This window comes from Nicotiana tomentosiformis, chromosome 11 (assembly GCF_000390325.3).
Source record: "Nicotiana tomentosiformis chromosome 11, ASM39032v3, whole genome shotgun sequence".
Lineage (NCBI taxonomy): Eukaryota > Viridiplantae > Streptophyta > Magnoliopsida > Solanales > Solanaceae > Nicotiana > Nicotiana tomentosiformis.
The window spans coordinates 70,972,207-71,044,295 of NC_090822.1; the positions used below are offsets into that span (position 1 = coordinate 70,972,207).

A 72,089-nucleotide genomic window follows, 5' to 3' on the forward strand; every position below is an offset into this window, starting at 1 on the left:
TTTGCACTTCGCTCGGTAGTTTACAGGCATGAGTAGCTATGTATGATGTATTTTGATTTGTGTGAATCGTCGGTTTTGGTTTTCAGGTTATTCGGAATCGAATTGGAAGAAAGAATTTCATTGTTGAAGCTTTAAATTGGGAGAGTTGACCAAATTTGACTTTTTAGCAGGTGACCTCGGATTGGAATTTTGATGGTTCCGTTATCTCCGTTGAGTGATTTTGGACTTAGTAGCATGTCTGTATTGTGATTCGGAGGTCCGTAGTGGAATTTGGCTTGAAATGACGAAAGTTGAATTATTTGGAAGTTTGACCGAGGGGTTGACTTTTTGATATCGGGGTCGAAATACGATTCTGGAAATTGGAATAGGTTCGTAATGTGAAATGTGACGCGTGTGCAAAATTTGCGGTCAATCGAACGTAATTCGATAGGTTTTGGCATCAGTTGTGGAAATTAAAGTTTTAAAGTTCATAGATTTCGATTTGAGGTGTGATTCATCATTTCGATATTGATATACGTGATTTGAGGCCTCGAGTAGGTCCGTGTTATGTTATTGGACTTGTTAGTATATTCAGACAGGGGTCCCGAGTGGCCCGGATGAGTTTTGGACGAGGTTCAGATCATTTTCACTTCATGGGCAAAGCTGAAGGCTGCTGGTTCTAGTATGATCGCACCTGCGGTTGGTTTGCGCAGGTACGATGGCTGCAGACGCGACAAAGGCGTCGCAAATGCGGGATGAGATCTGGATGAGGAAGACCGCAGAAACGGAGATTTGGGCGCATATGCGATGCCGCATGTGCGGCAGCTCGAACGCAGGTGCAGAGTTGGAGGGTGTCGGTAGAGGTCGCAGGTGCGATGGGATTTCCGCACCTGCGATTGCGCAGATGCGGGCAGGGAGTCGCAGAAGAGGAAATGGCGAGGAAGCCGAACAATATAGGTGCCAAGTGTTTCCGCAAAAGCGGTGGTCGCAGGTGCGACGAATGTTCTGCAAATGCGGAATAGCTGAGTAGAAGCTATATTATCGAGGGTTTTGGTTCATTTTTACATTTTGGGAGCCATGGAGCTCGGATTGAGGCGATTCTTGAAGCAATTTTTACCATATGAATTGGGGTAAGTGTTCTCTCCTCGGTTTTGGTTATATGTCATGAATCTATCTTCGTTTTTGGTAATTGGATTGTGAAATTTAAAGAGGAAATTGGGGGTTTTGGCCTAAAGTTTCATAATATGAATTTTTGAGTTTTGAACATCAAATTGGAGTCGAATTTGAGTGAAACTAGTATGGTTGGACTAGTAATTGAATGTGTTGTTGAATTTTATAAATTTTGTCGGGTTACGAGGTGCGAGCCTAGGTTGAGCTTTTGGCCGATTTTGGGCTTTTGATTCAAGATTTGATCCTTTTCGATCAGGATTGGTTCTTTTAGCATTGTTTGAAGTATTTGAGTTGTTTTTGGTTAGTTTCGAGCCGTTCAAAGGCCAGAACGTGCGGAATGGCATTTTGGAGAATCGCTTGGCTTGCTCGGTGTTGGAATTGGCTTGTTCGAGGTAAGTAACTCTTCTAATCTTAGTGCTCAGGGTATGAAACCCCGAAATGCGTATTATGTGATTGGTATTGAGGTGACATACATGCTAGGTGACATGCGTGTGGCGTGCACCATATGAATTGGGACTCTGTTGTTTCCATGACATTGTATAGTGGTCCTACTTTGTTGATATCTGTGTTTTCATCATGTGATAAAGTAGTTAAGCTGTCAATCATGCTAGATATAATGTTTAGGCATTATGCCGATATTGTTTGGACCCATAGTGGTCGTTTCTTACTGTCATCTCACGGATTTCATTGATATTTATTACTCAGTCATATTCATGCATTCATATCATATCTCAGTCTCAGTTATTTATTGATACATCATATCATTGTTGTCGGTCTAGTTTCATGACATTGTGAGCCCGTGAGTGAGACTGGAGAGATTGATGACTGAGTGAGGCCGGTAGCATGTTTGTGAGGATGTTGTCACTATAACACGTAAGTTATCCGTGCAGTACGTGAGTTGTCCGTGCGATTCTAGATGTTGATATTATAGCACGTGAGTTATCCGTGCGATTCAAGATATTGATATTATGGCACGTGAGTTGTCCGTGCGAATTATAGTGCTTGTGCTGAAAGGAGCCCCTCCGGAGTCTGCACACCCCAGTGAGCGGAGTCGACTATATATATGTGGATCGGGTTGCACGCCCAATGTGCCTTATGATCATATATGGATCAGGCTGCACGCCGCAACAGGTATTGTACAACGCTGAGTGATTGAGTGTGCTGAGTATTGAGCGTAGTGAGAGAGAATGCGAGACAGTGAGATTGAGTACTCTGAGAGTGTGAGTACATGAGTTCATCATTGAGATGCATTGCATTTGACATGTGTACTTGAGATACATGCATAAAGATGCATTTCCTTTTTCTACCTGGTTTTGGGGACATTTATGATTTTACATGTATCTTGACATGTAGGCATAAAGAAGTACTTTCCTCATGCTATCTCAAAATGAAGCAATGAATCATATTACTATTTGTTGAAAGAAGTTTTGGGGAAAAATCACAATTTTCAAACTTACTCGTATATTGGCTTTTCGGTAAAAAATTTGGATTTTCACTAAGATACTTGAAAATAAATGCCTATTTTTCTGAAACTGTGAACGAACTGAGCCTTTTATTTCTGATATTCTTCTTTTGTTATTGTACTATGCTGTTATGAACTATTGTGGAATATTGGTGTTGGACCCGACCTTTTTGTTAGCTCGTTACTACTTTCAACCTAAGGTTAGGTTTGTTACTTATTGAGTACATGGGATCGGTTGTACTCATACTATACTTTTGTACCTTGCATGCAGATGTTGGCTGCTGATGTTGCTATGTTCGATGAGAGCTGGATTTGAAGATGTACATGCGTTCCGATTGTAGCTGCCTCTTGTTCGTGGTAGCCTTAGATCTATAAAACTCTGTTTATGTACTTTTCAAACAGACGATGTATTTATTTCATTTTCGCTTTGTAAACTCTATTCTTAGAAGCTCATGATTTGTACTACTAGTTTTTGGGGAACGTAACAGATTCAGATAAATTCTTACTTAATTACTTTATTAATTGTTATTGGAATTGGTTAGTGGTTAATTGACTTACCTAGCAGGTTGGGTTAGGTTCCATCATGACTAGTGATTTTGGGGTCGTGATAAGGTGGTATCAGAGTCCTAGGTTCATAGGTTCTTCAAGTCATGAGCAAGTGTCTAGTAGAGTCTTGTGGATCGGTATGATGACGTCCATACCTATCTTCGAGAGGCTACAGGACATTTAGGATATACTTCCAATCTTTCATTCCTTATCGTGCGACATTGATTCAGCTTGAAGCGTAACTCTTTGAATTCCTTCCACGCATTCGTATGCGCATGTGAGCGCTCGATATCGGTTGTGCGCCGGCAGCTTATGATTCTATGAATGAGGTTCGAGATGTGTATTCTGTGTTTTGGTGAAAGGCCAGTCTGGAGGACTTGAGGCCATGGTTAGACCGCAGCTTGAGCTCGGTAGCTTCAGTGGTAACTTATATAATTGGACTCATATGTCCGGTAATGATTTAATGTCCCAGCGAGTGGAATTTGTGGCTCAATGAGTGGTGAAAGGGCTATGTGGTGAGTATGATGTGACTGCGAGATATGTTTGGATTGTTCAAATGTGGCGAGAAGAGTTTACTTGAGAGGTAGCAAGGACTATTGGGTGTTTGATTTCTGTCTTGATATGGCGTATGGTCTCGAGTTATGGGTGTGTTGAGGGATCTCTCATGTTGTTTAGTTATGGAGTAAAGTAGATTCCCATGTCTTGTTGATGAGTTTAGAATCAAGAAGATTAAGTGATTGCGTAGTAGTCGTGACTGTGGAAGGGTATAGAGAGATGCCAGTTTGAGGCAGAGCAGGTAGGTTATCTCCTGCGAGGCGTCCTGAGGTTGTGTGGTACTTATGATATTTTGTAGAGAGTTCTCTTTTACTAGTGAATGATATATGTTGCAATTTGAGTTTGGATCGCTTGTGGAAGTTGGCTTGACTATTACAAGGGTGAATACGAGATTTGCAGATAATGTTAAGTATTAGATGGTTTGCGTTATAGGAGCTCAGGAAAGATTTGGTTGAATCTCATTGCGGTATTATGGCAGTAATAGAGTATGTGCATTGTGAGTTATTGAGTGTTTTAATTTATGGCTTTGAGCCAAGTGGGGGAGCTTGCTATTGACAATTTAATTTTATGGTTATGTGTTAAATTTTAATTTTGGTCTGAGGCATACTTGTGGATTAATTATGACTTGCAGAGGTTGAGTTCGAGAATGACTCGAGTAAGGAAATTTCTGGATGCGGGTTATGGCACTTTAGAAGTATATGAAAATCATAAAATAATTGAGTGGTTATTTGCGAAGGATGTAGTGTACATAGAGTATGAATTCGATCTGTGGAATTAAAGCAGTGTTACTTCTTTGGAGGTTGGTGTACTAATGGGGCACAAGTCGTTCGGTCCGTTTGGTCGGTTCAATTGAGATTTGAGTAGAGTGGATGACTCTCGAGAATGGTTCTAATGGATTCAAGATTTATATGTAGCGATTTGGAATTTTCAACATTTGTATATGGCTAGAAACTGAGAGTTACATTGGATGGTGTCGAGACTTGTGGCATTTTATACCATTATGGGTAATGCATTTCAGCATCAAGAAGGTGAAGGAAACAATTTTAGGTTCACATAAGGTCTCCTTAGAGTGGGTGTCGCGGTTGTGGTGCTTTGGGTTGGTTAAGAGAGGAGTCAACGACTTATGGGCCTTAGGGCATGGTGGTTTTATACTAGGGTCTCTTGTGTGGTGAATTTTGGTTAAGGATCGTGGTGTTCTAGAAAGGAGAAGTATCAATTTGAATGCAATTTGGAAAGGACTTGGAGAAATAGGACAACTTGGTAGTAGGTTGGATCAACACAGTAATGGATATAATAGGTTCTTTAGATACCTATGATGTGGCTGGTCTCCACAGGTGTTTTGTGGCAATGCTCTTAGGTTTTGGCAACCTGTGTGGCTGGGTGAGTTAGAGAGATTCGGTTCAGATAGCTTGGTTATGTGCAAATAGGTTTCGAAGAGTTCTCAATGGTTTTTTATCAAGGTTCGAGGGGTATATTTTCTGCTGGCGTGAGGAGCATGTGGTGTATAGTGAATTTCTCCTGGATGAAATCAAATGGAAGGTCCTTGGCTAATTGAGTATGTAGTTGCTTGTGACTCAGAGTGGACTATGCATTTCTCATATTTTTCATATGACGACATGGTATATGTGGTGTGTTGTGCGAGATTGAGATTTACATGAGCGGAATCACAGTTCTGTTTGGAAGGGAAGGTCATAAAAAACATTCGTAGGAAGCATGGACGGTTTCAGATGACTAGATAAATAATATTACTAATTGGTATGGCTTGATGTGAGTATACATTTCAGGAGGGGCAATGTGTTTTGATGTATGGATACTTCACTAGTACTGTGACACTCTTCTAGTTGATCGATTGCTGATATTCAAATTTTGCTATATGGCACGGAAGAATTTTAGAAGTATTCCTCGTGGGATGATCGTGTATGAGAGATATGTTAGACATTCTAGCGGTGGAGTTGGGATCAAATATGGTGATTCGTGTGTTCTATGGATTTGGAGATTGGGAGTTCTCATGAGCAAATTGTTTCATGGTTGTGGACCATGAAGTTGTGGCCGAAGCTAGCCAGATGATAGTATGTGTTATGGTTCAGTCATTGTGGACTTTCAGAGGTTATTTATCTATCTGTGGGTGACTAGAGCTGATTTGGGGGTTCATTGGTATGCCCAATTAGGATGTATATTCCACACCGAGCCGGATTGGTTGGCTCCATACTGCTATTGTTGAGGGATGTTCCATTCGGTTGTTGTTGAGTTTATTCGTGTTCTGAGATGATCTGTGAGTTAATCTTCTATGCTAAGAGAAGTTGTGATTCATTGGTTATATGCACATATGGTGCGGTTCTATTAGGGCCTTATAGCGGAATTTGAGCGAGAAGAGTATTTTCCATTTAGCTAGCTTTCCGGTAGGCATTGGCTTCTAAAATATGTATTTGAGCGGGTCGAGCCGAGATATCAGATGCGTGGTGTATGCTGACATGTAATGCCTTAGCTTCTGAGCAATCCAAGTCAGAGCACAACAAGTGCGTTCTATCAGGGTATACTTGGCCTCGCATGGCGTGAACTTCTTGCTTAAGTAGTAGATGGCATGGTCTTTTCCCCCCAGTTCCGTCATGCTACCCCAACACATAGCTGAAGGCGTTGTCCAAGACAGACAAATAGAGTAACAATGGTTTCCCTGGTTTGGGGGGAACCAACACTGGCAGGTTTGAAAGATACTCTTTTATTCTGGCGAAGGCTTTCTCGCACTCCTTCGTCCATTTTGTGGTGATGTCTTTCTTCAACAACATAAAAATGGGTTCACAAATTATCGTGGACTGGGCTATGAAACGACTGATGTAGTTCAATCTGCCCAAGAAACTCATGACATCCTTCTTGATCTTTGGTGGCGGTAATTCTTGGATGGCCTTGATTTTTGATGGGTCCAACTCTATCCTCTTCGTGCTTACAATGAAACTCAATAATTTTCCAGTGGGGACTCCGAATGCACACTTTGCTGGGTTCAACTTCGAAGTGTATCTTCGCAGGCGTTCAAACAATTTCCTCAAGTCGTCCAAGTGCTCCGAGCTCTTTCGAGACTTTATGATGACGTCATCCACATACACTTCAATCTCCTTATAGATCATGTCGTGAAAGAGGGTCATCATGGCCCTCATGTAGGTGGCGTCGGCGTTCTTGAGACCGAACATCATAGCTCTATAACAGTAGACTCCCTACGTTGTGGTGACAGGTGACTTTTCTGCATCTTCCTCGTGCATTAAGATTTGATGTTATCCAGCGAAACAATCCACGAACGACTGTAGTTCATGCTTTGCGCAATTGTCGATGAGGATATGGATGTTTGGCAGATGAAAATCATCCTTTGGACTAGCTTTGTTGAGATCTCGATAGTCCACACATATTATGATCTTTCGTTCTTCTTGGGTACTAGGACGATGTTTGCCAACCAGCTTGGATAGTTGGTGAGCCTTACCACATTTTCTTCTATCTGTTTGGTCACTTTTTCCTTTATCCTCAGACTTAAATCAAGTTTGAACCTTTTGGGTTTTTGCTTGACTAGCGGTCTGGTAGGATCGGTGGGCAGTCGATGCGAGACAATGTCGGTGCTTAATCCCGGCATGTCATCATAGGACCATGCGAACACGTCGACGTATTGTCGGAGGAGCTCAATCATTTTTTCCTTCTGATCGGCTCCTAGGTGAATGTTGATCCTGGTTTCTTTTACATCTTCTTCACTTCCAAGATTACACTTTTGTTTCTAAGGTTTGGGCTTTTTATGACTCTCCAATTGCTCGATTTTCTGCAGGAGATTGTCGGGCATCATGCTCTCATCATACTCCTCGTAATCTGGATCGTTGCGCTCAACAGTTTCGTTACATGTCATAATCATGGAACACAGATTTTTATCGGTTTGATTATTGAAAAGAAAAAGCTAAGTATAAATAAAACGGTAAATAAAGTTGCAATATTTAGGAAAATGATTCTTTTTATTTCATCACAAGGGGAACGTCTTAAGCGTCCACATGAGGCAAATGACAAAAGGGTACAAACACGGTACATGCCTCAATTGACCATGCTCTTTTCAAAAGAAATCTTTTACAGTTCCATAATACCAAGACTCCCGACGTACCAAAGATGGACTGGCGGTCCAATTCTGTAGCTCTTCCCCTGGTTCGGCATCCCTGATAGTCGGTGTATTGATGTCAGTTCCTTCATAATATTCTTCAATCATATTCACAAACAGCTTTCCCATCTCGTCGATGATATCATCTTCGGGTACTGAACTCTGTCTCGGACTTGCAACATACTCTGGCACAAAAACCTTTTTCCCGGAGCTAACGATGCGAGCTTTCCCTTCCGGAGGTTGATATCCTATGACAACCCTTCCTTTCTACCCATTATATTCAATTGCCTCTATTTATTCCATCTAACTTGGTTCCTAACCCTGTTCCTAGCCTGTATCCATATTTTATCACCTCCCTCATAGCCATCTTGGATCTATACGGCGAGTGCATTCCTAAGTTTTGTCCAGTCTTCTCCATCTCGGTATTCTGCATGATTTCCACATCATGGAAGGCAACTCCATCTTCTCTTTAATGAATGGAACGACATACTCCAAATAGGCGGAGTGACCCCACTCGCCATGAACAACGATCTCCTGGAATCCCCACTCAAATTTTATGCATTGGTCAAACTGGATGGAACGACCCCTTCTATATGTATCCAGAGCCTGGCCAACATCAAGTTGTAAGAAGAAGAGATGTCCATTACTTGAAACAACACTGGAAATTTGACCGGCCCGATTTGCAAAGCTAGATAAATTTCTCCAATAACATCTTTTTACGAACCATCAGAGGCTCTCACCCTCACGTGGCTTTCTTTGACTTCCCTCAAATGAATTCCCACCTCTCATAGGGTGGAGAGTAGACAAATATTGACTCCTGATCCGCCATCGACCAACACTTGGGACACTATTTTGTCCCCGCACTTGACTGTTATGTGAAGAGACTTGTTGTGACTTGCGCCTTCGACAAGGAGTTGGTCTTTTCTGAAAGTGATCATGTTTTCTTCGACCATATTCCCAATTATCGCGGTCAATGCCTCACTAGTGGTGTTACTTGGTACACTTACCCCACTTAGTACTTTTAACAGGGTGTCCTTATGACTGTAGGAGCTCATTAATAGATCCATGATAAATATCTATGCTAGAGTTTTCTTTATCTGCTCTTCCACAAAATACTCTTTGCTTGACATTCATTTCTAAAACTTAGTGCCTTCTGGGTTTGTTATGTTTCTCCTTGGAATTTGTTCTCTCCTTGGATTTCCTCGATTGACATCTTCAAGGGCGTATCATCTACCGGACCTAATTATGCCATGGGCTGCAGCAGAGTCTATTATTTTGGCTTTTCCCTTTTGCTGGTATGTCCAAGGGACGGTTTTGTACTCCCGACCTTCTTCGTCTCGAGTAGCATCGGCAGGTTGCTGCGGATATGTGTGAACCATTACCGTAGGCCTTAGTTGTACTGTAATGACTGGAGCCTTTGAGGAGGGATCCTTGTGTCTTCTACATTTCCTATAGTGATAATTGTTCCCTTCAGGTCATACTCTTCGTCTAATGTGATCATGTTAGCTCCCTTGTTTTGATGATTTAGTAGTGGGTTGCGATTCACACTGGGTGGTGCCAGAGTGCACTGAATGGCTCTGCTCTTGAGAAGGGTTTCAATTTCATTTTTCAACTTGAAATAATCTTCAACATCATGTCCAGGTACATTGGAATGGTACACACAACTTGGAGGGATGTTCAGGAACCCTTCCCCCAATTAGGTGTATCAATCCCGCTCTTCTCAATCTTTCAAACAATTGGTCCAGAGGCTCAGCAATCGGGGTATAAGTTCTAGGACACCTCTCTTCAAAGTTGGGAAGAGTGTGGTGCATAAGCAGGTCGATTTTGATGAGTAGTGGTTTGGATATGAGCGTGTGGTCATTGTAGGTTTTGGTTGTTGTTGGCTCAAGGAGGGTTGTATTGTGGTTGAGGGTGGTAATATGGCTGGGTATTATAGACTTGAGCGTAAGTGGATGGTGTTGAGTAGTTGTTTGGGAATAATAGGTGCTTCCGTGATGTAAATTGGGTTGGTAGTAAAGGATGACTGTTGAGACCTCCTCTTTCTTCTTCTTTCCACTATCGATTGACCCTTATTGGATGGCCTTGCTGGACGCTTGCAATGCTGCCATGGATTGTACTTTACCAGATTTTATGCCCTCTTCTAAGAAATCTCCCATCTTGACCATCTCGGGGAATTTCTCTCCCATCATTCCCATCTTCTTTTCAAAGTATATTCCCTCCTGGGCTCTAATGAAATAGTTGGTTAGTTCACTATCATCTAGCGGAGGTTGCGCTCTAGCAGCCTCCGACCTCCACCGTCGTGCATATTCTTGGAATGATTCAGATGGTTTTTTCTGTAGGTTCACTAGTGCGAACCGATCAGGAGAGATCTCTGTATTGAATCGAAAATGATTCATGAAGTCCTCCTCCATATCTTGCCAAGTTCTCCAATTTTGCAGATCATATCGAGTATACCAGGTGAGTGCTTCTTCCATCAAAACTTCTTATAAATAACTTCATCCTTAGCTTCTCGTTCCTCCCCACTCCGACTAACTTGTCGCAGTATGCCTTCAGATGTGCGTGAGGGTCCCCTGTCCCATCGAAGATATCAACCTTTGGGGGTTTGTACCCTGCTGGCATATCCACATTTGGATGAATACACGTCCTTGTAGTCTAAACTTTCACTTTCCCGGGCAACTTGGAGACTCTTCATTTGCCTTCTCAACATTTGCAACTACTCAGATACTGACTCTTCTTCCTTACGCCTGACTTCTCTCTCCATCTCGGCGTATTGGTCAATCTAACAAGGCACCCTGACCATGACAGGTGCTGTAAAGGTAGATTCCGAAATGACATATACAGGGGGAATGTACTGCTCATGGGTGGCGGCATGTTCCACAGTTATGTGCTGGTTAGTGGTGAAAGTGACTCCGTCACGAGGAGGGGTAGTTACGTTAGTGGTAATAGACGAGTTCTATTTTGTCCGAGTGTATTGTGGTACATAAGGAGTGTGGATAGGGGGATTTGGTATGTTAGCGGGGGTTACGGGAGGTATGATTTGAGTGGTGTGAGTTAAAGTTAGGGTGTTGTTGTTTTGGCGTGATGTGGAAGGAAAGTGATCTAGAAGTGAATCCAAAGAAGGGAATCTAGGTGGCTGAGGAAGTGTTTTCACAACCAGGTGCACCAGTTCTCTGATATGTTGTACCTCCTTCCTTAAGGTCTCCATTTCCTAGGCCATCCTAGCCACGTGTTCATCCTTCCTAGTGTTGTATTTTCCCCCGATCGCCCCGGGTTGTCGGCTATGACTAGAACATGTTCAGTTAGGTCTTTTGCGGCTCACATCTTTCCCTTTGACCTTAGATTGTATGGCAGTTCTGCCAGTTTTGGTCAACACAAACCAACTTTCTTTTGTTTTGGGGGTAATAATAAAGCAAAAGAAAAATAAGATGAAAGAAAAGAAAAGGAAAAAAGTCAGTTTCTTCATTTATACGAGCAGAAAATCACACATAGCAGATAATTCGTGCAATACAGCTAGCACGTTACTAGAATTCGTGAGGACCTCTCATTGCCGGAGGTATGCCTAATTCACAAATATTTGACAAACATTTAAACTTTTTCCAATGTCGATACTAAATCACAGTCGACAAATTTGAACACCACCTTAGTCGGATCCCAAAATTCTATCAATAGGCAAGTGAGCACCCTGTCTGTTCGGATGTTCATCAATGTAGTTAATGCCCCCAGGTGCGTCCGAACCTCATCTCCGTGTTATCGACGAATATTCTTCCACCATTGTTTCAACATATGTAGTGCTCCCATTACCATGCTGATTTCAAGGATGTTTTGGTTGATTTCCATTTTCTGAGGTGGGTTAAAGAAAGATATTTGGGTAAGTGTTTGCTTCGGATCCTAAAGTGTCTTGTCATGTTTGTTAGTCTTTCCACAGAATTTATGTTGTTGGGTACATGACCCATTGACATCAAGGTGGCTTTCCTAATTGTGTATCGGTACCAAGGACTGACTCACGTAAGGTTTATGCAGTATAGCCTATTTTACTAGAGTAGAGTGTTTCCTACTTTTGAATTGGACTAAAGGCTGCGAGAAGTTTTGTCAGTTGACCTGACAAAGCCGTTCTCTGAAACTAGAGAGTTTTGAAAAGAAGGTTCGGAGGGGTGTAAAAGACAACCCTCACATGCCATTAAGTGTGATAGTGTACGACCAAGACTCGATTGGAAGAAATGTGATGACAGCATGTATAAAATAGTAACAGACAAAGGTGTAGCATCAATAATCATGATAATCATAAAGAGCAAATAATTATAAAGAGAAAATAAAATAGGTAAGCATGTAATTGCAATTTCAACTATAATCAAAGCAAGGTATAAATAAATCTAGAGGAAGAGTCACCATGTTGTTGCATCCTATTTTGCACTAGTCAAGACATGATTTAACTTGTAGTTTCTCTGTTGTTGATGAAAGAGAGCCGCCACCTAATATTTAAAGGTATACTAGGGTATCTATTTAATTACTAAGTTATATTCCTTGCAGGTCTGCAAACCAGTGAGATTATGGGTATGAGTTCTTGTTCTTCTAAAGGGAAGGTGTTAGACAACCTTTAAAATCTACCTGAGGTAGCTCCATAGGACTTAGAATAATTTTAAGGAATCAGTTATTTATACTATGCTTAATTACCACTAAGGCATGGCTTACTATATATTAAAGGGAGAATATATGTAAGACTTAGGAGGGATGTGAGATTGTAACAGAGTTATTGAAGGTTAAGAGACTTCTGAAAGTAGTCCATATTTTAAGCTTGTAATTATTAAGTTATGAAAGTAATTAATTTAAAGAATAGATGCTTGTATAATTTTAAAAGATGTTCGTAAGAAAAGTGATTCTAAATGTACCTTTGTTTTAAAAATTTTGAAGAAGGCAAATCTTTGAAAAATTCATTTGAGTGACCGTTCCTTACAGTTTTTCATGAAAAATATGGTTTCATTCGTTGTTAGCAAAGACCAATGATTCTTTTTCTAATTTCCATTGAAAACGGGCTGCTATTTTTTATTAGAGCCTGAGCTTCAAAAATTTATAAGAGAGGTGAGTGTATGAGATGAACAAGTTATAACTAGCGAAGCGAAGATTAATTATTAACTAATTCTCTTTAAATCATATATTAGTTATAGTTTGCCTATGTTTCATGTAATATTGAAGGTAAAGCACATAATCTAATATATGAGTGTTAAATACATGGTAATGAAATATGATAAAACGACAAAGGCAATAAGCGAAAATAATGAAGCAGTAAACTAGGCTATTGAAATAATGAGCAGTAACGAAAGAAGTAAGGGAGAGAGGAATGGACTATGATGGTTGGGCCCCAATAAGGTAGGCCCAACAATTGAGAGACGCGGCTATAGCGGACTTGACTCTTCAAAAAATGCGGCAAAGCTGATTTGGGCCTGAATTCCTTAGGAACTGAGTAGGACCATATGTATACATTCCCAAAAAAGAAAGAAGGTCATTAGAAGTATATCCCACATTCTCAACATATTCAAAGCATATACGAAATTTGTATAGACAAACAATTGGAACAAGAAAAAAAACAACAGTGTGGGAAATTATATTAATGTGGTGGTTTTACTTGGCAAATAATTCACAATGAAAGCCTTTCATTGTCATTAAACATTAAACCCCCAAAGAACTAAATGTGTCAATGAATTAAGGACTAAGAAGGAAGTTCTACTCAAGATCGATGCTCCCTTTGAATCCCCTGATACTTCAAAGTTGCCAAAGGACTCAAGACCCAGGGCAATGCTTGTGCTAGGAGGGCAGCCCAACCTAGAGTCGAACTCCACTCCCAAATACCCTTAAACACTAACAACATGTTTTTCTTACAGATTTAAATGCCATCGAGGCCCTTTCAATGTAAACTAAATGCTATAGTATTGCTTACCACAAAAATATATTTTTCCTCCTAACATAAGAACATATAGTCTACATTGGATACCAAACGAACATATATCAAATGAATCTAAAGGTCTGACTTTAAAACACATATAGGTATGGAGCAGAAGCATCATAAGAATACTACAAAGGCCTGATCATTAGAGAAGAACATATTTTAAGGAAGGGCAAGCTATATAGGGTCATATATGCAACAACTCAATAGATACAAATGTTCTTGTTTATGGAAAATCAAATGTGAACTGGTTGGTTTGATTTTAGCACATACCTAGGTTGATACTACTATTTTAACACTTTTAAAAATCAGCAATGAAGATTCAGGCAACACAATCATGACTAATAATTTACAGAGGTTATCAAAGATATCTAGGACATGATCAAATCTTTCCATAGGTCTACAATTTCACAGATCAAAACATGAAATCCTTAAGGATTTCCACAGAGTCATACTCCTAATAGTGTTAGCTTCAAACAAATCATCATGTTCAGATAGCATCAGCAAAGGTCCTTATAATATTTTAGGGATCATATTTGGTTTTAAATTTAAGAGTAGGGAAAGGACTGGGGTGGTTCTGGACAAGACAATGAAATCAAGAATCAAACAGGAACATGCAATACCTAGTTAGTTACATGAGCACTTCAAGTGATATAATACTTTCATACAGACATGGAAGCTTTACACATTTATGAAGTCAGGTTAAACATGACATGAGGAGAAAGAGTTACAGATAAAGAAAAGGCATTGCATTAAAATAGGTTTAAATCAAACCTAAGTCTAAATTAGTATCTGAGTATGAAATGGCCATGCTTATGTTTTCACAAGTTACCACTTGGTTATAGCTGAGTAACTAGGTCCTGTTTTTCTAGAGAAGACAATCTTAAAAGATAAAATGCATGTCAACGTTTCAAAGATCAATGATAACCCTAAAGGATTAGAGACATGAGGTATGATACCAAGTAAGTTTTAGATTGAACATTCAGCTGAAGATGTTAACTAATCAAGAGAAAAACCAAATTCGGCCTAACAAGTTATCAGTCTTTTATAACAAAGAAAAGAAACAGGATCATGATTGTGTTATGGGGAAAGATAACTTAGTTTTTAACAAATATGTACAATAGGAGTACTGGGATTCAATAAGAGAAGAAAGTTTAATTGAAACAAAATTAGGTCAACAGATGCAACAACAACTAGACTAAATAAAGACCATAGTGGCAACTCAGTAATAGTTTAACAAACATAAGTAGAGAAGAAAAACATATAAACACTTAGAGTTTATGATTAAGGTTAAAGGATAGAGGATATAAACTTAAACACCTTCAGATTCATCTCAGTCAGGGTTATCAAATAATAAGCTCAACTTCAAGACTCACAAACTACAAAGATGTAACAGATATGGATAAAGGTAACTGCAGATCAATGAAAAGTTGTGAAGTTCATGTGAACATGAACACATAATAACTCAAACATGTAGACTGTTGGAAACTCAGGAACAAAGATCAGTAGGAATCAATTAACAGTTTGATCAATCATCGATTAAAGACTCAAAAGCAGGACAAATAATGACAAGTGGATATTAGACTAACAGAACAAAAGCATTAACATACTTATCACAAACACCATAAAACAATTGTAATACCCAGAATATAACAAACATATTTGTAGCATTCAAAGGAGATGAACAAAAGAGAAGGATGAGAGATGTACTGACCTTTTTTAGAGAAACAGACCAAATGAAGGCTCTTTATCAATTGCTTAGTACCCAGGAACCTCAAGTTTGAACCAGCGACAATACTCAGCAAATGAAAAGAAAAGAACGTAAGAAAACCTAGGCTTTTGAACTCTAAATTTCTTAGATGATTGATAGCGTTTGTGTCTGTGTATGTGTTTTTATTTAGTGTAAGGTGGTTGGTTGTGTTAGGTAAGAGCATTGAAGGCTCCTATTATAGTGTCATTCTAGGCTCTAGGGTTTCAAAGGATTCAAATTGTGAGTGGAAAGTGATGAATGGTAGATGATGTGAGCACAATCAGGTGAAAATCTTGGAAGACAAAGGGAAATCAGTAGAGATTTTACCTGAGGAGGGGGAAAGTTGACCGTTGAAGGCAAACTCCATTGGATGAGAGCTCATTATCCCGAGGTCGCTTAACTTGACCTCTGGACCAAGAATAAGTATGATAGCACTGTGAAATGGCCATCCATGCCATTGATTTAACAGAACATAAAGGATTTATGGGATTTGACCTTGCATCATTTGTTCTAGGTTTTTGAATTTGGGGGTTTGAAGTTCCATCAGTGGAATGGAAAGAAAACAACATTCTTCATTGCCTAGAGACAAAATGGGTGATTCTCTATGTTTGATTTGAAAAAACAAAGAAGAAATCTGTAATGATCCGGCCGGTCATTTTGAGTGTATTAGCCCTGATCCACTATTTACTAAATTCTCCGTATCTGTTTCTGCTTATGTGACTTGCCGGGAGGTCTTGTTTTTGGTTTCAGAGTGTTTTGGGGCACTTAGTCCCTATAATGGAAGCTTAAGTCTTAAGAGTTTGTCCGTAGTCAGAATTGTGTGAAGAAAACTCCGGAATGGAGTTCCATCAGTTCCGTTTGCTCCGTTGGGTGATTTTGGACTTAGGAGCATGTCCGGACTATGAATATGAGGTCTGTAGCTAATTTAGGCTTGAAATGGCGAAAGTTGAATTTTTGGGAAGTTGACCCCGGGGGGGGGGGGGGTTGACTTTTTGATATCGGGGTCGGATTATAATTCCGGAAGTTGGCGTAGGTCCATAATATTGTATATGACGTGTGTGCAAAATTTGAGGTCAATCGGATGTGGTTTGGTATGATTCGGCATTATTTGTAGAATTTGGAAATTTTGAAGTTCATTAAGTTTGGATTGGAGGGTGATTCGTGTTTTTGTTGTTGTTTGACGTGTTTTGAGGGCTCGACTAAGTTTTTATGGTATTTTAGGACATGTTGGTATATTTGGTTGAGGTCCCAGGGGCCTCGGGGGTGTTTCAAATGCTTAACGATTTGAATTTGGACTTAGGCAATGGCTGAAGTTTTCTGATATCTGGTGGTTTCGCACCTGTGGTGGGGAGCCGCAAGTGCGTACTTGCACGTGCGGGTGAAGGAGCGTAGAAGCGGGAGTTGAGGAGATGGACATGGGTTGCAGGTGCGAGGACATTTCTGCATCTGCGAGCCCGCAGATACGCTCGAAACTCCGCAGATGCCGAGAATGAGATGGAGGGGAAGATCGCAGAAGCGGACCTTTGTCCGCAGATGCGACCACTTGCTCGCAGATGCGGACCCAGTACCTTAAGTGATTTCCTCACCTAAGAGGGAAATTCCATAGGTGCGGCGTCGCAGGTGCGACAGTAGGTCCGCAGATGCGGAAGAGTTGGGCAGAAAAATAGGATTTCGAGGGTTTAATTCCCATTTCGATTTTGGGACTTGGAGAGCTCGGTGTGAGGCGATATTTTGAGGTTTCTTCAAGAATATTGTTGGGGTAAGTCATTCTAACTCACATTGGACTATATTTCGTGAATCTATTGCTATTTTCATCATCTAATTAGGGATTTGAGTTGTAAATTTGGGGGAAAATGGTAGAAACTTCATAGGCTAATATTTTGAGTTTTGGAAGGTGATTTTAGGTTGGATTCGAGTAATTCTTGTATGGTTGTAATCGTGAGTGGATGGGTGTTCACATTTTGTGACTTTTTGTCGAATTTTGAGACATGGGCCCGGGGGCCGGTTTGAGCCTATTTCAGATTTTGGCTTATAATTTCGTGTTTTTCTTGTGGAATTGATTCTTTAGGCCTATATTTATTATATCGTACTGCTTGTGGCTAGATTCGGGGCTTTTGGAGATTGATTCAAGGGGTAAAGGCATTGCAGAGTAGGATTTTGCGAGGTTTGAGGTAAGTAATGGTCTTAAATCTGGTCCCGAGGGTATGAAGCCCCAAATTTTTGTATGATGTGATTATTTTGGAGGTGACACACATGCTGGGTGACGGGCGTGTGGGCGTGCACCTTGGGGGATTGGGACTTGGTTCATCCCGTGAGACTGTAAAGTCGAATAGCTTATTGTTAATTGAATGTTCCCTCTCTCTTCTAGAAATCTGACTGCCATTCATGTTAGAAGCCATGCTTAGGCCATATGTTATCCCTGTTGGGACCCGCATCAGTCGAGTACTTGTTGATAAACTGCTATTTGCTGTCTTGAACTCAGTCACAGTGCTACTTGCGAGTCATATCTCTGTTCCTTTTTATTTTCTTGTAGACACTTGTTATTAACTCTTTTGGATGATTTGTATGATTTATGAAAGCCCGAGAGGGCTGGAGAGGTTAGAGACTGATATAGAGCCTGAGTGCCGAGATGCGAGCTATGTGAGGGTATATGGATAGGGTTGCACGCCGCAACGAGCCTTATGGCTATTTATGGGCTATGGATCGGGTTGCATGCCGCAACGAGCCTTATGGATATTTATATGATTGGGTCGGGCAGCACGCCGCAATGATATAGCGCTTGGGCTGAAAGGAGCCCCTCCGGAGTCTGCACACTCCTAGTGAGCGCAAGTACCTATTGAGTACGAGTACTGAGGGCTGAGAGCCGAGTGATTTGAGCTGTTGTGATGAGTTGAGTGACTGTTGCCCGGAGAGGCTGTACTTGCTTTTTCATTTGTTGATGCATTTAGTTGCTATCTGTCATTGTTATGAAATTTATGAAAGATTCTATATCTGGATTACCTGAACTTTAACTGTATAAAACTGATTGGACTTAAACTGTCGGATGTGAAAGCATGTCTATTCTTTGGTGGAATGATTGAAAATGAACTGTAATTGTATAGCTCGTCACTGCTTCTCAGTTACTTATTTATTTCTGATACTTGCTGAGTTGGTTGTACTCATGCTACACTCTATGAGGTAGCTGCCGGCGTCCGCAGACCTTGTCTCTCCTTCTATGTTTTCTTTTTTTTTTTTCTGTATTGACACTTAGACACTATTTTTATTAGACTGGATATCTAGATGCTCATGACTTGGTGACACCCCGATGTTTGGGGCTATCTTTCAGCATTTTAATTTGAATTCAACTCCGATTTTTGTAAAACATTTCTGGTATGAAAAAGCTTTGAATTATTCTTTTTATGAAATATTGAAGTATTTTGAAAGGTCGGCTTGCCTAGTACCATCGATAGGCGTCATCACGACAGGTTAGAGTTTTTGGTCGTGATAAGTTGGTATCAGAGCCTAGGTTACATAGGTCTCACGAGTCATAAGCAGGCTGAGTAGAGTCTTGCGGATCAGTACGGAGATGTGTGTACTTATCTTCGAGAGGCTGCCGAACCCTTAGGAAATTTCACATTCTTGAATTCTTGTCGTGCTAATATGTTGATTCTGGTAACTAAATTTCTGTTGTTCTAATTCTCTCATAGATGGTGAGGACGCGTACTATAGGGCATTATGGATAGCCACTAGTACCACCAGGTAGGGCCGCGAGAGGCCGAGGTCGCAGTAGGGGCAGAGGTACAGCTCGCACCGCAGCTAGGGCAGCACCTACAGATCCACTAGTTGCCCTAGTTCAGGAGCATGCTCCAGTTGTGGACGAGCCTGTGGGACCAGCTCAGGAACCACCTCTGCCTATTATGATTCCAGGCCTTCAGGAGGCCTTAGCTCAGATCCTGACCACATGTACCAGTCTTGCTCAGGAGGTCTCTGCTCCGGTTGCGGCAGCCACTTCTCAAGCCGGGGGAGGTGCTAAGACTCCCGCCGCCCGCACACTAGAGCAGGTGGTACGAGGATTCTAGACACCGAGGGCACCACCAGCCCAGCCGATTGCTGCTGTTCAGGACTATGTGGTTCCTGTCATGCCTGATGATGAGCAACGTCAATTGGGAAGGTTTGGGAGACTCCAGCTTCCATCTTTCAGCGGTGCCGAGGGAGAGGATGCATATGGCTTCTTGGATAGGTGCTAGAGGATACTTCGTACCGCAGGTATTTTAGAGGCCAGTGGGGTCTCGTTCACTACTTTTCAATTCTTTGGGGCTGCCTTCAGTTGGTGGGAGGCTTACGAGAGGCATAGGCCAGTTGGCGCATCACCCCTTACATGTCAGCAGTTCTCCGGCCTATTCCTGGAGAAGTTCGTGCCACAATCCCACAAAGAGGAGTTGTGCAGGCAGTTCGAGCAGCTTCATCAGGGTGATATGTCCGTGACGCAGTATGAGATGAGTTTTTTAGAGTTTGCCCATCATGCTATCTGGTTGGTTCCCACAGAAAGGGAGAGTATTGGGAGGTTCATAGATGGCGTCACTTTTCAGTTGCGATTGCTTATGACAAGAGAGAGAGTATTTGGTGCTACTTTTGATGAGATTGTCGACATTGCTCGTCAGATTGAGATGGTTCGCAGCCAGGAATGGGTCGAGAGGGAGACCATGAGGCCTCGTGGTCAGGGTGGATTTAGCGGTGTTCCTTCTGGGGGTCAGTCCCACCACGGTAAAGGTCGTCCTTTCAGACATGCTCATACGGCTCGCCCAGTTCACCGTAGTGCACCATATGGCCATGGTTCATAGAGTTATCAACAGGTACATTCATCTCTCAGTGCTCTCCCAACTCAGAGTTCATCCCGTGCTCCATCGGGTCAGTGCTCGTCTATGCCAGGTCCTTCTAGCAGTTATCCCAGTGCTCGAGGCTCCCTTCAGTTCTTAGCACTAGCACCGGGGAGTTGCTGTGAGTGTGGATAGTTTGGTCACATGAGGAGGCAGTGTCCCTGCCTAGTGGGAGGTCCAGCTCAGCAGAGGAGCCAATCTATGACATCAACACCAGTTTCTTCACCACCTGCTCAGCCAGCTCGAGGTGGAGCCCAGTCAGCTAGGGGCTGCCCGGGAGGGGGAGGCCGATCAGGGGGCGGCCAAGCCCGTGTCTATGCTCTCTTGCCAGACTAGATGCCATTGCTTCAGATGCTGTGATTACAGGTATTGTCTCAGTTTGCCCTAGAGATGCCTCTGTATTACTTGACCATGGTTCCACTTATTCATATGTGTACTCGTATTTCTCTCATTTTCCGGATATGCCTCGTGAGTCTCTAGTTTCACCTGTTCATGTGTCTACACCGGTGGGCGATACTGTCATTGTGGACCGTGTATGTCGTTCATATGTGGTGACTATTGGGAGTCTGGAGACTAGAGTGGATCTCTTGTTGCTTAGTATGGTCTATTTTAACGTGATTTTGGGTATGGATTGGCTGTCTCCATGTCATACTATTCTAGATTGTCACGCTAAGACCGTGACATTAGTGATACCGGGGTTGCCGAGGGTTGAGTGGAGTGGCTCTATAGACTATGTTCCCAGTAGAGTGATTTCATATTTGAAGGCTCAGCGAATGGTTGAGAAGGGTTGTCTATCTTATCTCGCCTTTGAGATGGATGTTAGTGTAGCGACCCCTGTTATTGATTCTATTCTGGTGGTGCGAGATTTTTCGGATGTGTTTCCTGCAGATCTGCCGGGCATGCTCCCCGGCAAGGATATTGATTTCGGTATTAATTTGGTGCCGGGCACTCAACCCATTTCTATTCCACCGTATCGTTTGGCACCGATGAAGTTGAAGGAATTGAAGGAGAAGCTTCAGGAACTCCTTGATAAGGGGTTTATTCGGCCTAGCATGTCACCTTGGGGTGCACCAGTTCTATTTGTAAAGAAGAAGGATGGTACTATAAGAATGTGTATTGGTTACATGCACTTGAGCAAAGTCACAATCAAGAACAAGTATCCATTGCCGCATATTGATGATTTGTTTGACCAACTTTAGGGAGCGAGGGTATTGTCCAAGATTGACTTGAGGTCAGTGTATCACCAGCTGAAGATTCGGGACTCAGATATTCTTAAGACATCTTTCAGGACCCGATATGGCCATTATGAGTTCCTTGTGATGTCTTTTGGGCTGACCAACGCCCCAGCAATGTTTATGCATTTGATGAATAGTGTGTTCCAACCTTATCTTGACTCGTTCGTTATTGTATTCATTGATGACATCTTGGGGGTACTCTCGTAGCCAGGGGGAGCTTGCCCAGTATCTGAGGATTGTGTTACAGCGGTTGAGGGAGGATAAGCTTTATGCAAAGTTCTCCAAGTGTGAGTTTTGGCTCCGTTTAGTGGCGTTCTTGGGACACACGATGTCTAGTAAGGGTATTCAGGTAGATCCAAAGAAGATAGAAGCGGTTCAGAGTTGGCCCAAACCATCCTCAGCCACAGAGATTCGGAGTTTTCTCGGTTTGGCTGGTTATTACCGCAGTTTTGTGGAGGGTTTTTCATCTATTGCATCGCCCTTGACTAAATTGACCCAAAATGGTGCTCCTTCCAAGTGGTCGGAGGAGTGCGAGGAGAGATTTTAGAATCTCAAGACTACTTTGACCACAACTCCAGTTCTAGTTCTGCCATCAACTTCTGGTTCTTACACAATGTATTGTGATGCCTCGCGGATCGCTATTGGGTGTGTTATGATGCAGGAGGGTAGAGTGATTGCTTATGCTTCGCGCCAGTTGAAGCCTCATGAGAGGAACTATCCTGTCCATGACCTTGAGTTAGCAGCTATTGTTCATGCCTTGAAGATTTGGCGGCACTATTTGTACGGCGTCCATTTTGAGATTTACATTGATCATCAGAGTTTGCAGCATCTTTTCAAATAGAAGGATCTTAACTTGCGTAAGCGGAGGTGGTTGGAGCTTCTTAAGGACTATGATATCACCATTTTGTACCATCCTGGGAAGGCCAATATGGTGGCCGATGCCTTGAGTCGCCAGGCGGAGAGTTTGGGGAGTTTAGCATATCTTCCCGCAGCAGAGAGGCCGTTGGCATTGGATTTTTAGACCTTAGCTATCCAGTTTGTTAGATTGGATGTTTCTGAGATGAGTCGAGTATTGGCTTGTGTGGTCTCTCGGTCTTCTCTAAATGGTCGTATCAGGGAGCGTCAGTATGATGACCCCCATCTGCTTGTCCTTAAGGACACGGTCCATCACGGTGATGCTAAGAATATCACTATTTAGGATGATGGTGCATTGAGGATGCAGGGTAGGCTATGCGTGCCTATTGTAGATGGGTTACGTGAGCTGATTCTCCAGGAGGCTCATAGTTCATGGTATTCTATTCATCTGGGTGTTGCGAAGATGTATCATGACTTGAGATAGCATTACTGGTGGAGGAGAATGAAGAAGGACATAGTGGAGTATGCAGCTCGGTGCCTAAATTGCCAGCAGGTAAAGTACGAGCATCGACGATCAGGTGGGTTGGTTCAGAAGTTAGAGATTCTGGAGTGGAAATAGGAGCAGATCACTATGGATTTCGTTGTTGGGCTTCCACGGACTCAGTGGAAGTTTGATGCAGTTTGGGTGATTGTGGATAGGCTGACCAAGTTAGCTCATTTCATTCCTGTGATGACTACCTATTCTTCCGAGAAGCTGGCTCGAGTGTACATCCACGAGATCGTCAGGCTTCATGGCATACCAGTATCTATCATCTCTGACCGGGGTATGCAGTTTACATCACGGTTTTGGAGGGTTGTGCAGCATGAGTTGGGGACTCAAGTGAAGTTGAGCACAACATTTCACCCTCAGACGGAAGGACAATCTGAGCGCACTATTCATATATTAGAGGATATGCTCCATGCGTGTGTGATGGAGTTTGGGGGTTCGTGGGATCAGTTCTTGCCACTAGCGGAGTTTGCCTACAACAACAGTTATCAGTCGATCATCCGAATGGCACTGTATGAGGCTTTGTATGGTAGGCAGTGTAGGTCTCCGGTGGGTTGGTTCGAGCCAGGCAAGGCTAGATTATTGGGTACAGACTTGGTTCAGGATGATCTGGAGAAGGTTAAGGTGATTCAGGATAGACTACGCATAGCCCAGTCCAGACAGAAGAGTTATACGGATCGAAAGGTTTGTGATGTTTCATTCATGGTTGGAGAGTGAGTCTTGCTCCGGGTGTTACCCATGAAGGGTGTTATGAGGTTCGGAAAGAAGGGCAAGCTGAGCCCGAGGTTTATCGGTCCATTTGAGGTATTGCGACGTGTTAGGGAGGTTGCTTATGAGCTTGACTTGCCTCCCATTCTAGCAGGAGTTCATCCAGTATTCTATGTTTCTATGCTCCGGAAGTATCACGGTGATCCGTCTCACGTGTTGGATTTCAGTTCAGTCCAGTTGGACAAGGATTTATCTTATGTTGAGGAGCCGGTGGCGATCTTAGATTGGCACGTTTGAAAGCTGAGGTCGAAGAATATTGATTTTGTGAAGGTTCAGTGGAGGGGTCAGCCGGTCGAGGAGGCGACTTGGTAGACCGAGCATGATATGCGCAGCCATTATCCTCATCTTTTCACCACTTCAAGTATGTCTCTATGCTCGTTCGAGGACGAACGATTGTTTTAAGATGGGGAGGATGTAATGACCCAGCCGGTGATTTTGAGTGTATTAGCCCTGATCCCCTATTTACTGCTATTCCCGTATCTGTTTCTACTTATGTGACTTGCCGGGAGGTCTTATTTTTGGTTTCAGAGTGTTTTGGGACACTTAGTCCCTAAAACGGAAGATTAAGTCTTAGGAGTTTGACCGTAGTCGGAATTGTGTGAAGACGACTCCAGAATGGAGTTCCGTCTGTTCCGTTAGCTCTGTTGGGTCATTTTGGACTTCGGAGCGTGTCAAATTTTTGGGAAGTTGACCAGGGGGGTTGAACTTTTGATATCGGGGTCATATTTCGATTCCGGAAGTTGGAGTAGGTCTGTAATGTTGTATATGACTTGTGTGCAAAGGTCAATCAGACGTGGTTTGGTATGATTCGGCATCGTTTGTAGAATTTGGAAATTTCATACTTTATTAAGTTTAGATTGGAGGGTGATTCGTGTTTTTGTTGTTGTTTGTCATGTTTTGAGGGCTCGACTAAGTTCGTATGGTGTTTTAGGACTTGTTGGTATATTTGGTTGAGGTCCCGGGGGCCTCGGGGGTGTTTCAGATGCTTAACGGTTTGAATTTGGACTTAGGCAATGGCTAAAGTTTTCTAATATCTGGTGGTTTTGTACCTGCGGTGGGGAGACTGCAGGTGCATACTCGCACGTGTGGATGAAGGAGTGCAGAAGCGGGAGTTGAGGAGATGGCCAGGGGTCGCAGGTGTGAGGACATTTCCGCATATGCGAGCCCGCAGATGAGCGCGAAGCTCCGCAGATGCAGAGAATGAGATGGAGGGGAAGATCGCAGAAGCGGACCTTTGACCACAGGTGCGCACACCCAGATGCGACCACTTGCTCGCAGATGCGGACCCAGCCGTTAAGTCATTTTCGCACCTGCGAGGGAAATTCTGCAGGTGCGGCGTTGCAGGTGCGACAGTAGGTTCGCAGATGCGGAAGAACTGGGCAGAAAAACAAGATTTCGAGGGTTTGATTCCCATTTCGATTTTGGGACTTGGAGAGCTCGGTGTGAGGCAATATTTTGAGGTTTCTTCAAGAAGATTGTTGGGGTAAGTAATTTTAACTCGGATTGGACTATGTTTCATGAATCTATTTCTATTTTCATCATCTAATTAGGGATTTGAGTTTTAAATTTGGGAAAAAATGGTAGAAACTTCATAGACTAAAATTTCGAGTTTTGAAAGTTGATTTGAGGTTGGATTCGAGTAATTCTTGTATGGTTGGACTCGTGAGTAGATGGGTGTTCAGATTTTGTGACTTTTGTCGGATTTCGAGACGTGGTCCTAGGGGTCGGTTTGAGCCTATTTTAGATTTTGGCTTATAATTTTGTGTTTTTCTTGTGGAATTGATTCTTTAGGCCTATATTAATTATATCGTACTGCTTGTGGCTAGATTCGAGGGGCAAAGGCATTGCAGAGTAGGATTTTGCGCAGTTTGAGGTAAGTAAGAGTCTTAAATCTGGTCCTGAGGGTATGAAATCCCGGATTTTGGTATGATGTGATTACTTTGGGGGTGACGCACATGCTGGGTGACGGGCATGTGGGCGTGCACCATGGGAGATTGGGAGTTGGTCCGTCCCGTGAGACTGTAAAGCCGAATAGCTTATTGTTAATTACATGTTTCCTCTGTCTTCTAGAAATTTGACTGCCATTCATGTTAGAAGCCATCCTTAGGCCATATGTTATTACTGTTGGGACCCGCATCGGTCGAGTACTTGTTGATAAACTGCTATTTGCTGTCTTGAACGCAGTGATAGTGCTACTTGCGAGTTATATCTCTGTTTCCTTTTGTTTTCTTGTTGACACTTGTTATTAAGTCTTTTGACTGATTTGTATGATTTCTGAAATCCCGAGAGGGCTGGAGAGGTTAGTGACTGAGATATGGCCTGAGAGCCGAGCTACAAGCTATGTGAGGGTATATGGATAGGGTTGCACGCCGCAACAAGCCTTATGGCTACTTATATGATTGGGTCGGGTTGCACGCCGCTGCGATATAGCGCTTGGGCTAAAAGGAACGCCTCTGGAGTCTGCACACCCCCAGTGAGCGCATGTACCTATTGAGTGTGAGTGCTGAGGGAAGAGAGCCGAGTGATTTGAGCTGTTGTGAAGAGTTGAGTGACTGTTGCCCTGAGAGGCTGTACTTGCTTTTTCATTTGTTGATGCACTTAGTTACTATTTGTCATTGTGGTGAAATTTCTGCTAGATTCTATATCTGGATTACATGAACTTTAACTGTATAAAACTGATTGAACTTAAACTGTCCGATGTGAAAGCATGTCTATACTTTGCCGGAATTATTGAAAATGAACTGTAATTGTATATCTCGTCACTGCTTCTCAGTTCCTTATTTATTTCTGTTACTTGCTGAGTTGGTTGTACTCATGCTACACTCTGCACTTCATGTGCTGATCTAGGTGTGTTTGATCATGGAGGTCGTTGAGTTTGTGCGCGATCGAGTACCGAAGACTACGGGGTAGCTACCGACGTCTGCAGACTTTGTCTCTCCTTCTATGTTTTCTTTCTTTTCTGTATTAACACTTAGACACTGGTTTTATTAGATTGGATATCTAGATGCTCATGACTTGGTGACAATCCGATGTTTGGGGATATCTTTCCTCATTATATTTTGAATTCAACTCCGATTTTTGTAAATATTTCTGGTATCAAAACGATTTGAATTATCCTTTTGATGAAATATTGAAGTATTTTGAAAGGTCGGCTTGCCTAGTACCATCGATAGGCGCCATCACGACAGGTTCAAGTTTTGGGTTGTGATAAAATCAGGTCAGTGGTGTTTCGTGCTTAGGGTTTCAGATTTAGGTGTTTCAAATTTTGTGATTGAAAGAGGAAATTAGCAGCGGAATTTGCGGATAGGGAGACAGAAGAGATGATTTAGAGTGACCTTGAACAAATTTGTGCAAGGTTTTTTGGAGATTGATGGATGTTGGATATGAGAGAAAAGAGAGAGGAAATGGAAACGATGGCGGCATGTGAGGTGGGAAATGATTAGGGTTTTGGGTAAGTTTAGGGTTGTCTCCGAGTTTAAGTTGGGAGATGGAACTGGAGCCGTTGGATCTGTCGATCAACGGGCTCCGATTGTTTTTGTATTTAGGGATTTTGGAAATAATTCAATTGGTAAAATCGATGGTCGTTGGATCTCTTTGATCTGACTGCGGAGATTGAGTTTATAAGACTAAAGAAAAAATAGAAAATGAGGATTAAATGCGGACCGTTGATAGGATAGACCAATGGTCCCGATTCATTCGTGTTTTCTTTGTGAGTGGGAGATACGAGTGATGTGGAGTGATCTCATTAGTCAAGAATAGGTGACGGAGATTGCCAAGGTGGAGAGAAGGGAATTGGGTCTTGGTCAGATTTGGCTTTGGGCTTGATAATTGGGCAGAAATTTATTTGAAGAATAGCAACTCCATGTTTAATTAAGAAATTGCAATTATAACCCTTTAGCCTTTTACCCTTTTGAAATTAATTTAAATAAACTTAATTATTTTCGATAAAATGTAGTAAAATTATAATTATTAAATACTACTAAATATTGCAATTAATTATTTGTAAAAATACTTTGTTTTCTAAATTGTAACACTAATTTTAAATTATTAACATAGTAATCTAATTAACCAAAAATTAAAGAGTAATTTATTAATTATAGAACCAACACATAGAAATTATTTTAATAATCATAAAATAGTAAATATATTTGTAATTACATAATGTCAATGCTATGTGATTAATTTTAAAACTAATGCTTGGTTAATTTGTGAAAAATAGATACTTATTACTGGAAAATACTTTGAAAATATTTATTGTAAATTATTAAGTATAAATAAATTAATTTAAAAGGGGAGGGTCAAAATTGGCCGTCAACAATGAGGAGCGTCACCTATTAGAAGGTCATCATTCGTGAATGTGACTTTTTACTCGCAAGCATTAACTTTTTCAGGAATAGACTCGATGGATTTTTTCGAAGATGGTGTCAGCGGTATGTCATCATTATTTTCTTCTCTTTTATCAACATTGAAACAAGAAGCCTCAATACCATCATGGAAAATCTTCGCGGGGAACCAACTTGGTAAGAACTCCTCTAATGTTACTGGATGTAGTGGCTTTTGAGGGTAGTACACCTCGACTTTTGGTTGTTCGATTTATGCTTTTCATGGACTTGTTTTATAGTGTCTATGGCGAGTCACCAAGGTCCAACCTTCATTATCATATTGGTCAGCTTTGGCTTTGTTATTCTCCAGTAGCTCTTCATCTTTACTTTCTTTGAAATTGCATAATTCATCTGGACTGAATGAGCCAAAGGTGATATAGATTTCGTTCACTCTTGCCTTCTCATCTTCTAGCATGATCTTTTTTTCACGAGCTAAGTCCATAACTTTGTCCTTGAAGACAAAGCACTTATATAGCGGATGACTCACAAATCGGTGATATTTGCAGTAATTTGGGTAATTTATTTTTCCAGCTTCATTTGGATGCTTTATCTCAAGAAGTTCAATGAGCTTTAACTCGAGGAGTTCTTCAAAAATTACAGGCACATCATAATCCAGAAACGGGCACTCCTTTTCTTGCATTTATTTAGAGTCAACTTTCCACTTGGCTTATGTTGAAAAGAAGTGGGCTTCATACTCTACTTCTTGCTCACCTTCGTTGTGAAATTCACACGTGATGTGTTGCATTCATAGCTTCTTTTCTTTCAGACATAGGTTCAAACTTGATCCATTTCTTAACTTCTTGATTGTCGTTAACTTTGCGAGGCTCGTAGACAGGCAACCTTTTATTTCTCAAAAATGCCATACTTAACTCTATGTCATGGGCACAAGTGTCAAGTTCTTTGAATGTCCTAGGCTGATGCCTTGCAAAATGTAACAAAGTACCCAATGCATTCATTGGATGCACATCTCTATGCCGGAACCTTCGCTAAGACTATATTTACATTTGAGGCTTGCATTCCTCCATCATAAAGTCGATAACTCGTTCATCCTTTCATTGATGAGTATTTGTAAGTTCCACCATGCTCACGGTGTGCCTTGTGCTATATAAGCGGTTAAGGAACTTTTGCTCCAGTTGATCCTAACTATCAAAGGGTCCAACCTCGAGGTCTGTATACAAATCAAAAGCATTTCCCTTTAGCAGGGATAAACTTCTTGATGAGGTAATGTCCATAGGTCCCAGTATTATTACATGTCTCAACTAAGTGTTCCACATGTTTCTTAGGATTTCCATTGCCATCAAATTGCTAAAATGTGGGAGATTGATATCCAACCGGCATCTTCAAGTTATCGATACGTACAATGTACGACTTTGCTTATGTAAGAGAGGACTTGGCATCAACTTTATATTTATTTTTTATAGTCCCTTCAATGAACTCATTTAGTTGATTAATTAGACACATCCCTTCAGATGAGACAGGGTTAGCCTTAACGGATGCTACTTGTCTTGGGGGAGGATCACTCTCTGGAATTTCTGGGAGCCTGCCAAGTGCATGAATGGATTCTACTTCCATCAAGATTTTCACCCTATCTGTTAATTTGTCAATTCTAGCATCTTTATTTTGCATTCATTTGTTCAAGCCAACAATCGCTTCTGGTAAGTTTGTCAACTGCTACTCCACAGATGAAGCGTTCGTCACCATTGCTTGCATGACTGTTTAGACGATGAAAATTAGCATGGATTGTCACATAAATATATCCTCGATTGGCTCACACTATATGTTGTAAGTGGAAAGGATCCATCATTTCAAGTATCATCATCTTACGTTGCAATAGAGTTCTTGGATCCAGAGAGGTTAAGCGGAGCTAGAATTTTCTTAATCTTTTCAGCAACATCGCTTCTCCTTTAGGTGCATTCATAGAAGATCTTACTCCTTTTGAGGATGAAGATCCGAAAACAAGGGTTGATACGGAAGACACTTAGAGTGATTCTTATCCTAAAGAGCTTGCTTTGCTTTGTGTAACTGGTTCAAAGCTTTCAAAGGTAACATCGAAGATGTTTTTCACATCAACATAGAACTTGAAATTAGCAGCCTTAGTGGAAGTTGATCTGAAGTTGATTTTCCTTCAGGTCATTTCGATGTTCTTGAACTTTAGTGGTTAAAAATTTGAGATGAGAGGTATATATTGTCTCACCGGACGTGCAAGATTTATAGATGACGAGCGCAAAACACACACTTAAATATGTTCGCTAGTCGAATATAGTATAATATAATATCGTATAAACATGGATTGGAGTTAAACAATATTATCGTAGTTTGTAGCTAGATTGCTATCCAAGATAATCAACAATTTAGAATTATATGATTTAAAACTAAAATTAACTAAGAATATAAAGCTACAAAATTTGACGAGCGCAAAACACACACTTAAATATGCTCGCTTGTCGAATATAGTATAATATAATATCGTATCCACAAGGATTGGAGTTAAACTGTATTATCGTAGTTTGTAGCTAGATTTCGATCCAAGATAATCAACAGTTTAGAAGTATGTGATTTAAAACTAAAATTAAGTAAGAATCTAAAGCTAATTGACGAATGACAATCAAACAAAAGTAAGCAAGGAAGATATCAATGGGAGAAAATATGTATTGATTGGATAGGTGCAAGATAAATGTCTGGAATTTAACTATATTTAATTCACTTCTAATGTTCAAACGAGTCTCTCAAATTCAATAAATTATTAGTTCAAACGTTTAGTAGAAACTCCTCTCTCGATTAAGTCTCAACCTCACAACATGAACCAATTTAAGCTCAGTGAAGATATGCAAGAATTTGTACTGGATTGGTTTTTAGGAGAACCTCTCTCGATTATCCTCTTAACTAGGTTTAAACAATAATTCAACTGGCCTCTTTCGATTACTAAGAAGAATTAATGAACTTACCCAACAAGATAATGCAAAGATATCACAAGTTATGCCTCTCTTGATTACATGAACATGTGAATAACATCCAAAATGATTCAATACATAAAACTAAAGTTATCATCCACAAACAAATATCAATACACCAAATCCATCAAACCCTAAAGAGAACTACTCCATAGATATGGAGTAATTCATCACAAATATGTTTAAAGTAAATAAAAACATAAAACCATCCAAACTCTTGTCTTGAGTGAGGATTGAATGATGGATTCCTTGTGCTCTTGCTTCTCCACCTCCTCCATAGCCTCCTTAGGTCTTAGATGTGTCAAAAGTCCAAAAAATACCGTTTTCCCATGTATATATACCAATTAGGGTCAGGCTCAAACGAACACACCTTTTCCTACGCGAAATAGGACAATTACTGGATTGGACGTGCGCGGCCGCGCACCTGGAGGTGTGCTCGCGCATATGGCTTCCCACTTTGGACAGTGTTCTCGCCCGAACTAGTGCGCACACCCATGCAGACAACTTGTTTTTATCCTTCTTGGGATACACCCCACACTTATCTTTCTGAATCACTGGAGCCTTATCTCTTGAACTCTTCACCTTCCACTCAACACTTGTAGCTGGCTTCTCCTGTTTCACCCCCATTTCTACATTCATCTCAAAAGTCACCATCTCCTCACCCACTCTAAGTATGAGTTTTCTATCATGTATGTCCAATATTGCTCTACCCGTCGCTAAGAATGGTCTTCCTAGAATGATAGGGACCTATTTATTCTTCTCCATCTTCACTACTATAAAGTCTACAGAAAATACAAACTTATCTACCCGAACTAAGATATCTTCCACTATTCCCTCGGGTATGATAGTTGTTTGGTCTGCTAGCTGCAAAGATATTGGTGCAAACCTTATCTCTCCAATCTCATTCTCCAGCTTCCTGTAAATAGACAAATGCATTAAATTAATTGAGGCACCAGAATCACACAAAGACTTATCAAAATTGCGAGTGTTTAACGAGAAAGGTATAGTGAAACTCCCTGGATCTCCATACTTTTGTGGGAGTTTGTTTTGCAAGATTGTGCTGCAATGCTCTGTGAGCTTGACCACTAAGGTCTCTTCTATCTTCCTCTTATTTGTGAGGATCTCCTTCAAGAATTTGGCATAAGCTGGTATTTGAGAGCACTTCTGTAAATGGAAAATTTACGTTAACCTATTTTAGCATACCCAGAAATCTCTCAAACTGCTTATCTAGATTTTCTCTTTATAGCTTGTGGGGGAAAAGGTAGATCAGGCGTGTGCTCGCTCTCATTCTGACCCTCCTTTCTTGAAGTGTCCTCCTTATTTTTATCAGCTACCTTATTTCCTTTCTTCTTCTTATCAACTTCAATTTTCAACTACTCTTCACTTTCTTTTTTAGGTACCACCTCTTTTTGGACTGGAGTGGGATCTTTCAACACTTTCCTATTTCTTAATATCACAGCATTCACTGTTTCTTTGGGGTTTCTTTTAGTATCAACTGGCATAGTACCTGGGATTCTCTCAGACAATACAATTGCAATTGGCCCCTTGCTTCTCCAAGTTTCGTAACCCTGTGCCATGTTCTTTGATAGCTACACCATGAGCATCTAATCTCTCATCTGTCTTGACAATGAAAGACTTCATTAGATCTTCTAGCCCGGGCTGAGTGAATTGTTGAGGCTGGAACTGCGGCCTCTACTGATTTTGGAAGCTTGGGGCTCCTTGTCCCTGGAATCTGGAGTTTTTTTGTTGCCATGCATTTGTAGTACCCCTAGGTGAACTCTACAAAAACATGGGGTGCTTCTGACCCATTACATTGAAGTTATAATTCCCAACAACACTAACTTCCTCAATTGAGGCTTGACACTCATGAGTAGGGTGTCCTCTTCCACATATATTACAAGCTGCGTGGGGCTCACTATGTATTGAAACTAAGGTTAGCTTCCTTATTTCCTTGGCCATGGCATAAAGCTGTACCTGCACATATGTGTTAGCATCAACTTGGTGAACATCCATTGATCTTCTTCTTTCAGCAATCTCATAGGGCCACCGATTTGCATCTTCAGATAACTCATCTATAATTATGACTATCTCATATGGAGTTTGCTTCATCAACGAGCCTCCGGCTGCGTTGTTCAATGTTCTGCGTGCTGCGGGTGTCAATCCATCCCAAAAGTCTTGGAGTTGCATCCAGAGTTCAATTCCACTATGTTGACACTTTTGCACTATCTTCTTAAACCTCTCCCAAGCTTCAAACACAGTTTCAGTATCGTTCTGGCAAAAGTTATGGATTTTTCATCTAAACTTGCTTGTCTTAGCTGATGAGAAATATTTATCAAGAAATTTTCTAGTCATCTCATCCCATGTTCTAATCGACTCATTAGGCAAGCTTCGAAGCAAGTGCTTTGCATCATCCTTGAGTGTGAAGGGGTATGCCCTTAAGTAGACTACATCTTGTGACACACCATTGTATTGAAAGGTGTTCATAATCTCCTCGAAGTCCATTAGATGATTGTTTGGATCTTCGTTCATCTTTCCTCTGAAGGCACAACTGTTTTGCAGAGTTTGAAGCAACCCCTACTTCAACTCAAAATTGTTAGCTACAACTGGAGGTGGTCTCATACTTGGTAAGCCTTGGTTGCAGATCGATCTAGCATAATCGCCAAGTGGTCTCCCAGCACCAAGAGCTATAATTCTGAACTGGTCTGCAGCCAAAGGTTGATTCTGAGCCATTCTCCGAGTTCTCTCCTCTTCATAGATAATTTGTGCATTTCTTAGAGTCGTTTCCTCAACATCCCTTGCATCTTTCTCTCATTGTTGGGCTACCTCTCTTGCAGCCAAATCTACATTATCATCATCTCCAGCCATAAATTCTTTGGTTGAGGATTTCCTAACCTTTTCTATATCCTCGGGAATATTTCTTTCCTTCCTAAGTTGTCGCAGTTGTTTCTCGATTTCAGGTTTGTATGGTAGCACTTCCCTCCCAGAAGATCGAGTCATGCACCAATCTAACTTGTAGCCTGCGCACAATCAAGGAACACCAAACGTAAAAAGAGAAAAATAAAATAAAAATAAAAATTCCTGAATTAGCACTACAAACTATTTCCAACACTATTGATTTCCAATCCCCGACAACAACGCCAAAATTTGACGAGCATAAAACACACACTTAAATATGCTCGCTAGTCGAATATAGTATAATATAATATCATATCCACAGAGATTGAAGTTAAACAGTATTTTCGTAGCTTATAGCTTGATTGCTATCTAAGATGATCAACAATTGAGATTTATGTGATTAAAACTAAAATTAACTAAGAGTCTAACTTATTGACGAATGACAATCAAACAAAAGTAAGCAAAGAAGATGTCAATAAGAGAAATAGGGATTGATTGGACAGGTGCAAGATAAATTCTGGGATTTAACTCTAGTTAATTCACTTCTAATGTTCAAGTGAGTCTCTCGATTTCACTCAATTTTTAGTTCAAACGTTTAGTAGAAACTCCTATCTCGATTAAGTCTCAACCTCACAACATGAAACAATTTAAGCTCAGTGAAGATATGCAAGAATTCGTAGTGGATTGGTCTTTAGGAGAACCTCTCTCGATTATCCTCCTAACTAGGTTTAAAAAATAATTCAACTAGCCTCTTTCGATTACTAAGAAGAATTAATGAACTCACCCAACAAGATAATGTAAAGATATCACAAGTTATGTCTCTCTTGATTACATGAACATGTGAATAACATCCAAAATGATTCAATACGTAAAACTAGAGTTATCATCCACAAACAAATATCAATACACCAAATCCATCAAACCCTAAAGAGAACTACTCCATAGATATGGAGTAATTCATCACAAATATGTTTAAAGTAAATAAAAACATAAAACCATCCAAACTCTTGTCTTGAGTAAGGATTGAATGATGAATTCCTTGTGCTCTTGCTTCTCCACCTCCTCCATAGCCTCTTTAGGTCTTAGATGTGTCAAAAGTCCAGAAAATACCGTTTTCCCATGTATATATACCAATTAGGGTCAGGCTCAAACGAACATACCTTTTCCTACGCGAAATAGGACAATTCCTGGACTGGGCGTGCGCGGTCGTGCACCTGGAGGTGTGCTCGCGCATATGGACGCCCACTTTAGATAGTGCTCTGCTTGACTTGGGCGCCCAATGCGCGCTTGCGCACCTGGGTGGCGTCCTGTTCAATTCTTCATTTCTCTCGTTACGTGTAGTATTGTCCGTTGATCCCTGAACGCGATCCCAACTTAGTCCTTGGGCTTTTACTTAGACTTCAAAGCTCCATAATAGCTTGAATTCATTGCAAACCATCTACATAGCTAGGAATCACTCCTACAAGGCATAAAACACACAATTAGTGCAAAACACTAGCGATTAAATCTCAATTCAATCAAAGTACAGCAAATTAGAGCGCAATAAGCGACTAAAGCACGAGATTGTAGCCTACCATCAATAGACAATAAATTTGCATCAAGAAATAATGGAGACTAGAAAAATATTACAATAATTGTAGTATTTTATTTTAAATAATTTGTGTGTTACAATCTCTATAAATCCTCTGATTCTTCTTTTCAACAGTAAATAAAATAAATTCAACGGTGTTTGAGCTTGATCCTGAATTTGAATTCAACCTATCGCCACGAATGCCTTGATTATCGCCACGAACAGTGATTATGTTAAGATAAGTAAACTTGATCTTGAATCCCTTATATTTGATTTTTTCTTGATCTTGAACTTGAACTTGATTGTTTGAAACTTGAAACTTGTAGAGAAATTTGCGATGTTTGATCCACGAGCTCTCTCTTTCTTCTTGTTATGATTTTTGGTCATTTTTCTGAGTTATGAAGACCCCTATTTATAGTTGTGGGAGGGGTGTAGCTATGTGATTTGATTGGTTGACTTGAATCATTGACCAATCTGATTGAAGTAGTAACAAGGCCACATTTAATTGGCCAACATATGTCACTTGTACACGTGGCATAATTTTATTGGTATTGTAATTTGACTTGGCATGCTATGTCATTTTGACACATGACATGATCCTATTGGCTCTTCCGTTTGATTTGGCGTTCCACATTATTTGACATGTGGCACCAAACTGGGCCTCTAGAAAGATGACATCTTGGGCTTAATACAATGGGCTCATCACTTGTAGCCCAATTAAATAGCTAGCCCAATAGATTTGGACTTATTTATTTGACCCATATGTATTGGACTTATATAACTAATTCAATTATATTAGCCCATAATATTTATTTGAACCACAATATATTTAATTTGAGATTAAATTAAAATTTCTTATGGATTTAAATATAATAAAAATTTACACGCCTACGAATATATTTAAATTCTAATAGATGAATAATCCATAAAAGCAATAAATATATTAACAAAAACATTCAAAAAAATTTAGATGAAAAATAATACGTAGAAAGTTAGAAAAACAAAACGTGATTCAAGCGGTTGATAAATTGATGCCAAGACAACTTTTTGTTGCTTCAAATACTTCTTGAATAGTCAAAGAGAAAAAAATCACAACTTACTTTGTTCTTGATTTGGTTCCTGATTCTTGTTTTTACAGAGGAAGTAAGAACTTCAATTGGCTCTTTTTTCTTCTTTATTTTTTTTTTTGCATGAAAGGAGTCAACTTTTAATATGTGTTTTAGTATGTGTTTATCCTAAAAAATGGATAACAATTGAATTTATATGTGGTTTTAAGAATATGCAGATTAATTCAACACAAATGATAAATAGCGTTAGATTAAACAGATAAAGGACGTAATAAATTGTCAAACCAATTAAAGGGAGTGATCCCAAGCTCAGTAACAACTTAATGAAATGTCTGCCTTCGATCTCGAGTTCACACTAATGAAGAAATGATGAACAAAAGTAAGAACTTTGAATAGCAGAGAAAATAAGAGTATATTTCCTTGATATGCGTGTTACAATGTGTCCTATGAATAGTAAACATTCCCCTTTATATAGTAGGGGAGTTTTACCCTAGGTACAATTCTAAAAAGGTAAAAATCTTCTGTTTCGCCGATCACTGATTTTATGCCGATACGGGCCGAGATTCACGTCGTGATATCCGATTAGGCACGGACATCACTGCTCTTTGTTAATCGTGTGCAGCGGCTTGGCAATGCTCTTTGAAGTCTCAATCCTCAAATTGGGCCTCGAGGATATGGCCCTGATATCCCCTAGGGAGGGTGTTTTGCCCGAGCCCCGATATGAGGGATTCTTTGCTCTGACTCTAATACATTACGGTCATGTTCCTTCTACGTTTGGCTCACCGGAGAGTCGAGTCATGCAGTGGGCTCGGTTTTACCCACATACAGATAGTCTCCTCGTTTCTTAGAGAGTAGGTTTTCCGAAATGATGGGAAACAACAGATGGCTCCAGTTCCTTCCTTTGTACGTTACGACGGGGAGCCGAAACGTCCCATCAATCATGTCATTCTGACTTTGGACATGTGTCGCTCACCGACAACTTGCCCCCGAATGTGTAACATCAATTATTTCCCTATAAAAGCCTCCTTCCTTTGTCCTTTTTCTACTTTACCGATCAAACATATCTTTGAGCCTTCCCACCATTATCAAAACCTTCTTCAAATCTTCAAATCTTCATCCCTGCTCTTCAATCTTCATAGCAATCTCCAGATTCCTACCCAAAATTTCTTCAAATCTTCATTGTAACGACTCGACTGGTCATTTTGAGCTCTAGCGCATTGTTCGGTGGTTTTAGGCCTTGAGTAGCTTCACTTCAAGTATTATGACTTGTACGTGTGGTCGGAGTTGAATTTCGGGAAGTTCAGAGTTGGTTCAGATGGAAAATTTAAAATTCGGAAGCCTTAAATTGAAATAGTTGACTAAGGTTTTACTATAGAGTAAACGACCTCAGAATCGGGATTTGAAGGTTCCAATAGGTTCGAATGATGATTTCGGACATGGGCGTACGTTCGGGTTGAGTATCGGGTCGCCCGAGAGTATTTCGGCGCTTATTATGGAAAGTTACCATTTTTGAAAGTTTAAGAATTTCTTAAATTTGATTTGAAATGGACTTTGGTGTTATCGATGTCCGTTTGAGGTTCCGAGCCTTGGAATAGGTTCTTATTGTGATATATGACTTGTGCGTAAAGTTTGGCGTCATTCCGGAAAGTTTAAGTGTGATTCAAACGCGTTCGGCGAAGTTTGAATGTTTGAGAGTTTAAAGAAAGGTTTCGGTCTTCAATTCATAATTTTGATGTTGTTTGACGTGGTTTGAGGCTTCGACTAAGTCCGTATCGTGTTTTGGGATTTTTTGGTATGCTTGGACGGGGTTCCGGGGGCCTCGGGTGCGGTTCAGATTGGAAACGGATCAAGTTTGGGCTTGGAAGAGTTGCTAAGGCAGTTGGGATCTGGTGGAATCTCACCTGTGTGGAAAGGGCCGCAGGTGCGAGACCGCAGAAGCGGGCCTGATGTCGCAAAAGTGGTTGGGTTTGAGGTTGGTTTGATTCGCAGGTGTGAGGACTTTACCGCACGTGCGGGCACACAGATGGGGGCGGAGGAGCACAAAAGCGGAAGTGGTCTGGCACTGGAAGATCGCAAGTGCTAATGTTGTATCGCCCTGCGGAGCTGCAGGTTCGGTCGTGGGCGCGTAGGTGCAGAATGTTGCTCGAGCTAGGGAGTCCACAGATGTGGGTGGTTTCCGCAGAAGCGGATGCACATCTGTGATTGAGGGCTCGCAGAAGCAGAAAGCTGGCATCCTGGGGGAAGCCGCATCTGCGAGGTAGTTTCCACAGGTTGCTCATTTCATCTCATTTGTTTCTCTTGGAGCCGACTTTGGGGCGATTTTGGAGAGCTATTTCATCCACCTCTTGGGGGTAAGTGTTTCAAAACCACTTTCAATTATATTTCATGAACACACATGGAATTGTAACATGGAAATTAGAAGAAATTGGGGGATTTTGAAAGAAACCTAGAATTTGGTATTTTGGATTCTTTACTACGAAAATGGACATGGAATTGGGATTAAATTATATATTTGAGTTCGTAATGTTATGAGTAATGATTATCCTCGAATATTTTCGGAATCCGGGCACGTGGGAAAGAGGGGTGGATTTATTGACTTTTCGAGCAGAGTTGGGAATTGTTATAAATTGATTAATTATGGGTAATAGAGTATATATTTTTGGATTTGCACATTTTTTTGACTAGTTTTGGAGAGACGGGCATCCGTTTGAGGTGTTTGAGAGGTGTTGGAGCCGGTTATGGAAGTTCGGAGAAAGGTAAGTCTCTTGTCTAACTTTGTGAGGGGGAAACTACCCCTAGGTGATGTATTTGATATGTGCTACTTGTTGCGGGGTCTACGTACGCACGAGGTGACAGGAGTCCGTACGTAGCTAAATTCATGTTATTGTCTGGGTAGACTTAGGTTCACACTATGCTATAACTGTACTATTTGAGTTGTCCCTTGCCTATTAAATTCCTTTATTTTACATTACGACTTGAGACTAGACTTGCGTAGAGTAATAGCCTTGCTATTGTAGAGATTTGACGGGCTTCATGATTAGCCGCGGAATAATTGTGCTCCTCCTATGCATTTCTCCTGCGCTATGCATTTTCATCGAAAAGTGTTCCTTAAAGTTCATAACTCGCACGTTTATTCGTGAATGGGGTCAAGGATGTCACGATCCAAACAGATGGGCCATGACGAGTGCCCGAGTCCTACCTATCGAACACCCCTAAGCATGAGTCCAAGATATAAACATGAATTAAGGGTAGGTCATGAATAACATCTGTCATTAAACTGCCGAACCACGTGAATAACATACGTGAGGAAAATATGTCCAAAATACATATATACTATACATGCAGAAAACGGTAGGGCGAGTCGACAAGGCTGCTATAGACAACTATATATCCAAAACTAGAAATGGGCAACATATTAAAGGACGCAACATATTATCCAAATAAACATGACTGTCTACAGACCTCTAATAGAGTATATAACTATATAAAGGACAGGAATGGGCTCCGTCGTACCCATATCTATGTACCAAAAACAGCGTACCAAAACTAGTAACAACTCCGAATCAAGTGGATCACACCAACTCTCGCTGATCAAGGATCCTAAAAAGGGGGACCGTCAGCCTATCTACCTGCACCTGCGGGCATGAAACATAGGCCCCGGGAAATAGGGGCATCAATACGAATAATGTACCGAGTATGTAAGGCATGAAAATCAGTACATAAAAGACATAGAAGAAACATGGAGTAAAGGAATCCGCCTGTAAGTCTAAATAACTTTGTGAATCTTGAAATATTTATAAAGTCATGCATGTGAGTATAAATGTCATATCATGCATAGGTATATGTGTACATAACATCATCCAGCCTCTGAGGGCATCCCGTTATATCATCTCGGCCTTTGTGGGCGAAATCATTTGGGCTTTGATCCATTTTTCACTTGCTGCCACGTGGGGTTAATGCCCCCCCCCCCCAAATATTTATCCACAATTTCTAATTACCTTGTTAATCTCCCACTAAAATCAATAATTAACCTATTACCAACATAATGAGGAATTATCTTCAAATTACTTAAAATACTAATCATTTTTAACACACTTTATATACCTTACTATTATGGTCATGTGGTACCTTGTATGACACTATTCCATAAATACGGGGTATTATAACTTGGACCGTATTTTATCCAAAATTGACAAACTTCAACGAATACTTATTCTTTGATTTGTTTACCCTCTAATCTTCACGGAACTCATTTATCACTTGTTACAAATAACATAAATACTTATAACCTAAAAAATAATCTCATTCCCGAGCTTACGTCGATTAACTTACGGCAAAACTTTAACATCCGAAATGCGGGATGGTTGTGATCCCTCCCCATGTTTCCCCATTGATTCCTTCATCTTTTATTGATCTTAATACACTTGGAAAGGAGTTAAAGGTGCAAGAATGTACTTCTTGCCATTATGCTCAAGAGAGTATCTATTTTTCCTCCCATCGTGAAAAACACTCCTATCATACTGCCACGAGCGCTCCAACAAGATATGACAAGTTTGCATGGGGTACTATATCACATAGAACTTCGTCAGCATACCTTCCAATCTTGAAGGAGACCATGCATTGCTTATTCACCTTGACCTCTCCACTATCATTGAACCATTGCAACCTATAAGATCTAGGGTGCTTCGTCCATTCCAATCCTAACGTTTCCACCAAATATGCACTCACAACATTAGCACAACTCCCATTATCAATTATCATAGAAAATTTTTTGTCTTTAATCTCACACCGAGTATGAAATATGTTTTCCCTTTGTTCTTCATTAGAGTGGCTCAAATTAATGTGCATAAGCCCCATAACCATAAAATTCACCCCGCTATCAATGTACTCCATCTCTTCTCCTTCTTCACTCTCTACAAAGTTTTCTTCTCGTTCTTCACTTGGTTCACCTTTTTCACTCTCATATCACCCATCCTCTTTGATTAGAATGTTTCTTATACTTGGGCATTCATAATCCTTATGCCCTTCCTTTGACATTTGAGACATTGAATAGAAAAAGTAGAAGTAGAAGTTTTAGGCATAAAAGGCTTACTCCCTGATTGGATTCCAATTTGCTCCTGCCCTTGTCTTCATAGAATTTAGGAGTAGGTGTCTCCTAAGATTTTGGCCATTTTTTCTTTGGAATTATAGTTGGTCGGCTTCTCCATGAGCTAGATTGTTGTCTCCTTTTGTTTTGTCTTTCTACCTTTACAGCTAAAACTAACTCATCTAAAGTTACATATTATTGTAATTCTACTACATAAGCTATTTTCTTATTTAAACCATTCAAAAACCTAGCCATTGTAGCCTCTTCTTCCTCCATACAGTTAGCCTGGATCATTGCCATATCCATAGCCTTAAAGTATTCATCCACAGACATGGACCCTTGATTAAAAGTTTGAAGACATTGTGTTAGATCTCTTTGAAAGTGTGATGACACAAATCTCTTCATCATTACCCTCTTCATCTTAGCCCAAGTAGCAATGAGTGCTTGTCCTTCTTGCAATATTCCCTAGAAAGCTTTTTCCATCAAACTGCTACATAGTCAGAAAACTCAACAACACCAAGTTTAACCTTCTTACCCTCAGAATAGTTGTGGCAGTCAAAGATGGCTTTAACCTTTCTCTCCCAATCAAGGTACAAGTCTGGATCCCTTGTTCCCTTGAAAGATGGCATCTTCATCTTTATACTACTTATATTATTATCTTCTAGTCTTCCTCTTTGTCCCCTCATATCTCTTCCTACCCTATCAAAATCAATATCATCGTTAAAATCATCTATAGGGTTTTCTTGATTTACAATGGGAGCAGGGGGTACATTTCTCCTAGCTTGGGGTCTAGCATTATTTCGTGTTACACCCCATATTTTCGTACATGAAAGTACGCCATAAGTAATTGATGAAAGCTCGGAAATGAGATGTTACATACCGCATTTTTGTAAGTTAAAGTATCGTCGTAAGTTAATCGATGTAAGCTCGGGAATGAGATTATTTTTAGATTATAAGTATTATGATATTTCAAACAAGTGATAAGTCTCCATCATTGAAAGATATGTGATAACATAATGAAACATCCTCCAATCTCTTATCATCCTCTATTAGAGATGAAGTACCTTGCTCATTTTGTGCAGTAATATGATACGAAGATCCCACACTTTCTTCATCTTCATCACGTTCATTAGTTTAGACCATAATGTATGACTCTGCCTTCAATACGTCTCACATGAAACCACAAGTATTGTTTGTTGCCTCATTCTAGAAGAAACCAAACTTTGAAAATCCATAGAGATCTTCCGGATCCTGAGAGAAACTGATCATATGGTTCATGTACTGACTGATCATATGCTTCCTGTGTTGGATGCGCGAGTAAGAGGATTGATAGCTTCACCATCACATCTGCAAGATAATCATACCGATTACCCATCAGTTGTGGTACCTCCAGTTCCTCCTTCTACTACTAATATTAACGAGGTTCATGCATCGCTTTATGATGATGACCTTCACTCTCCAGTCACTCAGTAGTTAACTATTTTTATTTGAACTTTATTTTGGTATTGTAGATGCTTTGGTATTAATGAGGTTCATGTATCGCTTTCTGATGATGACCTTCTGTAACAACCCGACCGGTCCTTTTGAGTATTTACACTTCGCTCGGTTGTTTAAGGGAATGAGTAGCTCTGTATGATGTAATATGACTTATGTGAATCGTCGGTTTTGGTTTTCAGATTATTCGGAATTTATTTGAAACAATGATTCTCAGCTAGAAGTTTTAAATTTGAAAGAGTCGACCAAGTTTGACTTTTTGTGAATTTGAACCCGGAACAGAGTTTTGATTGTTCCATTAGCTCTGTTGGGTCATTTCGGACTTAGGAGCGCGTCCGGATTGTGATTCGGAGGTCCGTAGTTGAACTAGGCTCGAAATGGCAAAAGTTGAAATTTTGGAAAGTTTGACCGGGATTGGACTTTTTGATGTCAGATTTGGATTGTGATTCTGGGAATTTGAAATAGCTTCGTTATGTTATTTGGGACTTGTGCGCAAAATTTGAAGTCATTCCGGATTGATTTGCTATGTTTCGGCACGAGTTATTAAATTTGAAAGTTCAAAGTTCATAGATTTTGATTTGAGGTGCCATTCATCGTTTCAATGTTGTTATGCGTGATTTGAGGCCTCAAGAAGGTCCGTGTTATGTTATTGGACTTGTTGGTATATTCAGACAGGGTCCCGAGTGGCTCTGATGCGTTTTGGACGAGGTTCGGATCATTTTACTTCATGTTGCTATTACTGGTTCTGGTGTGATCACACCTGCGGCTGGTTTGCGCAGGTGCGATGGTCACAGAAGAGAGGAAGGGGTCACAGGAGCGGAAATAGTGCTAGGTGAGGAAGACCGCAAAAGCGGAGATTTGGGCGCATATGCGTATGCACATCTGCGACGTGATGGAGCACATGAGCGAGGTATTTCGTAGGTGCGGATGGTGGCTCACACCTGCGATGTGGCAGAAGCGGATATGTTGTCCGCAGGTGCGAGGGTCAAGTCCTCAACTGATTCCGCAGAAGCGGAGGTTATGTCATAGAAGTGACGCCGCAGAAGCAACTAATGTGCCGCAAGTGCGAAAATGCTGGCAGAAGCTATAAATCGAGGTTTTGGTTCTTTCTTCATATTTTTAGATGTGGGACTCGGATTGAGGCGATTGTTGGAGCAATTTTTATCACAAGGATTGGGGTAAGTGTTCTCTACTCGGTTTTGGTTATATTTCATGAATCCACCTTCATTTTTGGTAATTGGATTGTGAATTTTAAAGAGGAAATTGAGGGTTTTGGCCTAAAGTTTTATAATATGAATGTTAGAGTTTGAGCATCGAATTGGAGTCGGATTTGAGTGAAACTAGTATGGTTGGACTCGTAATTGAATGGGTTGTTGAATTTTGTCGGATTCCGAGGTGCGGACTAATTTTGGGCTTTTGGCCGATTTTGGGCTTTTCATTCAAAATTTGATCTTTTTCGATAGGGATTGGTTCCTTTAGCATTGTTTGATGTATTTGAGTTGTTTTTGGTTAGTTTCGAGCCGTTCGGAGGTCGGAACGCGCGGGATGGCATTTTGGAGCATCGCTTGGCTTGTTCAGTTTTGCAATTGGCTTGTTCGAGGTAAGTAACTCTTCTAATCTTGGGTTTGAGGGTATGAAACCCCGAAATACGTGTTATGTGATTAGTGTTTAGGTGACGCACATACTAGGTGACGGGCGTGTGGACATGCACCATGTGAATTGAGACTCTGTTGTTCCCATGACACTGTATAGTGGTCCTACTTTGTTGATATCCGTGTTCTCACCATGCGATAAGGTAGTTAAGCTATCAATCATTCTAGATATCATGTTTAGGCATTATGCCGATACTGTTTGGACCCATAGTGGTCGTTTCTTACGGTCATCTCACTGATTTCATTGATATTTTATGCTTTGTCATATCCATGCATTCATACCATGTCAGTAGAGTAGCTGGTATTTGATGAGACGAGGTTATTATACCTAGAATGGATACTATTGGAATTGATGTCAGCATGGTTGGAAGGATAATATCGAAAGTTGTCTTAGAGATTTGCTATAGTTCTTGTCAAAGGATATGGAGTACCATGACTTATTGATCTGATGAAGGGTTATGGGTTCTGCATGTTTCTTTAATCATTGGCAGTGCGAAGGTTTAGAACGAGGCTTTTTTTGATATGAGGTTGTTATCGGTATTGGGTTGATTTGAGTAGCTACTGTGATTAGAAATCTTTGCTTCGAGCATTTGAGCTATGTGGTATTTGAGTTTTGAGTATTTGAGTTATGGTTATGGCTTTTGGTACAACTTGTTTAGACTTATACAATGTGTAGGTTGCGGGATTCAGATCTTATAAGAAATTCCGGATGATGGAAATTGTATTCGAAGGCTTGTGGGCTAGGTTGAATTGAGAAATTTAGTTATGTTGTGTTATCAGACCTGTATGGGATAGGGTGACGTGGGATCACCCCTGGGTATGTGCATGGTAAGGTTATACTGTGGTTTGATGGCTTTGAGAACAACTCTGGAACGTTCGAGGATGAATGTATATTTAAGTGGGGGAGGATGTAACGACCCGAAAGGTCATTTTGAGAATTTACACTTCGCTCGGTTGTTTGATGGCATGAGTAGCTCCGTATGATTTATGTGAATCGTCGGTTTTTGTTTTCAGGTTATTCGGAATTTATTTGAAAGAATGATTCTCAGCTAGAAGCTTTAAATTTGAAAGAGTCGACCAAGTTTGACTTTTTATGAATTTGAACCCGGAACAAAGTTTTGATTGTTCCATTAGCTCTGTTGGGTGATTTCGGACTTAGGAGAGCGTCCAGATTGTGATTCGGAGGTCCGTAGTTGAATTTGGCTCGAAATGGCCAAAGTTAAATTTTTAGAAAGGTTGACCGGGAGTGGACTTTTTGATATCAGATTCAGATTGTGATTTTGGGAATTGGAATAGCTTCGTTATGTTATTTGGGACTTGTGCACAAAATTTGAAGTCATTCTGGATTGATTTGCTATGTTTCGGCACGAGTAATTGAATTTGAAAGTTCAAAGTTCATAGATTTCGATTTGAGGTGCGATTCATCGTTTCGATATTGTTATGCATGATTTGAGGCCTCGAGTAGGTCCGTGTTTTGTTATTGGACTTGTTGGTATATTCGGACGGGGTCCCGAGGGACTCGGATGAGTTTTGGACGAGGTTCGATCATTTTACTTCATGTTGCTATTGATGTTTCTGGTGTGACCGCACCTTTGGCTGGTTTGCGCTAGTGCGATGGTCACAGAAGCGACGAAGGGGTCGCAGGAGCGGAAATAGTGCTCAGTGAAGAAGACCGCAGAAGCGGAGATTTGGGCGCATATGCGGATGCGCATGTTCGAGGTGATGAAGCGCAGGAGCGAGGTATTTCATAGGTGCGTATGATGGCTCTCACTTGCGATGTCGCAGAAGTGGATATGTTATCTGCAGGTGCGAGGGTCGAGTCCTCAGCTGATTCCGCAGAAGTGATGCCGCAGAAGCAACTAATGTGCCGCAGGTGCGAAAATGCTGGCAGAAGCTATAAATCGAGGTTTTGGTTCTTTCTTCATATTTTGAGATGTGGGACTCGGATTGAGGCGATTGTTGGAGCAATTTTCATCACAAGGATTGGGGTAAGTGTTCTCTACTCGATTTTGGTTATATTTCATGAATCCACCTTCGTTTTTGGTAATTGGATTGTGAATTTTAAAGAGGAAATTCGGGGTTTTGGCCTAAAGTTTTATAATATGAATGTTTGAGTTTGAGCATCGAATTGGAGTCGGATTTCAGTGAAACTAGTATGGTTGGACTCGTAATTGAATGGGTTGTTGAATTTTGTAAATTTTGTCGGGTTCCGAGGTGCGGGCCAATTTTGGGCTTTTCATTCAAGATTTGATCTTTTTCGATCGGGATTGGTTCCTTTAGCATTGTTTGATGTATTTGAGTTGTTTTTGGTTAGTTTCGAGCCGTTCGGAGGTCGGAACGCGCGGGATGGCATTTTGGAGCATCGCTTGGCTTGTTCAGTTTTGCAATTGGCTTGTTCGAGGTAAGTAACTCTTCTAATCTTGGGTTTGAGGGTATAAAACCCCGAAATACGTGTTATGTGATTAGTGTTTAGGTGATGCACATGCTAGGTGACGGGCGTGTGGGCGTGCACCATGTGAATTGAGACTCTGTTGTTCCCATGACACTGTATAGTGGTCCTACTTTGTTGATATCCGTGTTCTCACCATGCGATAAGGTAGTTAAGCTATCAATCATTCTAGATATCATGTTTAGGCATTATGCCGATACTGTTTGGACCCATAGTGGTCATTTCTTACTGTCATCTCACTGATTTCATTGATATTTTATGCTCTGTCATATCCATGCATTCATACCATGTCAGTAGAGTAGCTGGTATTTGATGAGACGAGGTCATTATACCTAGAATGGATACTATTGGAATTGATGTCAGCATGGTTGGAAGGATAATATCGAAAGTCGTCTTAGAGATTTGCTATAGTTCTTGTCAAAGGATATGGAGTACCATGACTTATTGATCTGATGAAGGGTTATGGGTTCTGCATGTTTCTTTAATCATTGGCAGTGCAAAGGTTTAGAATGAGGCTTTTTTTGATATGAGGTTATTATCGGTATTGGGTTGATTTGAGTAGCTACTGTGATTAGAAATCTTTGCTTCGAGCGTTTGAGCTATGTGGTATTTGAGTTTTGAGTATTTGAGTTATGGTTATGGCTTTTGGTACAACTTGTTTAGACTTATACAATGTGTAGGTTGCGGGATGCAGATCTTATAAGAAATTCCGGATGATGGAAATTGTATTCGAAGGCTTGTGGGCTAGGTTGAATTGAGAAATTTAGTTATGTTGTGTTATCAGACCTGTATGGGATAGGGTGACATGGGATCACCCCCGGGTATGTGCATGGTAAGGTTATACTGTGGTTTGATGGCTTTGAGAACAACTCTGGAAACGTTCGAGGATGAACGTATGTTTAAGTGGGGGAGGATGTAACGACCTGAAAGGTCATTTTGAGAATTTACACTTCGCTCGGTTTCTTGATGGCATGAGTAGCTCCGTATGATTTATGTGAATCGTTGCTTTTTGTTTTCAGGTTATTCGGAATTAATTTGAAAGAATGATTCTCAGCTAGAAGCTTTAAATTTGAAAGAGTCGACCAAGTTTGACTTTTTATGAATTTGAACCCGGAACAAAGTTTTGATTGCTCCATTAGCTCTGTTGGGTGATTTCGGACTTAGGAGAGCGTCCAGATTGTGATTCGGAGGTCCGTAGTTGAATTTGGCTCGAAATGACCAAAGTTAAATTTTTAGAAAGGTTGACCGGGAGTGGACTTTTTGATATCAGATTCAGATTGTGATTTCGGGAATTGGAATAGCTTCGTTATGTTATTTGGGACTTGTGTGCAAAATTTGAAGTCATTCTGGATTGATTTACTATGTTTCGGCACGAGTTATTAAATTTGAAAGTTCAAAGTTCATAGATTTCAATTTGAGGTGCGATTCATCGTTTCGATATTGTTATGCATGATTTGAGGCCTCGAGTAGGTCCGTGTTTTGTTATTGGACTTGTTGGTATATTCGGACGGGGTCCTGAGGGACTCGGATGAGTTTTGGACGAGGTTCGATCATTTTACTTCATGTTGCTATTGATGTTTCTGGTGTGACCGCACCTATGACTGGTTTGCGCTAGTACGTTGGTCACAGAAGCGACGAAGGGGTCGCAGGAGCGGAAATAGTGCTCGGTGAGGAAGACCGCAGAAGCGGAGATTTGGGCGCATATGCGGATGCGCATGTTCGAGGTGATGAAGCGCAGGAGCGAGGTATTTCACAGGTGCGGATGGTGGCTCTCACTTGCGATGTCGCAGAAGCTGATATGTTATCTGCATGTGCGAGGGTCGAGTCCTCAGCTGATTCCGCAGAAGTGACGCCGCAGAAGCAACTAATGTGCCGCAGGTGCGAAAATGCTGGCAGAAGCTATAAATCAAGGTTTTGGTTCTTTCTTCATATTTTGAGATGTGGGACTCGGATTGAGGCGATTGTTGGAGCAATTTTCATCACAAGGATTAGGGTAAGTGTTCTCTACTCGGTTTTGGTTATATTTCATGAATCCACCTTCGTTTTTGGTAATTGGATTGTGAATTTTAAAGAGGAAATTGGGGGTTTTGGCCTAAAGTTTTATAATATGAATGTTTGAGTTTGAGCATCGAATTGGAGTCGGATTTGAGTGAAACTAGTATGGTTGGACTCGTAATTGAATGGGTTGTTGAATTTTGTAAATTTTGTCGGGTTCCGAGGTGCGGGCCAATTTTGGGCTTTTCATTCAAGATTTGATCTTTTCCGATCGGGATTGGTTCCTTTAGCATTGTTTGATGTATTTGAGTTATTTTTGGTTAGTTTCGAGCCGTTCGGAGGTCGGAACGCGCGGGATGGCATTTTGGAGCATCGCTTGGCTTGTTCTGTTTTGCAATTGGCTTGTTCGAGGTAAGTAACTCTTCTAATCTTGGGTTTGAGGGTATGAAACCCCAAAATATGTGTTATGTGATTAGTGTTTAGGTGACGCACATGCTAGGTGACGGGCGTGTGGGCGTGCACCATGTGAATTGAGACTCTGTTGTTCCCATGACACTGTATAATGGTCCTACTTTGTTGATATCCGTGTTCTCACCATGCGATAAGGTAGTTAAGCTATCAATCATTCTAGATATCATGTTTAGGCATTATGCCGATACTGTTTGGACCCATAGTGGTCGTTTCTTACTATCATCTCACTGATTTCATTGATATTTTATGCTCTGTCATATCCATGCATTCATTCCATATCTCCGTTTCAGATATTTTTTATTGATACTTCATATCATTATTGTCGGGCTAGTTTCATGACATTGTGAGCCCGTGAGTGAGACTAGAGAGATTGATGACTGAGTGAGGCCGGGGGCCTGAGTGAGAGTGACATTTTGGGATCAGGCTGCACGCCGCAACATATTATTTTGATTATAATTTATATGGATCGGGTTGCACGCCTCAACAAGACTGAGGGATATATGTATATGGATCGGGTTGTACACCACAACGAGCCTTAGGGATGTATATATCTATCTATATATATATATATGAATCGTGTTGCACGCCGCAACGAGCCTTATGGCTATTTATATGTTATGGGATCGGGCTACACACCGCAATGATATAGCGCTTGGGCTGAAGGAGCCCCTCCGTAGTCTGCACACCCCCAGTGTGCGCAGTTGACTATATATATATGGATTGGGTTGCACAATGCAACGGGCCTTATGGTCATATATGGATCAGGCTGCACACCGCAACAGGTATTGTACAGCGCTAAGTGATTGAGTGTGATGAGCATTGAGCATAGTGAGAGAGAATGCGAGACAGTGAGATTGAGTACTCTAGGAGTGCAAGTACATGAGCTCATCGTTGAGATGCATTGTATTTGACATGCATACTTGAGATACATGCATAGAGATGCATTTCCTTCTGCTACCCGGTTTTGGGGACCTTTATGATTTTACCTGTATCTTGACATGTAGGCATAGAGAAGTAATTTCCTCATGTTATCTGAAAATGAAACATCTTACTATTTGTTGAAAGGAGTTTTGGGAAAAACCACAGTTTTCAAACTTACTCGTACTTTGGCTTTTTAGGTAAAAGATTTGGGTTTTTACTGAGATACTTGAAAAGAAATGCGTATTTTTCTAGAACGATGAACGAACTGAGCCTTTTATTTCGGACATACCCTTTTGTTATTGTACTATGCTGTTATGAACTGTGATGGAATATTGGTGTTGTACCCGACCTTATTGTTAGCTTGTCACTACGTTCAACCTAAGGTTAGGTTTGTTACTTATTGAGTACATGGGGTCGGTTGTACTCATACTATACTTCTGCACCTTGCATGAAGATAATGACTACTGATGTCGCTGTGTTCGATGGGAGCTGGATTTCAAGATGTACCTGCGTCCCGGTTGTAGCTGCCTCTTGTTCGTGGTAGCTTTAGATCTGTAAAACTCTGTTTATGTACTATTCAAACAGACTATGTATTTATTTTATTTTCACTTTGTAAACTCTATTCTTAGAAGCTCATGATTTGTACTACCAGTTCTTGGGGAATGTATCAGATTCAGATAATTTCTTTACTTAATTTCTTTATTATTAGTTATTGGAATTGGTTAGTGGTTAACTGGCTTACCTAGCGGCTTGGGTTAGGTGCCATCACGACTAGTTGGAGTTTAAGTCGTGACAGGTAGTATCAGATCTCTAGGTTCATTGGTACTACAAGTCATGAGCAAGCGTCTAGTAGAGTCTTGCGGATCGGTATGATGACGTCTATACCTATCTTTGAGAGGCTATAGGACATTTAGGATATATTTCCCATCTTTCGTTTCTTATCGTGCGACATTGATTCAGCTTGAAGCATAACTCTTTGAATTCCTTCCTCGCATTTGTATGCACATGTAAGTGCTCGGTATCGGCTGTGCGCCGACGACTTGTGATTCCATGGTTGATGTACGAGATATGATTTTGGCATACTGATGATGGGCCAGTCTGGAGGACTTGAGGCCGGGTTTTGACGGTGGATTGAACACGAAGATTTTGATTGTGTGAGCACATGTTTTTTGGACTTATATGCCCGGTAGTGTCCATGTTAGAGGAATTTGTGATTGGATGACTATGGGGTGAGTATGATGACTATAGGGTGAGTATGATGTAACAATGACTATGGGGTGTTTGATTTATGTCTTGATTTGGCGTATGGTCTCGAGTTATGGATGTGTTGAGATATCTCTCATGTTGTTTAGTTGTGGAGTGAAGTAGATTCTCATGTCTTGTTGAGGAGTTCAGAATCAAGAAGATTAAGTGATTGCGTAGTATTCGTGACTGTGGAAGGGTATAGAGAGATGTCAGTTTGAGGCAGAGCAAGCGGGTTATCTCCTATGAAGTGTCCTGAGGTTGTGTGGTCCTTATGATGTTTTGTAGAGAGTTCTCTTTTACCAGCGAATGATATATGTTGCAATTTGAGTTTGGGTCACTTGTGGAAGTTGACTTGACTATTACAAGGGTGAATGCGAGATTTGCAAACGATTTGAGGTATTATATGGTTTGTGTTACATGGGCTCGCGAAGGATTTAGTTGAATTTCAGTGCGGGATTCTGGCAGTAATAAAGTATGGGTATCGTGATGTTATAGACTATTTTGTTCTATGTCTTTGAGCCAAGTGGGGGAGTCTGCTATCGACGAGTTGTTTGCACGGTTATGTGTCGTATTGGTTTTGATTCGGGGTATACTGGTGAATCAATTATGACTTGCAGAGGTCGAGATCGAGGATGACTCGGGTAAAGGAATTTCTGGATACTGGTTGTATTACACTTTATGGGTATATGGGAATCATAAAATAATTGAGTGGTTATTCGCGAAGGATGTAGGGTACATGGAGTAGGAATTTGCTTGATTGCTTAGGAGTGTGGACTACTCCCTTGGGTGTTGGTGGACTAATGGGGCACATGTCGTTCGGTCCGTTTGGTCGATTCAATTGAGATTTGAGTAGAGTGGATAACTCTCGAGAATGGTTCAAATGGATTCAAGATTTATATGTAGCGATTTGGAATTTTCAAGATTTGTATATGGCTAGAAACTGAGAGTTACATTGGATGGTGTCGAGACTTGTGGCATTTTATACCATTGTGGGTTATGCATTTCAGCATCGAGAAGGTGAAGGAAACAATTTTAGGTTCACATAAGGTCTCCTTAGAGTGGGTGTCGCGGTTGTGGTGCTTCGGGTTTCTTAAGAAAGGAGTCAACGGCTTATGGGCTTTAGAGTGTGGTGGTTTTATACTAGGGTCTCTTGTGTGGTGAATTTTGGTTAAGGATCGTGGTGTTCTAGCAAGGAGAAGTATCAATTTGAAGGAAATTTGGACAAGACTTGGATAAATAGGACAGCTTGGTAGTAGGTTGGATCAACACAGTAATGGATATAATCGGTTCTTTAGATACCTATGATGTGGTTGGTCTGCACAGGTGTTTCGTGGCAATGCTCTTAGGTTTTTGCAACCTGCGTGGCTGGGTGAGTTAGAGAGATTCGGTTCAGATAGCTTGGTTATGTGCAAATGGGTTTCGAAGAGTTCTCAATGGTTTTTTACCAAGGTTCGAGGGGTATATTTCCTGCTGGCGTGAGGAGCATGTGGTGTATAGTGAATTTCTCCTAGATGAAATCAAATGGAAGGTCCTTGGCTAATTGAGTATGTAGTTGCTTGTGACTCGGAGTGGGCTATGAAGTTCTCATATTTTTTATATGATAGCATGGTATATGCGGTGTGTTGTGTGGGATTGAGATTTACGTGAGCGGGATCACAACTCTGTTTGGAAGGGAAGATCATAAAAATATTCGTAGGTAGCATGGACGGTTTCAGATGACTAGGTAAATATATTACTATTTGGTATGGCTTGATGAGAGTAAATATTTCAGAAGGGGTAATGTATTTTGATCTATGGATACTTCACTGGTATTGCGGCACTCTCTTGGTTGATCGACTGCTGATATTCAAATTTTTCTAGGTGGCACGGAAGAATTTTAGAAGTATTCCTCGTGGGATGATAGAGTATGAGAGATGTGTTAGACATTCGGGCGGTGGAGATGGAATCAGAAATGGTGATTCGTGTGTTTGATGGATTTGGAGACTGGGAGTTCTCAGGAGCAGACTGTTTCATGGTTGTGGACTGTGAAGTCGTGGCCGAAGCTAGCCAGATGATAGTATGTGTTATGATTCAGTCATTGCGGACTTTCGGAGGGTTATTTATCTATTTGTGGGTGGTCGGAGTTGATTTGGTGGTCCATTGGTAGGCCGAATTAGGATGTGTATTCTACACCAAGCCGGATTGGTTAGCTCCATATTGCTATTATTGAGAGAAATACCATTCGTTTGTTGTTGAACTTATTCGTGATCAAAAATGATCTATGAGTTACTCTTCTATGCTACGAGGAGTTGTGATCCGTTGGTTATAAGCACACCTGGTGCGGTTCTATTTGGGTTTTATAGCAAAATTTGAGCGAGATGAGTAATTGGGTATTGCATAGTTGATGGAGTATGGGTTATGTTCTTTCGGGTTTTTCGTGGCATTGTGTCATTTGCTTCTCCGTGGTTATGGTAATGCACTTTGAGTACTTGATGTCGGATTGCGCGTGGTTATTAATTTTGAGCATGGTGGTAGAGTTATGTTGAGATATGATCCTTGGTGTTAGATTCGTGTTTTATGGTTCTACGATGTTTGATGGGTTCTTAGCATTGCGTCGGGGTGGTACCCATCAGTTCTCTTATTTGAGTCATTTTCGTGATTGAGTACATATATAATGTTGCTTATTGGTGCACAGATTGCACGGGTTATGGCTTTAGATAGTATTGGTATGGCATGTCAGTAGAGTAGCTGGTATTTGATGAGACGAGGTCATTATACCTAGAATGGATACTATTGGAATTGATGTCAGCATGGTTGGAAGGATAATATCGAAAGTTGTCTTAGAGATTTGCTATAGTTCTTGTCAAAGGATATGGAGTACCATGACTTGTTGATCTGATGAAGGGTTATGGGTTCTGCATGTTTCTTTAATCATTGGCAGTGTACGAAGGTTTAGAAAGAGGCTTTTTTGATATGAGGTTGTTATCGGTATTGGGTTGATTTGAGTAGCTACTGTGATTAGAAATCTTTGCTTCGAGCGTTTGAGCTATGTGGTATTTGAGTTTTGAGTATTTGAGTTATGGTTATGGCTTTTGGTACAACTTGTTTAGACTTATACAGTGTGTAGGTTGCGGGATTCAGATCTTATAAGAAATTCCGGATGTTGGAAATTGGATTCGAAGGCTTGTGGGCTAGGCTGAATTGAGAAATTTAGTTATGTTGTGTTATCAGACCTGTATGGGATAGGGTGACGTGGGATCACCCCCGGGTATGTGCATGGTAAGGTTATACTGTGGTTTGATGGCTTTGAGAACAACTCTGGACACGTTCGAGGATGAACGTATGTTTAAGTGGGGGAGGATGTAACGACCCGAAAGGTCATTTTGAGAATTTACACTTCGCTCGGTTGTTTGATGGCATGAGTAGCTCCGTATGATTTATGTGAATCGTCGGTTTTTGTTTTCAGGTTATTCGGAATTTACTTGAAAGAATGATTCTCAGCTAGAAGCTTTAAATTTGAAAGAGTCGACCAAGTTTGACTTTTTATGAATTTGAACCCGGAACAAAGTTTTGATTGTTCCATTAGCTCTGTTGGGTGATTTCGGACTTAGGAGAGTGTCCAGATTGTGATTCGGAGGTCCGTAGTTGCATTTGGCTCGAAATGGCCAAAGTTAAATTTTTAGAAAGGTTGACCGGGAGTGGACTTTTTGATATCAGATTTAGATTGTGATTTCGGGAATTGGAATAGCTTCGTTATGTTATTTGGGACTTGTGCGCAAAATTTGAAGTCATTCTGGATTGATTTGCTATGTTTCGGCACGAGTTATTGAATTTGAAAGTTCAAAGTTCATAGATTTCAATTTGAGGTGCGATTCATCGTTTCGATGTTGTTATGCATGATTTGAGGCCTCGAGTAGGTCCGTGTTATGTTATTGGACTTGTTGGTATATTCGGACGGGGTCCCGAAGGGCTCGGATGAGTTTTGGACGAGGTTCGATCACTTTACTTCATATTGCTATTGATGTTTCTGGTGTGACCGCACCTGCGGCTGGTTTGCGCTGGTGCGATGGTCACAGAAACAACAAAGGGGTCGCATGAGCGGAAATAGTGCTCGGTGAGGAAAACCGCAGAAGCGGAGATTTGGGCGCATATGCGGAAGCACATGTTTGAGGTGATGGAGCGCAGGAGCGAGGTATTTCACAGGTGCGGATGGTGGCTCTCACCTGCGATGTCGCAGAAGCGGATATGTTATCTGCAGGTGCGAGGGTCGAGTCCTTAGTTGATTCCGCAGAAGTGACGCCGCAGAAGCAACTAATGTGCCGCAGGTGCGAAAATGCTGGCAGAAGCTATAAATCGAGGTTTTGGTTCTTTCTTCATATTTTGAGATGTGGGACTCGGATTGAGGCGATTGTTGGAGCAATTTTCATCACAAGGATTGAGGTAAGTGTTCTCTACTCGGTTTTTGTTATATTTCATGAATCCACCTTCATTTTTGGTAATTGGATTGTGAATTTTAAAGAGGAAATTGGGGGTTTTGGCCTAAAGTTTTATAATATGAATGTTTGAGTTTCAGCATTGAATTGGAGTCAGATTTGAGTGAAACTAGTATGGTTGGAGTCGTAATTGAATGGGTTGTTGAATTTTGTAAATTTTGTCGGGTTCCGAGGTGCGGGGGCAATTTTGGGCTTTTGGCCGATTTTGGGCTTTTCATTCAAGATTTGATCTTTTCCGATCGGGATTGGTTCCTTTAGCATTGTTTGATGTATTTGAGTTGTTTTTGGTTAGTTTCGAGCTGTTCGGAGGTCAGAACGCGCGGGATGGCATTTTAGAGCATCGCTTGGCTTGTTCAATTTTGCAATTGGCTTGTTCGAGGTAAGTACCTCTTCTAATCTTGGGTTTGAGGGTATGAAACCCCGAAATACGTGTTATGTGATTAGTGTTAAGGTGACGCACATGCTAGGTGACGGGCGTGTGGGCGTGCACCATGTGAATTGAGACTCTGTTGTTCCATGCATTCATACCATATCTTAGTCACAGATATTATTTATTGATACATCATATCATTGTTGTCGGGCTAGTTTCATGACATTGTGAGCCCGTGAGTGAGACTGGAGAGATTGATGACTGAGTGAGGCCGGGGGCCTTAGTGAGAGTGACATTTTGGGATCGGGCTGCACGCCGCAGCATATTATATTGATTATATTTTATATGGATCGGGTTGCACGACGCAACAAGCCTTAGGGCTGTATGTATATGGATCGGGTTGCACGCCGCAACGAGCCTTAGGGATGTGTGTGTGTGTGTGTGTGTGTGTGTGTGTGTATATATATATATATATATATATATATATATATATATATATATATATATATAGAGAGAGAGAGCCGCAACGAGCCTTATGGCTATTTATATATTATTGGATAGGGCTACACGCCGCAGCGATATAGCGCTTGGGCTGAAAGAGCCCCTCTGGAGTCTGCACACCCCCAGTGAGCGAAGTCGACTATATATATGTGGATTGGGTTTCACACCGCAACGGGCCTTATGGTCATATATGGATCGGGCTGCATGCCGCAACAGGTATTGTACAACGCTGAGAGATTAAGTGTGCTGAGCATTGAGCATAGTGAGAGAGATTGTGAGATAGTGAGATTGAGTACTCTAAGAGTGTGAGTACATGAGCTCATCGTTGAGATGCATTGCATTTGACATGCGTACTTGAGATACATGCATAGAGATGCATTTCCTTCTGCTACCCGGTGTTGGGGACATTTATGATTTTACCTGTATCTTGACATGTAGGCATAGAGAAGTAATTTCCTCATGTTATCTGAAAATAAAACATCTTACTATTTGTTGAAAGGAGTTTTGGGAAAAACCACAGTTTTCAAACTTACTCGTACTTTGGCTTTTTCGGTAAAAGATTTGGGTTTTCACTAAGATACTTGAAAAGAAATACCTATTTTTCTGGAACTATGAACGAACTGGGATTTTTATTTCGGAGATACCCTTTTGTTATTGTACTATGCTGTTATGAACTGTGGTGGAATGTTGGTGTTGTACCCAGCCTTGTTGTTAGCTCGTTACTACTTTCAACCTAAGGTTAGGTTTGTTACTTATTGAGTACATGGGGTCGGTTGTACTCATACTACACTTCTGCACCTTACGTGCAGATAATGACTGCTGATGTCAATGTGTTCGATAGGAGCTGGATTTGAAGATGTACCTGTGTCCCGGTTGTAGCTGCCTCTTGTTCGTGGTAGCTTTAGATCTGTAAAACTCTGTTTATGTACTATTCAAACAGACTATGTATTTATTTCATTTCCGCTTTGTAAACTCTATTCTTAGAAGCTCATGATTTGTACTACCAATTTTTGGGGAATGTATAAAATTCATATTCAGATAATTTCTTTATTTGATTACTTTATTAATTGTTATTGGAATTGGTTAGTGGTTAACTGGCTTACCTAGCGAGTTGGGTTAGGTGCCATTACGACTAGTTGGATTTTGGGTCGTGACACCTTCATTCTCCAGTCTTTAAGTAATTAATTATTTTTTAACTTTATTTTAGTATTGTAAATGGTTTAAACTTAATTATACATTTTCATTTTGGTATCTATTTTGGATCTTGTAGAATATTAATTTCTATGAATTTCAATTATTATTAAGAGTATCTTTATATGCTTGAATAATATGTATTTTATTAAATAAAATAAGAAAAATATAATCTACGACGAATTTTCTTCGTAGCTATAACTAATATAGAATAACATGTTGCGACAAAAGAATTTCGTCGCCAAAAAAAGGTAAATATGTCTCAATAATATTAGCGACGGATTAGCGGCAGAAAATATTCGTAGCAAATTACCGACAGACATAAAATCGTCGTTATTCCGTTGCTAAACCAGTTTAGCGACATTAATATACTATTTAGCTACGGAATTCGTCCGTCGCTAAAGCCGATTTTTTTTGTCGTGAGTAAAATGTCTTCTCCGTCGCGGCACGTAACCCGATCCACAAATATATATATATATATATATATATATATATATATATATATATATATATATATATATATAAAAACAAGTCTTCTCCATTGCGGTGTGCAACTCGATTCACAAATATATATAAAAATACCGTTGCGACCAACCCGATCCCAAATAGTAATTCCAATATCCGTTGCCACGTAAAACCTGATCCCACATGATAATACTAATAACTGTTGCGGCGTGCAACCCAATCCCATACAATAATTATATAAATGAACATCTACAACCAACTAAGGCATAATTCAAATAAAATGCAATAACATAATTACATAATTAAAGACATAAAACGGATAAAAGTAGCTATTTAATTACACACATGGTAAAAAGGAAAGTAATGACAATCAATAAATAAAGACACGGATGCATGAAAACAATTAGCAATTAAGACAGGCAACGGATAAAGGCATATTGTAACGACCCGATCGGTCATTTTTCTTTCTAGATCCCCGTTCCCCGAAATAAGACTCCTCGTATATGATTTTATTATTTTATAACTTGTGGGGATGGTTAGATCGAGTTTGGAAGGGTTCAGGTTGAAATCGGAACACTAAGTTCCTTAATATTGGCTTAAAAATGTTAAGTTTGACATGGGTCAACATTTATAGTAAACGACCTCGAAACCGGAATTTTACGATCCCAATAGGTTTGTATGATGTTTTTGGTGGGCTTGTGTTCGGATCAGATTTTGGATGACCCGGGAGAGTTTCGGCGCCTAAAGTTGAAAGTTGGCTTATTGAAAGTTTTAAAGTTCTTAAAATTTGGTTTGGAGTATGTTTTGGTGCTATCGAGGTCCATTTAGAATTCCAAGCCCGTGAATAGTTCAATATGGTGATTTATGACTTGCACGCAAAATTTGGTGTCATTCCGAGTAGTTTAAGTATGGTTCGACACGTTATGAGCAAGTTGGAAGAACTTGAAGTTCATAAGTAGATCTGATTTAGTTTGGAGAGTGATTCTTAGCTTTGGTGGTTTTTTTCGTGTTTCATGAGGCTGAGCAGGTCCGCTTTATGATTTCGAACTTGTTGGTCTGTTTGGGCGAGGCCTCGGGGGCCCCGGATGCCATTCGGATGATGCGTGGAAGTCATTTGGACTTGGAGAAAATGGCTGAAGCAACAGAGTTTCTAGTGAATTCGCACCTGCGAGGAGCTAGCCGCAGGTGTGAGCTCGCAGAAGCAAGCCAACAACCGCAGAAGCGGCCTGGTGTTGGCTGCCCAGGGATCGTAGAAGCGGAGCAAGGACTACACATGCGAAAACATAGGTGCGAAGAAGTCAAGCGTAGAAGCGGGCAAGGCCATATGTGCGAGATGTTCGCCGCAGACGCAGGCTCGTAGAAGCGGGCCACTGTCCATAGATGCGGAAGTAGGCCATCTAGGGGAGAGTCACACCTGCAATGCTTTTTCCGCAGATGCGGAGCCGCAAAAGCGGCCGATTCTCCGCAGATGCAGAAATCGTTGGAGGCAGAAGGATCCATTTAATACGAGACTTAGGCCATTTTGGCTAATTTATTTCACTTCTTGGGCGATTTTTGGAGCTTCTTAAAGAGGGTTTTTTACCTAGCTATTGAAGGTAAGTAATTTCTATCCAATGTAAGTTAAATACATAGATTATGGATAGATTTTAACATGTAAAATTGCTGAAAATTATGTGTTTAGATGAAAAGCCTAGGTTTTGATAAAAATAGGATTTAACCACGAAAATGATTATGAAGTCGGGTGAAAATGATATATTTGAGTTCGTGAGGTTATGGGTAAGAATTATCTTCAACAATTTCCGGAATCCGGGTACGTGAGCCCGAGGGTGAATTTTAGGAATCTTCCAATTTGGGTTGGGTAATTACTCTAATAGTTAAATTATGAACTTTTGAACATGTATTGATTAATTTATATAACATTTAACTAGTTTCAGGTTATTTGGCACCGAGTTGAGGATTTAAAGCATATTTGTGGATCGGAAGTGAGCTTGAGAATGAGGTATGTCTCTTGCCTAACCTTGTAAGAGGTAACTCATCCCCTAGGGTGTATTTTTATTGTGAATTACTTGTGTGGGGAGCTACGTACGCACTAGGTGACGAGAGTCCGTGCTTAGCTATATTCCATGAGATGTCCGGGTAGTCTTGGATTTACATCATGCCGTGATTGTATTATTATGTTTATTATGTATATTAAAAGTCTTAAGAGATTAGGGGTTGTAAGGTCGAGACTCTACAATTTAGATTTCTTACTTTGGGAAGAATTGTGGAATGTATAATAACTCTGAGAAATCTATGTCTACTCGCGTCGCAAGTACTTTCGCGAGCGAGGTAAACTTCTCTACTCTCATAGGAGTGGGTCGTTCGCCTCGACAGGTTAATAGATGCATTTATGGTTTGTGTTGTTCGACCCTCGGCAGTGCACACAGTATATATATATTTTTGGATCAGGTCATACGACCTAGGTAGAAATCGTGCGTAATAACACTCGGAGCCTGATTTCACTTGATATTACTTTATGGCTCGAGAGGTTGTGAATTTATTATATGACAGAAATTGATTTGGGGTTAAAGATGTTGGTTAGAGATTTTGAAATTGATTATCAGTTAATGGATCATTTACTTACCGTTGACATTGTGTTGTTGCTATTGTTATTGTTTCCATGGCTTATACCTGTTTAGAGTTCCTGTATTTTATTGTTGGCCCATAGTAAGTGTCGATGTCGACCCCTCGTCACTATTTCTTTGAGGTTAGACTGGATACTTACTGGGTACATGTTGTTTATGTACTCACGCTACACTTTAGCACTAATCGTGCAGGATTCGATACAGGTGCATCTGGCAGTCATCCCGGCGCGCACCCTTGATACTTCTGAGACTTAGTGGTGAGCAACCTTCCAAGTCCGTTCTGCAGCACCCAGAGTCTCTCTTTTGTATTTATTTTCTGTCTACTCTATTTCAGATAGTAGCTTAGTGTTTTATATATTCTACTAGTAGCTCATACACTTGTGACACCAGGTCTTAGGAAAAAGAGTAAATACATGTCTAGTTCACATTGGCTTACCTAGCGGCAATTTTGGGTGCCATCACGGCCTATAGGTGAAATTGGGTCGTGACACGTGAATTTAACAAGTAAAGGCAAGTAACAATTAAAGCATTTAATAAGTAATAACTGTAACGACCTGATCGGTGATTTTATGTATTTGCGCCCCGTTTCCTTTTTTACTTCAAACATGGTTTTATGACTTACGGGGTTGATTAGTTTCATTTAGAGAAAATTTTGAGTTGAATTGGACCCTTTGGCTCTTGGCTTAGAAGCCTAAGTTGATTATGTTGACCAATGTCTGACTTTTATGAAAATGACCCCATAATGGTGTTTTGATGGGTCTGATAGCTTTGTATCGTGATTTTGGACTTAGGTGTATGCCCAGAATCGAATTCGGGAGTCCGTAGGTTTATTTGTGTTATTTTGCCGAAAATTAGCAATTTGAGGTTTAAAAGTTTGCCTGTAGGTTGACTTTTGTCTATCGGGTTCGGAATTTAGTTTTTGGGAGTTGAAATAGGTCCGTTATACTATTTAGAACCTGTCTGCAAATTTTTGTGTTATTTGGAGTTGATTTGATATGATTCGTACGCTTAGTTGCAATTCTAGAAGTTCTAGAATTTTACTTTGAAATTCATGCGTTTTGGTGCTCGATTCATAGTTCTAGATGTTATTTATGTGTTTTGATCATGCGAGAGAGTTCGTATGATATTTTTAGACTTGTGTAGATGTTTGGTTTGGAGCCCCGAGGGCTCAGATGAGTTTCAGACCCGCCGGGGAATGATTTTGGATTGAACTGAGTTGCTGGTGTACTGATGCCTCCGGTGTCACATTTGCGAACACCAGGGTTGCAATAGCGACCTTAGCTGGGGGATCACAGGTATCACAATTGTGATAAATCTATTGATTTTGCGAACGGAACATGGTTCGCATTTGCAAATCCATTTTTGCATTTGCGAGGTTTCCCTTAGGATTGTCAGTGCCGCAATTGCGAACTCAGTGTTGCAATTGCTATATCTGCAACTGAACAAAGGTTAGAGAGTCGGGATTTCATATTATTTTATCACATTTTAGAACCCTAGACTTGGTAGGAGGCGATTTGGAGAGGGGATTTTAATCTACAAATATTGGGCAAGTGATTCTAATCAATTATCAACTATATTTTATGAATATATCTTAGATTATATCTTACATTTAACATCAAATTTATGTGAATCAAAGGGGAAAATTGGGAAATTTTGTCAAGTTTTTGAAAAATGAAGAATTGAGATTTGAGAGTCTATTTGGACTCGAATTTGAAAACTAATCACATGTATAGACTCGTGGGGTAGTGGATAGTCAGAATCTATCATTGGACCCAGGTTTTGACCGGGCAAGCCCGGGGTCGATTTTTGTTGACTTTTTGGGAATTTTGTAATGATCTAATCTTTATCTTTTGTCATTGTTTTCCCTTGCATTGGTTGATGATATTAAGTCACTTTTGGTTAGATTTGAGCCGTGTGGAGTCAAAATTTAGTGGAAAAGATATTTTCGAGGATTGGGTTGGCCTAGTTGAGATAAGTATCTTGCCTAATTTTGTGTGGGAGAACTACCCCTTAGGATTTGGGATTGATTGTGCTATTTTGTGTGGGAGAACTACCCCATTCCCCCATTTATTGCTTATTTTATGTTCATTTGTGGTTATGTGACTTGCCAGGGTGATTGGTTTGGTTCTGGCGATATTTCGCAATGAATTGGGACATAGAGTCCCAAGGTTGGAAGCTTAAGCTGAAAGCGTTGACCGGATGTTGACTTATGTGTAAATGACTCCGGAATAGAATTTTGATGGTTCTGATACCTCCGTATGGTGAGTTTGGACTTAGGAGTATGTCCGGATATTGATTTGAAGGTCCGTAGGTCATTTTTGCTTGAATTGGCTAAAGTTGAAAAGTTGAAGGTTTGGGAGGTTGAGAAGTTTGACCGAGAGTTGATTTTGTTGATACCGGGCTCAGATTTTGGTTACTGGAGTTGGAATAGCTTTGTTGTGTCATTTATGACTTGTGTGAAAAATTTAAGGTCAATCAGAGTTGGTTTGATAGGTTTCGGCATCGATTGTAGAAGTTGGAAATCCGTTAGTTTCAATAGGCTTGAATTGGGGGTGTGATTCATGTTTTTGATGTTGTTAGACATGATTTGAATCTTCGACTAGGTTCATTGATGTTTTAGAATGTGTTGGTATGTCGGAATGGGGTCCCGGGGTCTCGGGTGTGATTCGAATGAAATCTGAATGAATTTTGGACTAATGGAAATCTGGTGGGTTCAGGTCCGGTGTAACCACACCTGCGTGGAATTGGCCGCATGTGCGGAGCCGCATAAGAGGCCAGGAGGGCGTAGATGCGGAAGTGGGCAAGACTTGGTAATTGCGTAGGTGCGAGGGAAATTCCGCACGCACGAGCTCGTAGATGCGAGTAGGTGGTCGCAGAAATGGATTTGGACAGGGAGGCTATTGTCGCAAAAGTGGAGAGCGCTCAGCAAGTGCGGTTCCGCAGAAGCGGACCTTGGACCGTAGAAGCGGCTGGTCATGATTTAAGTGGGCTTCGTAGAAGTGGTGGATTTTCCGCAAAAGAGGAACCACAGGTGCGGCATATGTGTCCGCAGGTGCGAGATGTCTGGACAGAAGGTTATAATCGAGGGTTTGGAGATTTCTTTCATTTTTAGACTTTGGACGGTTTGTGGCAATTTTTGAGCGGGATTTCACTATATTTGAAGATTTAAGCAACTTTTGATCACTTTTGTCCATTAATATTGAATACCCATTGATTTCTACACCTAGATTGTGTTTTTAAGGTGAAATTTGTGGCACTTGTGGTCTATGTATTGGAGAGTAAGATTTGGGGATTTGAGGTTCGATTTACGGTCGGAATTGGATGATATTTATATAGTTAGACTCGTTATTGAATGGGTGTTCGTATTTTGTAAATTTTGTCGGGTTCTGATGCATAGGTCGGGGTTGACTTTTTGAATTTTGTTAAAGAACTTACCTTTATCTTATGGAATTGATTCCTATAACTTGTATTGATTATATTAAGTTGTTTGTGACTAGATTTGAGTCGCTCGGAGGCCGATTCACGAGGCAAGAGTTTGTTGGAGCATTGAGTTGCACACTTTGAGGTAAGTAACAATTCGAAACATGATACTAAGGGTATTAATCCCTGGAATACGTGTTATATGATTGGTATTAGGGTGATGCACATGCTAGGTGACGGACATGTGGGCGTGCACCGTGGTAATTACTCGGTTGATTATGTGGTGCTGTGTAGTTATCTACTTTTGTTCTACCTGTGAAATCCTTTCTTGTTAGAATAATTGAACTGTAATTCATGTTAGAAAAACATGTTTAGGCTATGTGCTTATTCCGTTGAGGCCTAGTGAGATTCTTTTTGCTATTTTGAGTTATTTGCTTAAATTGTAAATATGTGCTCAGTCATGATCCATCATTTGCATATTATATCTCAGTCTCTGTTATCATTCACTGTTACACCACATATTATTATTGTTTGGGCTGAGTAGTACTAGGTTATGAGCCTTGAGATTTGTGAGATTGGTGATTGAGGTGGGTCTGAGGGCCGTGTTGTTAGTGTTATTATGGATCGGTGTGCACACCACAGCAGGCCATATTTGCTTTCTAACTATTATTATTATTATGGATCGGGTTACACGCCGCGGCAGGTCTTATTGGCTTATTTATTATTGTGGATCGGGTTGCATGCCGCATCAGGCCTTATAGGGTTTATATTAGCGCTTGGGCAGGATCCGCCCCTCCGAAGTCTGACATACCAGTAGTAAGCGCATGCATATTGATTTATATACACGTGATTTGGTAAGGGACATTGATGCAGGCACCCGTACAGTGCTCAGTGATTGTGTGTGATGAGTGAGAATTTGAGACTGACAGATTGAGTACTCTGAGAGTGTGAGTACCTGGGATTATCACTGTGATACATTACATTTGACATGCATATTTGACATGTAGGCATAGATATGTAACATTCCTCATGCTAGTTGTACATGGCATATTCTATCAGTGTTGGGCTTAAATTGTTGAAATTTAAATCATGCTTAAATTTCTTACTGTGAACGAGCTGTATATATGGAAGTTTCGATGTGTTATTACTGTCATTCTCTTTGTTATATCTGCATTGTCATTATTTTTGTTTTGACTGTATCCTTTGGAGCTCGTCACTTCTTTCAGCCTAAGATAAGTCCTGTTAATTATTGAGCACATTGGGTCGGTTGAGCTTATACTACACTCTGCACTTTGTGTGCAGATCCAGGCACATATGGATGCAGTGATTACTAGATTTGGTGCTAGTACCTGCTCAGAGACTTTGAGGTAGCTGTTATGACACTCACAGACCTTGACTCGCCATCCTTTCATTTTATTCAGTATTGTTCTATTTTTCTCAAATAATTGTAATCGGTGACACCATGATTTTGGGATTGTTGTAGTTGAGTTACAGTTGTTTTTCTCAGTTATCTAAGATTTTTCGTTGTTGACTTATTAAATCATGTTTTAATTCCAAATGCTTAGTTGTTATGTGATTGTCGGCTTGCCTAGTAGATATGTTAGGCACTATCATGACAGGTTGGGATTTGGGGTAGTGACAAGTTAGTATCAGAGCACTAGGTTACTTAGGTCTCAGAAGTCATGAGCAAGTTTAGTAGAGTCTTGTGGATCGGTATGGAGACGTCTGTATTTATCTTCGAGAGCCTACCGAACCATTATGAAACTTCTCTTTCTTTTACTCTTGTCGTGTGGATTTATTGATTCTGGAAACTAAACTTCTGTTCTTCTATTTTCTCATAGATGATGAGGACACGTGCGACTGGATCAGGCAGATGGCCACCAGTACTACCAGCTAGAGTCGCGAGAGGACGGTGTCGCGTTAGAGGCCGAAGGCTCGTACCACAGCTAGAGCAGCACCAATGGAGCCACCAGTTGCTCCAGCTGAGGAGAAGGTACAAGATGTTATTGAGCCGGTGAGACCCACTCAGACACCAACTGTGCCCACTTTTATTTCAGGCCTTCAGGAGGCTTTGGCCCAGATTTTGACGGTATGCACTAGACTTGCTCAGGAGATTTCAATTCCGGTTGCACCAGCCACTTCTTAGGCCGGGGAAGGTGCTTAGAATCCCGCCGCTCGTACTCCAAAGCGGGTAGCTCAGGGACTCTAGACACCGGGGATACTACCAACCCTGCTGATTGCAGCTGCTCGGGCCTAGGTTGGCCCACCTATGAGTGATGAGGAGCAGAAGAGACTAAAGCGGTTTGGGAGGCTCAGGCCTCTAGAGTTCAGTGGGGGCGAGTCAGAGGATGCTCAGGTTTTCATAGACAGGTGCCAGCGGATCCTTCGCATGACAGGTATTTTGGAGACCAGTGGAGTTTTATTTATTACTTTTGAGCTGATGGGGGCAACATACAAATGTTGGGAGACCTATGAGATGAGCAAGCAAGTCGGCGCTACACCACTTATGTGGCATGAGTTCTCAGTTCTCTTCTTAGAGAAGTTTGTTCCACAAACTCACAGAGAGGAGTTGTGTAGGCAGTTTGAGCAGCTATTCTAGGAGGGTATGTCAATGACCCAGTATGTGATGAGGTTTTCAGAGTTAGCTCATGTTGTATGGTTGGTTCCAACTGAGAGGGAGAGGATTAGGAGGTTCATTGATGGCCTCAACTATGGACTGTGTTTCATCATGACTCGGGAGATTGCTACGAGAGCGAGGTTTGACCAGGTGGTTGATATTGCTAGATGCCTAGAGTTGGTTCCCAGTCAAGACCGTGAGGAGAGGGAGGCCAAGAGGCCTCGTGGTTCAGGTGGCTTCAGTAGTGCCTCGTTTGGAGAACAGTCCCACCAAAACAGGGGTCGTCCTTATAAGCTCGCTCAAATGGATAGTCTAATTCATCGGGGTGCATCAACTAGCCATGGTTCATGCAGTGCTCATCCGAGTCAGTCATATTTCAGTTCCCTCACAGCTCAGAGTTCATCCCATGCTCCATCAGTTCAGGGTTCATTGGCACCAGGTCCTTCTAGTGGTTATTCTAGTTATCGAGGTTAGATTCAGTCCCCGCCGCCATTGACGGACCAGAGTTTCTTCGAGTGTGGGAGGTGTAGTTTAGAAAAGGGGTCAGGCTATGACTTCCGTACCAGTTACATCACCACCCTCTCATCCAACTAGGGGTGGGACTCGGGCAGCTAGAGGTCGCCCTAGAGCGGGAGGTCGATCAGGTGGTGGTTAGGCTCGATGCTATGCTTATCCCGCCAGGCCAGAGGCCGTTGCTTCAGACACAGTGATCATAAGTACTGTTTCAGTTTGCCAAAGAGATGCTTTCATATTATTTGACACTTATTTCACTTATTTATATGTATCATCGTATTTTACTAGTTACTTGGAAATGCCCCGTGATTCCTTAGATACGCTTGTTCATGTATCTATGCCGGTAGGTGTTTCTATTGTTGTGGACCATACGCATCGGTCCTGTGTGGTGACTATTGGGGGATTGGAGACCATAGTGGATCTTTTACTACTTAGTATGGTTGATTTTGACGTGATTCTAGGCATGGATTAGTTTTCCCCATGACATTGGCAATTTTGGGATAGATTAGTTGTCCCCATGATCTTTTACTACTTATATTCTGGATTATCACGCTAAGGCCATGACATTGGCAATTTCGGGATTGTCTAGGATAGAGTTGAGAGGTTCTCTCGACTATATTCCCAGTAGAGTGATTTCATATTTGAAGGCCCAACGGATGGTTGGGAAGGGATATCTGGCATATTTGGCCTTTGTGAGGGATGTTGGTGCTGATACTCGTACGATTGATTATGTTCTAGTAGTGCAAGACTTTCTGAATATGTTTCCTATATACCTATTGGGCAAGCCACCCAATAGGGACATTGATTTTAGTATTGGCTTGGTGTCAGGCACTCAGCCCATTTCTATTCCTCCATATCATATGGCGCCAGCAGAGTTGAAGGAATTGAAAGAAAAACTTCAGAATCTTCTTGATAAGGGGTTCATTAGGCCTAGTGTGTTTCCTTGGGGTGCACCGGTTCTATTTATGAAGAAGAAGGATAGTACTATGCGAATGGTCATTGATTAAATACAGTTAAACATAGTTACAACTAAGAACAACTACCTACTACCGTGCATTAATAACTTATTTTACCAGCTTCAGGGAGCTAGAGTGTTCTCTAAGATGATTTGAGGTTTGGGTATCACTAGTTGAAGATTCGGGATTCTGATATCCTAAAGACGGCATTTAAGACCCGCTATGGGTACTACGAGTTCCTTGTGATGTCTTTTAGCTGACCAATTCCCCAATAGCATTTATGCATCTGATGAATAATGTATTCCAGCCATATCTTGATTCTTTTGTCATAGTATTTATTGATGATATCCTAGTGTACTCACATAACCAGGAGGAGCATGCACAATATCTAGGGATTGTACTCAGACGTTGAGGGAATAGAAGCTTTATGCTAAATTCTCCAAGTGTGAGTTCTGGCTCAATTTTGTGGTGTTCTTGGGGCACGTGGTGTCTAGTGAGGGGATCAAGGTAGATCCGAAGAATATTGAGGCAGTTCATAGTTGTCCCAGACCGTCTTCAACTACTTATATTTGGAGTTTTCTTGGAGGGTTTCTCATCCATTGCTGCACCTTTGACTAAATTGACCCTGAAGGGTGCCCCATTCAGGTGGTCTGATGAGTGTGAGGAGAGCTTTCAGAGGCTCAAGGATGCCTTGACCATAGCTCCAATTCTACTTTTACCTTCAGCATCGAGTTCATATACGGTGTATTATGATGCTTCTCGGATTTGTATTGGGTGTGTTATGATGCAAGAGGGTAGGGAGATTGCTTATGCTTCGCTCTAGTTGAAGCCCCATGAGAAGAACTATCCCGTTCATGATTTAGGGTTGTCAATCATTGTTCATGAAATAATGATTAGGAGGCATTATCTCTACGGCATGTCTTGTGAGGCATTTACAGATCATCAGAGTCTACAACACTTGTTCAAGCAAAAGGATCTAAATTTGAGACAACAGAGATGGTTGGAGTTGTTAAAAGACTATGATATTACCATTTTGTATCATCCTAGGAAGGCCAATATGGTGGCCGATGCCTTGAGTATAAAGACGGTGAGTATGGCTAACCTTGCATATATTCTTGTTGGTGAGAGACCACTTGCATAAGATGTTCCGGCCTTCGCCAATCAGTTCGTGAGGTTAGATATTTTGGAGCCTAGATGAGTTCTAGCTTGTGTAGTTTACTGATCTTCTTTATATTAGTGCATCAGAGAGCATCAGTATGATGACCTTCATTCGCTTGTCCTTAAGGACACGGTGCAGCACGGTGATGCCAAGGAGGTTTCTATTGAAGATGATGGGGTGTTGCGGATGGAGGGTTAGATTTGTGTGCCCAATATGGATGGGTTACATGAGTTGATTCTTGAGGAGGCCCACAATTCACAGTATTCCATTCATCCGGGTGTCGCAAAGATGTATCAGGACTTGAGACAGCACTATTGGTGGAGAAGAATAAAGAAAGATATATTGGAGTATGTGTCTCGGTGCTTGAAGTGTCAGCAGGTGAAGTACGAGCATCAAAGGACGGATAGTTTGTTTCAGAGGGTTAAGATACCTGAGTGGAAATGGGAGCGTATCACCATGGAGTTTGTTGTTGGGCTCCCACAGACTTTAAAGAAATTCTATACTATTTGGGTGATTGTTGACCGGTTGACTAAGTATGCACATTTCATTCCGGTTGTGACAACCTATTCTTTGGAGAGGTTGGCTGAGATTTATATCCGCAAGAATGTTCGTCTACACGGTGTGCCGGTGTCCACTATTTCTGATCGGGGCACGCAATTCACATTGAAGTTTTGGAGAGCACTGTTGCAAGAGTTTGGCACACGGGTTGAGTTGAGTACAACATTCCACCCCTAGATGGACAAGTAGTCTGAGCGCATCATTCAGATATTGGAGGATATGCTACATGTTTGTGTTATGGATTTCGGGGGTTCTTGGGATCCGTTTCTACTACTTGCAGAGTTTACCTACAACAACAGCTACTAACCGAGTATTCAAATGTCTCCTTATGAGGCCTTATATGGGACGTAGTGTCGATCTCTATTTGGGTGGTTTGAGCCTAGGAAGGCTAGATTGTTGGGAATGGATCTAGTTTAGGATGCCTTGGAAAAGGTCAAGTTGATTCTAGACAGAAGAGTTATGCCGATCGGAAGGTTCGTGATGTTGAATTTATGGTGGGGGAGAAGGTATTGCTCAGAGTATCGCCCATGAAGGGTGTGATGAGGTTCGTGAAGACGGGAAAATTAAGCCCTCAGTATATTGTCCATTTTGAGGTGCTTGAGAGTTTTGAATGTTCACATATTGTTTCATGTTTCCATGCTCCAGAAGTATTACGTTGATCCATCTCATGTTTTTGATTTCAGCACTGTTCAGTGAGATGGGGATTTCACTTATGATGTGGAGCCGGTGGCCATTTTGGATCGGCTAGTTCGTAAATTAAGATTAAAGAATATAGCTTCAGTGAAAGATCAGTGGAGAGGCCATCCAGTCAAGGAGGTTTCTGGGAGATCGCGCGGGAGATGCGTAGCAACTATCTACACCTATTTGAGACTCCGGGTATAATTCTAGACCCGTTCGAGAACGAACATTTGTTTAAGAGGGAGAGAATGGAATGACTCGGTCGGTCATTTTGAGTATTGTAGCCTTGTTCCCCCCATTTATTGCTTATTCAATGTTCATTAGTTGTTATGTGAGTTGCCGAGGTGGTTGGTTTTGTTTGGGGATGTTTCGCAATAAATTGGGACACTTAGTCCCAAGGTTGGAAGCTTAAGTTGAAAGAGTTGACCGGATGTTGATTTATGTAAAAATGACTCTGGAATAGAGTTTTGATGGTTCTGTTAGCTCCGTATGGTGATTTTGGACTTAGGAATATATCCAGATATTGATTTGGAGGTCCGTAGGTCATTTTGGCTTGAATTGGCGAAAGTTGAAAAGTTGAAGGTTTGAAGGATTGAGAAGTTTGACCGA

At 41.0% G+C, this 72,089-nt stretch overlaps 2 protein-coding genes across 2 annotated transcripts; one reads left to right on the forward strand and one right to left on the reverse strand.

Annotated features, from left to right (window-relative positions):
- Window positions 1–9,898: 9,898 nt before the first annotated feature.
- On the reverse strand, window positions 9,899–10,240 carry LOC138901635 (uncharacterized). Its single transcript, XM_070189414.1, has one exon. It carries the CDS (start codon window positions 10,238–10,240, stop codon window positions 9,899–9,901), a length of 342 nt encoding a protein of 113 aa, XP_070045515.1.
- A 9,395-nt stretch (window positions 10,241–19,635) lies between these two features.
- Window positions 19,636–20,337, forward strand: LOC138901636 (uncharacterized). Its single transcript, XM_070189415.1, has 2 exons — window positions 19,636–19,736; window positions 19,824–20,337. Exons 1-2 carry the CDS (start codon window positions 19,636–19,638, stop codon window positions 20,335–20,337), a joined length of 615 nt encoding a protein of 204 aa, XP_070045516.1.
- Window positions 20,338–72,089: the final 51,752 nt, after the last annotated feature.

Coding starts and splice junctions, on each gene's coding strand:
- LOC138901635 (XM_070189414.1), bottom strand. CDS start 10,240: ATGGAGGAGGACTTCATGAATCATTTTCGATTCAATACAGAGATCTCT.
- LOC138901636 (XM_070189415.1), top strand. CDS start 19,636: ATGCCTGATGATGAGCAACGTCAATTGGGAAGGTTTGGGAGACTCCAG. Junction 19,737..19,823: donor GCATATGGCTTCTTGGATAG/GTGCTAGAGGAT, acceptor GGCTGCCTTCAG/TTGGTGGGAGGCTTACGAGA.